This window comes from Pinus tabuliformis, chromosome 9 (assembly GCF_031772625.1).
Source record: "Pinus tabuliformis cultivar Carrire ecotype Pingquan chromosome 9, CPIR1, whole genome shotgun sequence".
NCBI lineage: Eukaryota > Viridiplantae > Streptophyta > Pinopsida > Pinales > Pinaceae > Pinus > Pinus tabuliformis.
The window spans coordinates 1,706,968,535-1,707,040,623 of NC_142307.1; the positions used below are offsets into that span (position 1 = coordinate 1,706,968,535).

Consider the following 72,089-nt stretch of genomic DNA (forward strand, 5'->3'; position numbering starts at 1 on the left):
AATTAGAGGAGGAAAGGATCCCCAGACAGATTAGAGAAGAACAAATCAAGGAAGGAGTTCCATGGGCTTATTTTGATGGGGCTTCTCAGAACAATAAAGCAGGAGCAGGATTGATCATTCACCTAAATGAAAACCAGATTCTAAAAGCATCAGTGGGATTAGGCACTGGATCAAATAACTTCGCAGAATTGTCTGCCTTAAAGTTGCTTTTATGCTGGCTTATCCACAGGAACATCTTCACAGTTCAGATTTTTGGGGATTCATTAAATGTTATAAAATGGGTTAATGGTCAAAGTAGATGTCAAAATTATATTTTGAGACCTTTATTAGAAGAGATTCAGAATTTAAAGCTTACTTTTAATGTTTTCTCCCTATGCCATATCTACAGGGAATGCAATGATACAACAGACAGGCTTTCTAAAGAGGGTTTACAACAAGATTTGGGCAGCTGGAGAATAGCAGAGGAGGACCATGGACAGATCCGTGTGTCGGATCAGCCTCCTCACACATAGTCTTTTTATTTTTTTGAGTCTCCGCAGGCTGTTCATAGCCGTTTTTCTGGGTTTGTTTACAGTTGTTATGGTCTTTTTTTGTAAAACTGTTTTCTAGTTTTTGTATGACTTTCGTATCTATTTTCTGTTTGGGTTGTTTTCCTCGATGAGGAGACCCGGGAAATAGATGCATGGCTTGGATCTCTTCATGGATAATCAATACATGGAACTGTATTTTGTGACTGTTTCTGGAGACAGGAGCTGTTTTCCTCTTCATGAGGAGGCTCACGGTCTCAGGGATTACTATTTCTCGTAGTTTTGGACAAGAAGGGCAGCCTCTTCTTGCAGAGCTCTATGATACACAATCATACAACAAATTGAATGCTCCGGCATATACTATGTAACTTTTTATCTTGTTTATAAAAAGTTCATTTTTTTCTTTGGAAAAAAAAAACTATTAAGTAATAATAATTATTGGGTAGACTCTCCTCAAGTCATAATAATTATTAGCTAGTTCATATCTCTTCAAGTCATAATAATTATTGGCTAGAATCTCTGGGCATCCTAGTTCATTTCTCCTTAAGTCATAATAATTATTGGGTATAATTTCCAGGCATCCTAGTTCATTTCCTAAGAGAAGGAGACGTTGAGGGATCTCTTAGCTACAATGATCAACTTGCAGTGATCATCGTATATAATTTTTTTTTAAAGATATTTAGTAAATAAATAAAGTATATTATTATTATTTATGAATGACGTGGTGTGTTTTTCCTTAAATAATAAATGAGGGTGACGAGTTAATGTACATTAAATTTAAAGATAAAGAAAAATTAATATAAAATTAAATTTAAATTATGCAAAACAATAAATTATAAATATTCATAGGTTCAAATCTAGAATTTGGTAGAGTACTTACATCTCCAGAGGCTTTAGTAGTCAAATCATTGTGCTTTAGTTATGTCTTGAACTTAAATTATTATTATTATAAAAATAAAAATAAAAATTGTTAAAAAACTGAAAACTTAATTTCCTACTTGCTAATTAGACTTGCTTATGTGAGAAACTCTTTGGACTATTATTCATCAACTATACTTGTTATAGAAATGGTTATCATCAACTATACGAGGATGGAATCATGCAAGATCCTAGAAGAACCAATTTAATTGGGGTTCAAGAAGGACATCTAAGAACGTTTTCGAAGCATATTCGTTTCGTTTAAGACCTTGATTAGCCAAAGTGAAAATATTCAATTCATATTAGTTACCAGAGACTCTTTATTGCTAATCAAAGTATTAAACAACAAAGCCTTCACATCGATCAATCATATTCATTTGCACAATTTGCAAACATATCTTGTCAAAATGAAGTTGAATTCAAAAGCTAATCATTGATCTAAAATGGTAACCAACCTTGAACTTGTTACCCTAATAAAAAATGAGGTTGTGGGCACACTCCAAATTTCTTAGATATGGTTTCAAACATTAATCAAGGCCCAAGAGGCACATTACCCAAGAAAATAGCTTGCTACATCATGTGAATAAGGACCTATTGTGGGTAGCCCATTCCCCTTCTTAGCTTCATGCGTGGTTAATTTATGTGGTGGAGGCATCCTGAAGCTATTTAGGATTATGGATGCTTTCTTCTGTGTATGGTTCTATCTAGATTTAGTAGAGCTCTAGCCATGGTGGTGTATCATGGCAATAGATAGATGATGATGAGCTCAAATCAAAATTTCAAAGTGTCAGAATTTTAATGAGTTCATCTTCAGATTGAAGAGTTCACCATTCTGAATCCAATGGTGTGAACGACACTCAAATCCGAGCTCGTATGCAGAAGCTAGAGCCGGTCAAAGTTCAGGGTTGACATGATGACATGGCAAGGTCTTCAGTGAATGAGGAGGCGCCAAGTGGAAATCCGCCATTGGCCCTCGCATATCGGAAACCGCAGTTGAAAGGCAGATCACATTAGAGAATCAGCCCCCGACAAGGGAAGGGATGCGATGCGACATCGACCGAAGTTGCGATTGCGATGGATCATAATCGCATATCGGCGAAAGGATCGGGTATAGAATCGAACCCGATAGGATTTCCAATGTGATGCGATCACATATCGCAATTGGGAAGAGGGAAGAGTCCCGCAGATTTTCCCACGAATAATGCCGATTGCGATGAGTTGCGAAAAGTGATAAGACCCCAGATGCGATGTTTTATGCATTACAGTTAAATATTCCAGCGGGTCTGCAGAGCGCCTGGTATAAGGGTCTGTACGCCGATGGACTTCAGCTGATTGTGATATCCGACAGGGTACGAAACTATCGCCTTAACCGCCGGACCTCCACTCTCCATGTGATCACTCAGTCTTTTACCATGAGAATGATGGGAATGATGGTGGAACCACTGATTGCGGTGGAACTGCTAGTTTAGACTGTAGATAATGAATTTAATTCGCAGTAAGTCAGTTTTGGAGGAGAAACTTGTGGGGAGACTGGAAGAAGTCACAACTAAGGCAACTTTTGACTAGATTGGAGGCAAAAAGAGGCTACATAGCCATTTTTGGGCATTTTGAACTCATTGGAACGGGTTTCAGAGTCAAAGGAGCACTTTTGGATAGGATTTTTGTAAATTAAAGCCTATGGGTGCCCTGATCAACTAGAGTGTTGATTCAGTTTATGTAGGAGTTCCAAGATAGAGATGACCTTGTAGGGGTATTCCAACCTCCATATGTGTTCCTGCAACAACCATTACTGCTGTAACTGTTTTTCTTCTTTGCTCTATATGTGTATGGAGAAAGAGACGTGTTTAAGTACTTCTAGTGGATTGTTGTACTTGTTTATGCTCTTGGAAGTTGGAGTATGGGGTCTTGGTTTGAGAGCCCTTAGCTTGCTGATTGTTTCATGACTAACTGTAGGTTTTCATATGTTTAGAGTGAGAATTCTTTGCAAAAGAATGTTTCCTTGAAGGGGAAACAAGCCACTCTTTTTGTCAGCACATTTATGTACTCTTTATCTAAAGAATTTTGAGCATAATGAGAAGGGGTCATGCCTTTAGAGCTGATCCAAGGAGATGTAGCCCAGGAGGGGTGAACTCCTTTATCAATGGCTAGTGTATTATTGTTTGATGCATGCTTCCATTTAGTGTTTTGGTTTCATGTTTTAAGTTTTTCTTCATGAAACTATCTTAAGCAAAAACACATAAAATTCATGCTTTTACTTGCTATTTTGGAGTACAACCTCAAGCACATTTTTATATTCTGATGAGGGGAATTAGCATAGCATTACTAATCTGCCCCAATTCAGATCAGGTTGGTATCAGAGCTATGGTTTTGCTTTGTGCAAGGAGGAATTGACTGTTGTTTGCAAGTAAATGTGTTTTGAAGCTCATTGAGGAGAAGGTTTTGGAAAGGAGAGCAAGATTGTTTCAATCTCTACCACCAAGTTCTACCTCAAATTGCAGTAGAAGCTTCAAACAAAGCATGTCCCAAGGAGGAGAGCCTGCAAGAATGTCAGAGGATGTGAAGGCTTTTAGAAAGGATTTCTTAGACATGGAAGAAATGGTGAAAGTCCTTTATGGAGAGAGGAATACCAATTTGCAAGGTGAAGGATCTAGACCTCCAAGAGGAGAATGTTCTCCAAGGGAAGAAGGTAACAAGAATGGTGATAAACCACTATCTTCTCCACAATCTTCGTGATTTTCTACAACTATTATGCAAGATGCTAGTGTAGAAAGTCCTTCAGAGAAGGCAGATGGAAAAGTTTGTACCTTCTGTCCACATCATGTGGAAGATGAGTTTCTATCAACACCCAAATATGAGGAGCTAAAAGAAGAGATCCGAAGATTCCAAGAGGACACATCTCAAATTACAACGAAATTCAAAAACATCTTCATATGCCAATCAAAGGATGCAGCAAATGGTAAGAATTTACATGCTTCTTCCTTATGTGAAAGTATTGATGTAAATCCATTGGTAGCCTTTGAAAAACACAGTAAAGGCATTGGATCCAAACTCTTGACCAAGATGGTTTACAAGTGAGGAGGCTTTGGCATAAACCTATAGGGCATCAAAAGTGCAATTGGAGCTAAGGAGAGGCCTAAATACGAAGGCTTAGGCTATGTTGCAAAAGAAGAATGGTCTTCTAGTGATGGTTCATGGGTCACATGTTCCTTTTCCGTAAGGGAGGACATGAGGAGGCAACATGTTGGAGTTTGCACCTAGAACTGGTTCCCGCGTGGTTCCTCAAGCCTAAGGAGGATTTGAAGGGGAAAACGTCTCCAAAGAGAGATGAAAGCGTCGAAGAAGGAGGAAATCTCAGTTCTTCAAGCCACGCGAGTTCCTCACGCAGGCAACGTAAGCCAAAGGAAAACATAAAGAGGTATAATCGTTTTGTTCATTCAAATGCTGTTAATTCGAATGCTTTTCATGATGGAAAAAAAACATGGATTTGAATAACATGTTAAGGAAAATGTTTCCATGTACCTTTTTCCTTTCATCTAACCATTGTGTAGATAAGTGCGATAAAAGGAGAGCAATCCTTGAGAAGATGTTTATGTCTACTAGAATTGAGACCGAAAGGAGAAAATATCATCCAAAGATAAAGGCAAGTGAGCCGAGAGGAGCTCAAAAGAAATTTTGTACTCATTGCAATATCAGTGGGCATTGGGTCGAGAAGTGTTGGAAATTGTTTCCACAACTTCATCCTAGTAAGGGCAAGCAGATCATGCAAGCACTAGAAGAGGAAGTGACAACAAAAAAAGTGGCTCAAGATGCGACCATCTCTGAAACAACTTCAGAAGAAGAGAAAGTTCAAATAAAGGGTTCATTCACCTAGTTGGGTAAGAAATGGGTAGACTATTTGTCCAACTGAAGTCTGTTATTTTTTGTTTTTCACTAGTTGAATACCCCATAGTTGGGTAATTTGTAAAAGTGATGTTCATAAATAAATCACTTATATGCAACGATGTTTTTCTTTAAGCATTACAATGCTAGTTTGGCTTGTTGATAGTCAATTTGAATGGAAAATTTGAGAGTCAAGTTCATTCCATTTTGTAAAATGCTTCCTTGAACACATTTTGTAAAAATCATTTTAATACTGTTGTACGAGTAGTTGTAGCAATTTAGTATGTTCCAAATGTGTGTAGCAATCAAGTTATAAAAGTATTCACTATGCGAAGCTTGTTTGGGTTCATTTGGAAAAGTCTTTTAGGATATTATCCTTGATAAGGATTTTGCAGATAATCTTCTTGGAATTCTTCTTAGGAAGATGTTGCTATGGATGGCCATAGTGACATGGACAGGTCGAGAAGAACATCAAACTTTAATTCTTTGATCACATAGCAAAACATGTAATTTGCAAGATATTGTACTACAAATTTGTAGGGGATGCAGGTGTAGGCTCATTGCTTATGGCTTCGAAAAAGAAAGGTGAAGGAGAAGGAAGGATGACATGAAGGATACTTGCGGTGTAGACAAGTACAGAGCAGTTGCAGATTATTTAATGCTTTTGGAGACCAAAAGGTTTTTAGTGGGGGAGAGTGATTAGGAGCTCAAAATTTGTCAAAAAATCAAAGTGTCAAAATTTTGATAAGTCCAGCTTCATATTGAAGAGCTCATCATTTTGAATCTAATGGTGCGAACGACACTCAAATCCAAGCTTGTATGCAAAAGCTAAAGCCGATCAAAGTTTAGGGTTGACTTGATGACATGGCAAGGTCTTCAATGAATAAGGAGGCGCCAAGTGGCAGCCCACCATTGGCCCTCACATATCGAAAAATGCAGTCGAAAGGAAGATCGCATTACAAAATCGACCCTTGACAAGGGAAGGGATGCAATGCGACATCGGACGAAGTTATGATTGCGATGGATTGCAATCTCATATCGACCAAAGGATCAAGTATAGAATCAACCCTGACATGATTTGCGATGCGATGCGATCACATATCGCAATCGGGAAGAGGGAAGAGTCCTGCAGATGATCCCACCGATAACTGCAATTGCGATGAGTTGCGAAAAGCGATAAGACCTTAGATGCAATGTTTTATGCATTATAGTTAAATATTCCAGCGGATTCACAGAGTGCATGGTATAAGGGTCTGTACGCCGATGGAATTCAGCTGATTGTGATATCCGATAGGGTGCGGAACCGTTGCCTTAACCGTCGGACCTCCACTCCGCATGTGATCACTTAGTCTTTAACCGCGAAAATGATGGGAATGATGGCAGAATCACTGATTGCAGCGGAACTGCTAGTTTAGATTGCAAATAATGAATTTAACTAGCAGTAAATGAGATTTGGAGGAGAAAATTGTGGGGAGACTGGTAGAAGTCATAACTAAGGAAATTTTCAACGAAATTGGAGGCAAAAAGAGGCTACATAGCCATTTTTGGGCATTTTGAACTCATTGGAACATGTTTCAGAGTCAAAGGAGCACTTCTAGATAAGCTTTTTGTAAAGTGAAGCCTATGGGTGCCCTGGTCAACTAGAGTGTTTATTCAATTTATGGAGGATTTCCAAGATGGAGATGACCTTGTAGGGGTATTCCAGCCTCCATATGTGTTCCTGCAGCAGCCATTACAACAATGTTGTAGCTGTTTTTCTTCTTTGCTCTATATGTGTATGGAGAAAGAGACTTGTTTAAGTACTTCAAGTGGATTGTTGTACTTGTTTATGCTCTTGGAAGTTGGAGTATGGGGTCTTGATTTGAGAGCCCTTATCTTGTTGATTGTTTCATGACTAACTGTAGGTTGTCATATGTTTAGAGTGAAAATTCTTTGCATAAGAATGTTTCCTTGAAGGGGAAACAATCCACTCTTTTTGTCAGCACATTTATGTACTCTTTATCTAATGAATTTTGAGCATAACGAGAAGGGTTCATGCCTTTAGAGTTGATTCAAGGAGATGTATCCTAGGAGGGGTGAAATCCTTTATCAATGGATGGTGTATTATTGTTTGATGCATGCTTCCATTTAGTGTTTTGGTTTCATGTTTTAATTTTTTTTCTTCATGAAACTATATTAAGAAAAAACACATAAAATTCATGCTTTTACTTACTATTTTGGAGTACAACCTCAAACACATTTTTATATTATGATGAGGGGAATTAGCATAGCATTACTAATCTACAACAATTTAGATCAATAGAGGAAGTGGGTATTTGTTGGTTTGTGGGTTGTCTTTCCTTCATTCAAGTTTATGACTTGTAATCGAGGTAAGGCCCATTTAGAGGGTTTTGGTAGATCAAATACTTAGGTCTTCTTTGTACTTTTAGCTCCCTTTCATGGCTTTAAGCGAATTGAATTAATTCTGTTTCATCCCATAGATACACTCATGCAATTCTGGTCTTGGGTGAAAGGCACTCTAGTTTCAATATGAGTATTGTTTAGTTTCACTTTGCAACTAATTAGTCCTCTATTTTTCGCAATGTAGAGATGGATATAGTCACAAAGAAACAAATCAATGAAACAACAGAGCCTTGATGGCCACTATCGCTAAGCTAATAGAGTTAGAAGAAGTCAATGAAACTCATAACTTCAATATGATGAATCTCTTGCACTTGCAAAAGTAATGGACTCACTCTCTGGAAATGGAAATGCAATCATCTTTATACCTTATTCGTTGCTCAACATATGGATGCTTTGTCTCTGGCTTCAAATAACTTCGCTTCATGGCACTCTCAGCACATAAGGCAAGCTGAAGAACGAACTACTCAACAAAGCAAGGAATTAATGGAGATTGAGGAGCCAAACCCCCTCACTATGAGGTCTTGAAGTTCCAAATATCTAGGAGTCATGATATCTGGAAAGTTGACTTGTTGACTATAAAAGAAATCTGGATGTTTAACCCTTGCCAGGATTCGGTTATGACGTGACAACTTATGTGTCCAACTTGCAGACGTGGTATTATATGATGGTGACATGTGGGACAAATTTTCCACATGTTCAACCCTGTGTTAGCTATATAGTTGTTGATGTGGCATGAAGTAGCTAACTTGTTGAGGGTCATAAATTTTTAATTTTAATAAATGTGATATATTATAGGTGAGATTATAATTATTTTTAGTTATTTCTATTTGACCTTTGAATTTCCCTTGCCTTTCCATTTTTCAACATGCTACATCTTCCTCAAATTGAAAGTCCTTTCAAATTTATGGCTTACTAAAATGTGTGGCTTCCTTAAAACTTCTACTTCTTCAAATTTTATGTATCCTTAAAATTGCAACTCGATGTTGATCTTCTAAAAAAATTTCTTAAGTCTTTTTAAAACTAAAACTTTATAAAAAATCTATATTTCTTCAAAATTGTAACTTCAGGAAAAAAAAAAAAAATGAAGCTAAACTCAATTCCATGCAAACAACTCCCTTTACATCAAAATAAGTCTCTTCAAATCTACCTATTAAGCTAAATCTTTTCAATTGTATAAAAACTAAATGTCTTTTTTTCATATATATATATATTCAAATTTATATAAACCAAGTCCCTTCAAATTTACAAATCTTCCTATTTACAAATACATCATAATTTCACAACTTTTACCACATTAATACATAATTTTATATATTTTTAATATTTTTTTTACCGTTATATATTTTAATACATTCTTATAAAAAATAAACATGAATATGATATTTAACGATCTAATAAAATTAACACAACATAAAAAAATCCAACATTATAAAAATATTAACCTAACCTAAAAAATCCAACAATGTAAATTTCCACTTCAAAAACATAAATACTAATTAAAACTTCAAAACACATGGCTTTGGTTAAGAGAATTTGTTTATTAATGCGAAAACTTTGAGAATATGCTTTCACATAAAGAGTCCATATAACATTATGGAAATAGTGTAAAGAAAAAAACAACTAATAACATCATGGAAATAGTATAAAGAAGAAACAACTCATAGTTAAATTTAATGTCATAAATAATGGTTTAAAAACTTATATAATTGTTTCAATAACTATATTATATATTTTAAACACACACTTGAATATAACAAGGGTTATTAACTATATTATGTATTTTAAACACACAATGGAATATAACCAGGATTATATAGAATAGTTATTATTTACTTTTTTAAGTTTAAATATAGTTTAATTAAATGAAAAAATTATAAACACAAAAATTTTATTACAAAAATAAAATGACTAATAAAATATTATATTGTTAAATGTCATCACTAAAAATTAAAAATATAATGTGTGTGTTTTATTTTTATTAATATATAAAATTGATTATAATTAAATTTATTAAAATATGTTTTTAATATAATAATACGTTATTTTAATTTGAAAACAAAAAAAGAAATAAAACTAAAAACAAAAAATTAGTAATTAATAGATAGAGAAATTAGATACCCCATTTTAAAATAATATTTTATAAAGTGATATTCTTAAAAAATATTTTATTTAAGTCAATAATTATTTTATATAAGTCAATAAATTTGTAAAAATAATATTTTATATTAAATTATTCCATAACAGCTAGTTTTTAACACATATCTCCCTAACACCAATTCTTAAATAATTATTTTAACTAATTTACCAACGGCTAGTTTTTAATAATTAATTTACGAACCTCTAATTTGTACTGGCTAACTTTGGGCAATGATGCATCCATACTATTTATTCTTATAGATGGTTTGATTTCTCACTTTGTTTTGAGGATGAACCACATTAGTTAGTTTGAACCGTGGACCAAATCCTAACAATTTGATGAATCTGGAAGACTTATATCTAGATATAAGAGTTACTAAGCAACCAATAATAAGACCTCAACCAATCACTTTACAAATAAATAAATTCAAACAATAATAAAAAATAACAAAAAATAAATTTCTGATATTTAACTATAAATAAATACCATAAATTTTTAGTCAAATCCAAAACTAAAGGCAAATATAACCAGAAATTATAAATTGTTATTTCTAATGAAACATTTACAAACTCATTGTTATATTACAATCAAATATCTTAAATAAAAAATATATATAGCCTTATTATTTTTCGTTCATAATAATCATCATGCTAGTTTTAGATAAAAAATAAAGATGGATAAGAAAAACATTGTGCATATATTGATAATTTCTTTGCAAAATATAATTAATAATTTATATATTTCTATATTAAATTAATTAAAAAAATAATTTTATTATTTATTAGATGTGCGCAGCAGGTATAACCCTTTGGTTTTTTCATTGACTTGGTATTAATTTCTTTATTTTGTTGTTTAAATAGAAAAAGCTTAAGTTCCTTTCTTCGGACAAATTTTCATAAATATATGTTTTTTTATTTATAATTATATTTTCATTAAATTTATAATATTTGAGAGTTTTATTTAATTGAATTTTATTTTTATTTTGTATTTATTTTAAATTTCAATTTGTTAAGTTATATTGATTTTTTTTTTAAATATTAATATTTCATAAATTTAAATTTTATAATATTTATGTTTTTATTTCATGTAATCTAAATATGTAGAAGGCTAATTAAATATTAATATAATAGTTTAGTAGTTTGTTAGATAGAAATATAGTAGTTTAATAATTTGTTATATGGAAATAAAGTTTATTTTAAACATAGTAATTAAAGTTAATGGATAACTTTGTTTGCTTAGCACATTTAATTCTTGCTCTTAATTATACATTAAGTAAATCCATCTTTTATCTGTAGTTTTTGCTTAGGAGAAAAATTGTCTTATGAAAGCATTATGTTATGAACCATTTTGAAGGTAATTATTAACTTTACAATAATTATTTAGTATAAAAAAATATTTTAACTCAACTTAATTGAAAAACATAAAATCATATTTTGGGCAAAATTAATTAGAAAACAACAAGCTAATTGTTGAAAACTAGAAAATAAAATCATAAAAATTTCAAAAAATCAAATATTCAAACTACTCATATAATTTACACATTATATTCCAAGAGATAAAAATTAAAGAGTTTTCTACTTTCTAAATATAATTTAATTTTCATAAAAAGTTAAAAAATCAAATGTTTAAATTACTCATATAATTTGCACATATATTTGAAGAAATAAATACTCGATCCATTTTAAATTCCAATCTACCTCACGTCCACAAGGATCAAACTCCTTTTCTTTTCATTTTTAACTTTTACGTAATTCATTAAAAATAACATTGAGCATGTATTATATATAATGATTAAATACTTTGTATCTTAATTTTTTAATATTTATAAAAATATTTTTCAAATTTAATAATTTAAATTATTATTTTTAAATTTAATCATTTTAAATTAAATTTAAATATAAAATAATTATAGCTTAAATATATATTAACCGTATAATATATTTTATAAAACTAGAATATATATATATATATAAATATAAAATCCATTCATCAAATTGCAACATTATTATATTTAAATTAAATACCGGGTATTAGTTACTATATAGTATTTGCTAATTTCAAATTTAAATATCATTATATTTATATTAATAAAAAAAATTAGAAAAAACTTTATAATATAGATACAAATTATTTAAATATTTATTAATATTATTTGATTTTTATTGATATTTATAAATATATATATATATATATATATATATATATATATATATATATATATATATATATTTAATGTTTCTAAAAATTTGAGATGCACTTTTTTGTGATGAAGTGTGTGTCAAATGTTTAGAAACATTAAAAACTAAATAAAAACTAAATATTATATTGGCCCTTGGAGTATACTCTAAAATCGTTTTTGCTTCGTTAAGAGCTTTACAAACGGATAAGGTTATTATAGGTGGAGGGGTTTTCCTTGAATAACAGTGATGTGTAAGCCTTCATTTACCTCATTATACCTCATTATATATAAAATATATAAACCATAATAATCCTTTCAAAACACGTCATTATACCTCATTATATATAAAATATATAAACCACTCTCCGTAAACTTTAATAATCCCTTAACAATAGACTTAGTTTAATGGAAAAACTTGTTTGTCTTAATTTGTTGATGTAAAAAATATAATTTTAATTATACGAAAACGGCGACGACAAAATCAACCTTGACCCGACTCTACAATTGGTTAATCCTTGGGATTGGAGTTAGTTTTCCGGAATAAATTTGAGAATTTGCTTCTGCTCTTCTTCTTATTTTCCCGAAAGAATGGCAACAGAAAGAGCGTTTGTGTTCGGGAGCGTGGCCAAGGATTATGTGAACGCGAGGCCTCGGTATCCGCCTCGGCTTTTCTCGTTGCTCTCCTCTCTCACGCCCAAACACCAACTTGCGTGGGACGTCGGCACAGGGAATGGACAAGCTGCTCTTCAAGTCAGTCTCTGCATAACGAAACCCAGTTGAGATGGGTCTCATCGCGGCTATTTATAATTAATTTTTCTTTTTTTTTGGCTGCAGATTAGCGAATATTACGAGCGGGTAATAGCCACAGACATAAGCAAGGAGCAGCTGCAGCAGGCGGAGAGGAGGCCCAACATAAGGTACGTCCTCACGCCGCCCCTGCTGACGGACGACGCCCTTGATTCGATTGTCGGCCCTGAAAGTTCGGTGGATCTCGTGACGGTGGCCGCCGCAGTCCACTGGTTCGATCTGAACACATTTTACGCGCAGGTCAAGCGCGTTCTGAGGAAGCCCGGGGGAGTGATTGCTGTGTGGGTGTACACAAAACCGTCCGTCAGTCCGGCGGTGGACGAAGTGTTCGAGCGGTTCTTTGAGCGTACTCTGCCCTTCTTCGACCCGTGCGGGAGATGGGTATTCGAAGAGTACAGGACTCTGCCCTTTCCTTTCCCTTCTCATCCCGCCGCGGGAGGAGAGTCGGTCATTGAATTGGAGATCGAAGAGACGAGGACCCTGCAAGAGTACCTGAGTTTCTTCAGAACATGGTCGGCTGTGGTGAATGAGGAAGGTCTGCTAAGCGACGACTTCGTTCGGCAGTTCGAGGCGGCATGGGGAGACCCTCCTCATCACGCCCGGACTGTTAAAATTCCGCTTTTCTTAAAGGTCGGCATGCTCTGAATTGATGTGTATCTGATTCACCTTTTTCCAAAGGTCGATCGGCATGGTTTGAATTAATGTTTCTGGCTGACTTTGTTTTCTCAGTCGTTTTCTCTACATATTCCAACTTAAAGAGCGTCGTGATGTTTCTGGTCTCTTGCAACCATGTGAATCCTAATTTTCGTAAAATTTATCAAGCAATTTATTTAATCTCTTTTAATATGTTTTATTGTCAAATTAAGGATAGATCTGGATTGATTGCATTCAAATATTTGTCCTAAATTATTGTCCATGTATATAAAATTTGTATTTTATTAATGGATTATAATGTAATTTATGGTGAGAATGTATTGTATTAATATTATTGATTGATTGAGATTAATAATATTATTATTTAATATTATTAGTCAAATCATTGTGCTTAGACTCTTTTGTCTTACATAAGAGAATTCACACAACAATTTGGTATCTAGCTTGGTTCTGATCTTAAAATTAAATTATTATTATTATTATTATAACAATAAAATAAAACGGTTAAAACAAATTGAAAACTTAATTTCCTACTTGCTAATTGGACTTGCTTTTGTGAAAAAGTCTTTGGAATATTGTTCATCAACTATACTTGTTATAGAAATGGTTATGTATTTGTTTTTATTTTTATATTTGTTTTTTGGGAAATAAATAAAATTTATGAGGATGGAATAATCGAAGATCCAAGAAGAACCAATTTGATTTGGGTTCAGGAAGGACATCTAAGAACATTGTCGAAGTAGCATATTGGCTTTCGTTAGGACCTTGATTAGCCAAAGTGAAAATATTCAATTCATATTAGTTACTGGAGAATTTGGTGCTAATCAAATTATTAAACAACAAATCCTTCACGTCGGTCAATCATATTCATATCCACAATTTGTAAACATATCTTGTTAAAATGAAGTTGAATTCAAAAGCTAATCATTGATCTAAAATGGCAACCAACCTTGAACCTGAGACCCTAATAAAAGCATGAGGTTGTAGGCACACTCCAAATTTCTTAGATATGGTTTCAAACATTAATCCAAGGCCCAAGAGGCACATTACCAAAGAAAATATCTAGCCACATCATATGAATAAGGACTTGGTGTGGGTAGCCCGTTCCCCTTCTTAACTTCATGAATGGGTAATCTATGTGGTGGAGGCATCTTGAAGCTATTTAAGATTATGGATGTTTTCTTTTGTGTATGGTTCTATCTAGATTTGGTATATCTCTAAGCACGGTGGTGTATCATTGAAATAGATAGAGGAAGCAGGCATTTGTTGGTTTGTGGGCTACCTTTCCTTCATTCAAGTGTAAGGGCAGAGGGTTTTGGGAAATCAATTACTTGGGTCTTTTTTGTACTTTGGCTCCTTTTTGTGGATTTAAGTGATTTGAATTAATTTGATTTCATCTCATAGATACACTCATGTAATTATGGTCTTAGGTTAAAGACACTCTAGTTTTAATATGAGTATTGTTTAGTTTCACTTTGCAACTAATTAGTCCCCTAGTTTTCTCAATGTAAAAATGGATATAGTCGTGAAGAAACAAATTAATGAAACAACACAACCTTGATGGCCACTACTGCTAAGCTAATAGAGTTAGAAAAATTCAATGAAATTCATAACACCTATATGACGAGTCTCTTGCACTTGCAAAACCAATGGACTAACTCTCTTGAAATGGAATGCAATCATCTTCCTATCCTATTCCTTTCCTCAAGTTTTGCACTCAAAAAATAGATTTGCACCTCGAGAGATTTGATCCCTCTCGGTACTTGATAGATCCATAGTTAAGATGGATCTATGCTGGTTTCTAGTGGTTGTGAGGAATGATTGGGATCCTCTTAGGTTGGTTTAATTCCCGTAAGTGACATGATGAGATTTGATGTAATGACTTCAAATATTTTTGTTTTTTTATTTTTATTTTTTATTTTGTCGGTAAAAAAGGTTTGCATTATATCATAAGAGGAAACTTGAGTACAAAATTCTTCTCCCATGGCATTGTCCTAATATGCTAGCCAGGCTTTGGCACTTGAGAGCCAGAGAGAAGCTGATTACAATCACCATTTACATTTATTTCCGTTAGGCCTGAAGGCCATACCATACTAACATCAAAACTGGAATACATAACCAAGAAAAGACATCTCTCAAGGAGGCTGGTTTGGTGGAAAAGCAGGGGTGGAACAAAGATGGAAACCCATTCATGCATATGGAAGTCAATGTGCTTGACTTGCGCCTCTAGGGAGCGAAGATGTTCATTGGTGCGGTGGTGGCGGCGATGCATACTTTCCAGATTGTCCAAGATTTCAATTTGAACATTCCGCACATCTTTGATGTAGGCCACTAGCTCATTCTGGTCCTCGTTGGACTGGTCCCTCATAATGCCGATATTAAATTGTATATGGTGTAGTTGATTAGTGATTGAGTCCAAGGTGGTTGGAGAAACAATTCCTCTTGGGGAGCGGGCCAACGAACTGTTCACTGCTGCTACAGAGTCCCAACTTATATCTAAAGAGGAATGGTTGTCAAAATTATTAGCTTGATGACCTTTAGGGCGAGGAGCCCCTCCCCCATGCCTTGGACGACCCCTTTGACGGGGCATACTATCAAAACGAAAAATGACTAACCTAAATAGGCGCTTGATAGGCTATTGTCTTTTATGCCGCCTCCCAACCTTTGCACACAGACCTTGCTCCAGAGGAGAGCAATAAGAGTTGCTCGAAACTTTGACCCTATGGAGCAGACAAAGACCAAGAGACCGAGCACCAGAACATCAACACCCCCGGAGTTATTATGAGGTTTCCCCTCTCCCAATTCCTGGCAGAAAGAGAGCCACGACTAAGCCAATTCCTCTTGCCAAGACAAGAAACCAGAGAAGAGGAGACAAGCACTTCAGTCGCAGAGCTTATACTCGGTTGTCAGCGACGTACTAAGATCCCACGGGCTGACCAAGAGAGGAGGTACGTCGCAGGCCAACTCAAACCATTCCTCCTCCCCCTCGCCAGCCCAGAGCTATGCATACTGCTGGGTGCTCCAGATCTCGACCCTCCAATACACAATATGCCAAACCTTCATCGCCCACTACAACTCACTGTGCGAAACCTCAAGGGATACATGGTTTATAATACCGACGACCACAAACAGAGAGTGTGCATGCTAGGCCTTGACACCTGTGCCTACCACCATAATGAAACTTAAACATTTGGCCTTGAGTGTGTGGATGTTAGGCAAGCATTGTACACCAACCTATCCGCTTGTCCATCCATTGATCCGTCACCCCCATTGGGGAGGCTTCAAACCTTTTTGTTCAAAATGAACATGTATTTATATATTTTGATGAAATAAACCTGTATTTATATATTTTATTATGCAAGAGCAGTAAATGGTAAAAAAATAGAAAATTTGATTTTGTGCTACCTAGTTGGATTGCTTTTATGGTAATCTTTAGAGTAGTATTCATGAATTACGATTACTTGTTATAGGAATCCTAATGTTTATTTATTATTTTTTCAAAAAATAATATTTGTATTAAAAGTAAGTTACAACCTAGGGTGGAAGGTGGTGTTGGGATCATCCAAGATCTTGGAGGAACCGCTTTTCTTGGGGTCTAGGAAGGACATTTAATAGCATTGCGGAGGCATATTCACTATGGTTAATACTTTTCTTAGCTAAGAGTGAAAATATTCAATCCCTAATTTTTATTGGATACTTGTTGTGATAATCAAAGTATTAAACGACAAAGCCTTCACAATTGTCAATCATATTTTCTTTTTGATTTGAAGGGTCACTCACATGTCTCCCCAATATGCAAACATCTCATTCTTTCATGTTAAAAGGGAGTTGAATTCAAAAGTTAATCGTTTGTCTAAAATTGCATCCAACCTTGAACTTGGGACCCTAATAAAAAATAGGTTTGTAGGCACACTCCAAATTCTTTAGATATGGTGTCAAACATTAACCCAAGCCAGAGGCACGAGAGGCTCATTATTCTAGAAAATAACTAGTTGCATCGTGTGAATAAGGCTGGGGTGTGGGAAATCCATTCCCCTTTCTCACTTCAAGCAGCTTCGCTCATGGTGAATCTATGTGTTGGATGTAATTCCCATAAGCTTTTTGGAATTATGGATGCTTTCTTTTTTATATGGGTTTGTTTAGATTTGGTAGAGCCATATGCATGGTGGTGTATCATTGCAACATATAAAAGAAGTGGCCACTCAAAGGTTTATGGGTCGTGTCTCCTTCATTCAAGCTCACAAAGGTAAGGCCCATTCAGAGGATTTTTGGAAATCAACTACTCAGATCCCCTTTCCACTTTTTCTCCTTTTCATGGCTTTAATAAGTTTCATCCCATATATACAATTATGTTATTCTAGCCTTGGGTGAGAGGCACTCTAGTTTGTATCCAAGTTTCAATTTGCAACCAATCGCTCCCATAGTTTTCTCTATTATGGGTTGTGTTCATTAGAAAAGGTAGAGATGGATATGGAATGTTAATTTTCTTACTCCTAGCAATCAGGTAATTAATTCCGAGTAGAATTACATTTGATGAATAAAAACACAACTAGGATATTAACAACATTAAATAAAATGAAAGCAAATTTACCAATATCAATCACATAAATGACACACATATTCTACCCAATCACATTTCTTCATTAAACTTCTAATCTTATTTGGGCTCCTATCCTAGGATAACAACGTTATTGGAAAATTCAAAGTGGCAGCTTATTAAATCAATTTTCTTTAACCTTAATAATTGCTTGTGAACTTAGTTAGTCTTTTTGTGTTCTTTATTTAGATCTTTTCATCAAACAAATATCAAGACCATAAACATCAACAATAGAGGACACAAAAACTAGGTTCTCAACCAGGGCAAAACTCCTCCAAAGGGAACCCATAAAACTCTTATCTTCTTATAGAATCTACTTCAAATGAGACAACAAAGACCCAAACCCTAGACCAAGTCCCTCTCCAAGTACCAAGTCATTCCTTTCGTGGAGTCCTTCCTTGATCCAACACTAACCAACTTCATACTGAAACTTCGACCTCATAGCTTCAAGACTGCTTCTTTGACCTGCAACTTTGGCCCTGTAAGAGTTGCAAACCCTAATCCAAATTCCTCTTGAGAGCTTCCTTGAGAAAGATAACTCCTTCCAAGGTCAACGAGGTCAAGACTAAGTATTCTTCCTTCCAGCAACAAGATATTGTACTTCGTCCTACTACAACTCGGCCTTGCAATTTCGTCTCCTCTTAGATGTTGTTCAAACCCTAATCCTTCGCATGTGTGAGAGAGATTGAGCCCAAAAATAAGATTTTCGTCCTTCCTTTAATATTCTAGACCTTTACTTTCTTCTTCTCCTACTTCCCAACTATAGATCTAACTTCTTTCTTGAGATCGAACTCGTGAGTGAGTGGATGTTAAATCAGGTCAAACTTCTCCTTTATATAGCCTTTCCAAGGGGGAAAAATTCCCTCCTATAGGCTGAATTGAAGCTGTTAGGGCCGAATTGTAATTTTCGAGTTTCCATGACTTTCTAGACTCAAAATAAATTCTTTTTCTAATTACATTATGCCTCGAAGGGTCTTATAAACATGATGTTGACTCCTTTGACTCATGACAATAAATCCTAAGACCTAACAAACACTAGAGGCACGAAGAACATGCTTTTACCTAGAAGGCCATAAAAAATGAGCATGAAACCCATGCTTTAAAAAATAACCTTTTATTTTCTTCTTTTATTTGTTATATAGGATACATATTGAAATGAATACAACAATTATGAAGACAAAAACAAGTTACATTTTCAACACTCCCTTGTAACTAGGGAGGTATTCCTAATTGTACCATCAATACAACATCATTGTCAAACTGAAGGATTCTCATAAAAAAAAGTCAGATTGATAAGCCAACTGTAAGCATCAACAATATAACCAACATTGTCAGTAAGGCTTATCTTGACAAGCTCAAATTTATTTGAGAGCATTATGTTGGGAGGATTTACGTGTGATACCACACTACCTCTATAAGGTACATACCCCATCAGGATGTTCACAAGGTACGTCCTTTTAAGAATATTCTTATCTTGGATCTCAAATCCCGAGTCCTAAAAGAATATCAATCCTCTTCGACAAATCTTTTCTTAGATTCTTGCCCTATCCTAAAAGAGTGTTAGTTTTAGGTTCTTATTGGTAAGGGGTTAAATAACGTGATTTTTAGATGTATTTTCCAATACATAGTCAGATTAAGGGTATTGTTTAGTATGCTTCAAATGCACACAATATGTTAGAGGTTCATTGAGTGAAGCCCCCATGTGGGCTGCACTGTGTGGTCAACACGCAAGGGCCACATGAGCGGCTCAGTGGAAGAAAAGAGCCACTAAAAGAAGAATTATCACACAAAGAAGAGGACATGGTATTATCACACAATAACACAGAGAGAGCACTATGAATTATGGAAATGAGCAACAAAATGTTGGGGAACAAGTGTGGGATGTCTGGAGAAGGAAATCATAGAACTGGTTGGGGCTTGCGGGTGCTTGTATACTGGTCTAGGCATACATGGGTTTTCCAATAAATTCGTGGCAATGAATGAGAACACTGGGACAACATTGGCATTATAGTGGAGAAGCGTGGAACAATGGGTTCAAAAGTGTTAATTTTTATTAGGGCTATGTTATTCTTTGCTTTAGATATTTTCATTTCATTATATACACATTGAATTCACCCCACAACATCATAACATTAATCATTAACATATGAAATTAAATAGAAAGAACAATATCATCATCGATGTAGCATAACATAAAGGAATAATAGAAGAAAATCATTCCAACATAGAGACACTCGAATTGGTTGGAGAATAGGGAAAAACCCCACAGGGGGGAAAACCCTTTCAAATCCTTCTTCTTATTAGATTGTCATGAAATGTTCAGCAAAGAGAGAGTAAAATGATCCACATCTTCAACTACAAAATTTATCCAACAAAATCAACCAAACAATATCTCGAAGATGAAGCCAACAATAGTACTAATCAAAATCACTATTTACCAGCCTGTGGTCAACTGTCAGAATCAAAACCTAGGTTCCAGCCACACAAAGAGAGAGATGTGTGTGTGATTGAAACTTCTCGATTGCATGCATAGGCTTGCGTGCATGCGGTTGTAACCAAAATCTCATATGACAACCCTATAATTGAGAACCAAAAACCCTAATCACACGTGCAAGCTTCAGAACTTGCAATTTCGGAGTTAAATGAACCAACTTCTGTGAACTGACCTCAGACTTGTGCGAGCCAAAACAAAGAAAGAAGAATGATTGATAATCTCCAAATGAGGGTCACTTGACTTGTATTTATAGCCATCCAAGGGTGTCCAAATTATTCTTTTGGGTCGACCTATCCTTTTGTGCCTATGTGGGTTTTCATATAAAAATATATATTTTTCATTAATTAAATTAAATTATTTCAAGCGTTAGGAGGGGTCGTTCTAAATGAGGAAAACTATCCAAAGGAGGGAATTTGTCCCTGAGCTACCAAATTAACACTCCCTCTGAGCTAGGGAGAAATGATCAACTGCAACATATGTCTCACATAAGTATATCTTCATCATCAAATGTCGTCTGTGTTTATCTCTGCTCATATCTTATTACCTCTGCTTGTCTTTGTATCTAGTCTCATATTTTGAACACTAATCTAAAAGAAGAAGAATTTGATATTGGAGGGGAGTTCAAGCTACCAGCCTCTATCCATCGTGGATCACATCTCAACTCAGAATCCAATGAAAACGAGGAAGGTCTTATGGGACATTCTCACCTCAAGTCATCTCATAGGGGAGCACACGTCTTCCACCCTATGTCAAGAAATAGACAAGATGCAATATCTCATCCATCCTATTGCTTCCTGATCTTACCAATAATGAACCTCAAGAGTCATGTGGTAGAAAACCTTGCATCATAATCTTAGGTTAGATACTTGACCTACCAAAGGTAAGGATCACACACCCCCAATCCCTCTCAACTCGTTGGCTAAACGAGGTGTTAAAATCCCAACAAGCCCAACTTGTGGGTATGATGCAAACTGGGGTATACTCTACTCTACCAAGATAGGGAAGCAACATCTTCCACCCTGTGGGTGACAAATAAGGATGATACCCTATTCTCCAGAGATCCCTCAACCCCAAGAGCCCTACATCTCAATTCCTCACCCTCGGAGCTCAAACAGGGGGGAAGATATGGATCAATGTCCTTGATTAGTCTTTCTCTCCGTAGATAAAAAACATATCAACATGCTCATATCTAATATTTGCTTAAAAAACTCACTGAAGAGTTCGTTCATACTTCCTCATACATTACCAAGAGAAACGATCCTCTGATTTCCTGTTCATTTAAGACATTACATCAAATACTATATTATAATAAATACATGCCACACAAGAATACCTTATTCATCCTCCCTCTCATGGAGAAAGCAATCACAATCCTAAGATTGTCTCATGCAACAATATTGTCTCAACACACAAACATATCTTAGTCCCAACAACATACGAGATTTTCTTCCAATCGGACCCCACTCTTTATTGTCACACTGTATGAATGTCATATTCATAACCTACTCAAACTACTCTCCAAAGAATTTCCTTAACCAAACTGCCTCGTAACTAGTTATGCTAGTAACAATGTACTCAACCTTGACAGTGCTTAAAGCTACATAATTCTATCTCCCGCTCATAAAAAATGTCATGGCAGATCCCAAGCTAAAGTAGCACCCATATGTTCTCTTTCTATCAATAATTATTTCCAACATAGTCAACATTAGTGTATTTGTGCAGTCATGCATCCCTGGAAGTATATTTCAAACCAAGATTGATCATCCCATGCAAATATATAAAAAATGTGCATGGTGGAAACCCAATGTGTATGAAGCGGCTTAATCAAGAATTGACCCAGGTTGTTCTCCACAAAAAATATGTCTAGATGGGTGTTACAAGGAACATCAATGCATTAATCAGCTGTCGGTTGCCAATTCAGGTTTAGCCATATCTCTGCATAACTTTTTGAAATTCAGGTCCATCAAGGTTGTTGTAACTTATTCAGGTCTCATGGGGAGCATATCTCGTTTATGAGTTTGTTCTTTATTCTATAACCTCCTCAAAACCTAACAAATCTATATTTTGAGACAGATCCAAATATTGACTCACATGACTATCAAAAAAGGATTTTGGATCCGGAGCCATAAAGATGTTTACAATTTTTTTTTATGAAAACTCCATATGGGAAATCAATTCTTTTTTTGGTGCAGGTCTCTGAAAGGCTTAATATTCTTAAGCAAAATATCCTACATACACTGGGGTATTTGATATTGCATCAAAGCCTAATATGCAGAGGTAAATTGATGCAAGATGAATTGAAACTCCAAGATTATAATGTCACGCCATCATATACCATCTTTTTAAATTTACGACTCCATGGAGGATATTTTCGATCGAACAAGAAAAAGGGTGCAGGAGGTGTTACTGGATCGAGTCTTCCCAAAGGACCAACATCAAATCAAGCAGCTTCATCTTTCAAAGATATTCTAAATGGAAAACCATATGCCTCCCCAAATCTAGACAATCACACAATATCCCCAACCCCTATAATGGAACAGTTGAATCACATTCCAAAATTCACTATAGATCTACTAGAAACAAATGATCCGCTCACAACATATGAAGCTCAATCTGTTATATGCAGGTTCAACAATTTTTTGCCAAAGCCAATGGATCTTTTTCACTGGATCTTCACAAATTGGTCTATAAACTGTGAGATCCACCTCTGCTCTAAAGGATTCTTCATAGTTAAGTTTTCTTCATCGAAGGAACGAGATTATATTCTGCAAGAAAGCCCATGGTTCTGGGGATCTACAAGAATTTTTGTTACTCCCTGGTTCCCAGATTTTGACACAAATACTATAGTAGTATAAAAAATGCCAGTTTGGGTTAGACTACATAATCTCCCACTAGATTTCTCGCATCATAATGTACTATAAGGCATTTGGAATCTCTTAGGGTGATACAAAAAGACAACCACACAAAGAGTTGACGAAAAAATCTACACCTTCGCTAGAATTAGTGTGGATGTGGATCTCAACAAACGATTGCCAGATCACATCCTCCTGACTCACAACAAGCAGTGTTGGACACAGTTTCTAGATTTTGAAAACACGACTTTCAGATGTTGAATATGTAGACAGACAAGACATCTACAAAATTCATGTCCAGAGGTCAGAAAAGAGCCACGAAGGAAGAATAAATCAAGGAAACAACCCAAAGGATGGAAATTTTCTCCGCATCTACCCTAATATGAAGTGGATCCCTTTACCAATGAAGAAATCCAGAATCCACAAGAAAATGTAGAAAAGAAGGAAACAAATCATGAAGCATCAACAAATCCAGGTCCCACAATGCACAAGGAAGGGAGATCAAAGTCTAAGGAACTAGGAGGATACAAATGTCAACATGTTTCAGATAGCTCAGACTCAGATAAGGAAGTTCCAAAAATGGATGAGGGGAACCAACTAGCTCTTGTAACAACCACTCCATCTCAAGGAGAGTGGTGGAAAGTAGAAAATAAGAAATGGAGGAAAGGGTAACTTGTTTCTCTATAGTTTAAATGTACTGGCTCTGTGATCACCAGTGTTGACTTGCTTGAAGAAAGCTTTAAAAGCATCTACAACATGTAATTTTTTTTTCATTAATAAAATTACGATTTTCCCTGGGGATTTTTTTTTAATGATATGTGAAATTACAAATATACTAATTGATAAGAAATACTGGTTCACCCCCCTCTCATTATTTCAAACAAGGTGTAGAGAGATGCCATGGTGGAGAAGTATGCATCCATCATGAACAATTATTTTTGGGAAGTGGTGCAGAGGCTAGAGGGAAAATATATAGTAGGATCTCACTGGGTCTACAAGATCAAGCATGGAGGTGATGGGAGTATCAAGAAGTACAAGGAAAGATTCATTACCAAGGAGTTCTTGTAGATAGAGGGAGTTGACTATGCCAAGACCTTTTCCCTAATTCCAGGTATTCATCTATTAGGTTTGTTTCAACTATTACAACACAGATGGGGTGGAATATCCACGAGATGGATGTGAAGACTACCTTCCTCAATGGGGTTTTTAAGGAAGAGATTTACATTGAACATCTAGAGGTATTTGAGACATGCAGTTGAGAGACACACATTTTTAGACTCAAGAGAGCCTTATATGGGCTTGTTTTAGTTGCTACAACACCGCCCAAAATATTTTCCCAACACCAAATTTTTGGGTCCCCTTTCTTTTTTTTAGGTCCCGAGAGTTATGCTTATGATTTCAAGCCGGTGAAATATTACATTGAAATGATTGCCATCAAACTTTACTGATGCCTATGCTTTTGCGATGACGTTTGATCCTAGTATATTTCAATTTTAGGGTATGATGCACTAAGAGTCTTATGTGTCCTCAAGCCTTTATTTTCTACCATATGCATTGTAATGGAGCGAAGACTTCTTATGTTAATGACCATGACATCACTCAAACTGCATTAGGGTTTATGAAGCCATTATCTTTTCCATGCATCTTTAAAACCCTAGATTATTGTTTAGTCAATTTAATGTCTTAAATTGCTCTACATAAATTATCAATCCGGGTATCGTAAACTGATGAAGTGTGGTGCACTATATGTGCTTAGTTAACCTTTTTCTTACTTCGTTGTTTTATAGTTTATGTTCAACTCTTCCTAACCTTCTGCTTTCAACATATAGTACTATGTTAAGCATGATTAGAAATAAGTCCAAAACGTAATCAAGCTCTAAGGTGACAAGTAAGAAAAACCACTTTAAAGACCAGTTATAATGTTCAACTCTTCCTAACTCCCTGCTTCAACATATAGTACTATGTTAAACACGATTAAGAAGTAGTTAGAAATAAGTCTAGAAAGTAATCAAACTTTAAACTTGCAAAGAAAGAGCTTGAAAGAAATAACTTGAAATGAAACTGAAAGCAAAGAACTTGAAATGACTTGAAAGTAAATGACCACATTCTAATGGCATTAGTCTCTATTCATATTGTTGCAAATAAAAGAAAATAAGAAAATCACTTCAAGGACTGATGATAATGGTTATCTCTTCCTAACTCCCTGCTTCTACCACATAGTACTGCGTAAAACACGATTAGGAAGTAGCTAAAGACAAATCCAAGAATTGATAAAAACTCTAAGTGACGAATTATAACACTACTATGCTTTGTCCATCATACTGCTTCTTGCATATGTGATTATGGGCAAATAAGAGGAAAAAGTATTAGTGCTACAAGCCAAAGCTACTTAAAAACAAGTTGCAATCAATTAGTGTTCTGTTCTCTGAAAGATAAATTATTCATGATAAAGAGAACATAAATTTGTTAGCATCCAACTTGTAAAACTAAGCTAAGAACTAATCTAGAAAATAGAGAAAAAAGGGCAGCACTATGAATAAGACAACTGCAACTACCATTAGATATTAAAGCAAATACAACACACACAATCCCGAGAGAAAATAAAATGCAATAATTCAAACTGTACAAGGCAGGGGCCCCCTTCTACCTATGAAATCAAAGCAAAATTAAACACACTTGCATAAATTAAAATTGCATGAATGAAAATCTAGTCTACCTTACATTCTACAAAGCAATATTTACAAAATGAAATCTAATCTACTTACATCCTAATATGCTCCATGACATCTACTTCACATCTCCTTCCATGTTGAGAACATCAAAGCTTTATTCAATTTCTTCAAAAGTGCAAAGTACAACAAAGCTCTCCAAAGCTTTCAAAAGCCATGGGACTAACAAACTAAAAGGACTAAGAAAAGACTAAAGGAAAGACTAAAGAGAGACTAACTAATAAAGAAGAGAGACCTCCTATTTATACAAAAAGATGAGAGCCATCTCATTAATGATAATCCATGAATCTCTCCCTCCACCTCTAGAGTCCTAATCAAAATAGGAACTGATAAGACACATGTCTTTTAGAGTTACAATACAATTAGGAGATGTGACACATATCCTCATGATCCCATGATTCTTTCCAACCAAATTCGAATTTGGCCTTAGAGTGCCACATAAGGGTCTTCTAGAAGTCTCCTTTCAACCTACACATGTCAACAAACTCAACCCATTTGTTAGGTATAAGCATATGCACATTATTTTCTAATGTTTAACCACAAATTCACTTAAAAGGCTTAAAAATAATAAATATTGGAAAAACATAAAGGTAGCCCAATGATAATGAAAGTGGGATGAATGTGGTGACATAGTAGTGAAATGGAGGTGAAATAGAGGTGATATAATGGACATAATAGTGAAAGTGTAATGCAAATGAATGACATTTTCAAGACTCAACATACCCCCCAACTGAAGCTATTGCATGTCCTCATGCAACATATATTACATTGACTCTTTTGATTCTTGAGCTTTGGCTTAACTTTGCATGATATCATTTGATAACTTCATATTTCTGCAAAGTGTTTCACTTGAATTGCAACATGGTTGGTTCTTGTGTTACAACCATTTTTTTTTTGTTGCCTTCTATTTTGATCTTTGAACTTTGCGTAATGATATTTTGATTATTGTTGCAAAGTATATCTTTATTGGATTGCATGATGGTTGGTTCTTGTGTGACAACCATGATTTTGTTTGTATCCAATTTATCCTTTAAGCACTTTTTCAAAAGCCATTGTATGCTCATAATAGCAATGTAATAATTAATATATATTGGAAGTATGTGAGCTCTTGAATATGTTATGGACATGGAAAGATATGAATATGAATGTATTCCCCCCCCCCAACTGATGGTATTGGCAATTTTATGAAATGAGGAAGAGAAATGTTTTTCCAACAAGTATCATTCTAGCTTTTTATGGAATTCTATGGTTAAAAGTTAGAAAATGCCGTACCTTCACTTACCCTTTGGAATGGATGAGTTGTATGTGTGTGGTGGCTGAAAACTTCTGATCATATTCTTCTTCAAGTGGCTGAACAAGAGGAGTCATGGATAGAGAGATAAGATGGCTTTTTATTGCTTCTACTAAAACTTGCTGAATCTGCTCCAAAATGCTGAAAATAATAGTCTTCATGTCTTCAAAACTCATTGGCACAATTCCTACTATGTGAAAATATGTTCTGATGTCGAACATAGTAGGAAATTGTTGGCTTAGTGGCCATTAATGGATGCCACTAGTCAACACGAGTACTCTCACCATTGATGTCAATGAGAGTCAAGATGCCCAAACACATCTTGCTAGGTACGAATGAATTTGCTGATGTCGAGTCACCTAGAAGATCTAACGAACAAGGGACATTAATGTATTCCCATTGTTTGTCAGCATGAGAACTTGCCATTAAGGCATGCAAGTCTCAAGGTGTTTTTACAAAGAACTTAGACTCAAAGGACTATGGACTCAATAATTTGCATTGAAGCAGGGCTTATTTGCGGAATGAAAATGACAAGGAATGGAAAGTGAAAATGGAAAATGGCAATGGAGAACAGAAATGACAATGGGCAATAAGCATGTGAATGAGCCTTTTGCTTTTATTGGTGGGTTATGAATGGACAAAAAGAGATGGAAAGTGTATGTGAATGAAAATGGAAAATATGGAGTGGAATGAGATGAATGGTTTATTATGGAGTATGGATGTGATGGAGACAATAGTATCTGAAAGTTTTTCAAGTATTTGGATCTGATTTTGCATCAACATATTTCCTCTTTGTTGCTGATCATTCTCTTATGAAACAAATTGGTCTCTTAGAGAGACATCATTCCCTTGTAGTCATTTGTCCTTCCTCCTGGAACCTGCAAAAAAACTAATACTTCTTCTGCAATGGAATGTAAGATTATCAAAGGAGAGAGGTGACCAATCTCTCTAGTTATGATATTTACACACAAAACTAAGAATTTGTATTAATGAAACAAGTTCTCAAAGGAAAAATCAAAAGAATTTATACCTGCTTTGGAATTAGTGCCTCAAGTTGATGTTGCTTCTTTTCAGCAATTTATTTCATTATTTGCCATTTCAAACTCTAATGATATATTTCTCATTGTATAGATCTTGTTGAGATCTTTCCAATGGTACTTAAATCATCAAAATCTGATTCTGTATGAGAAAGATAGGCTGATTTGAACAATGAGGTTTTTCTGGCTGCGGAATTGAGGAACAGCTCTGTAGCTAAAAATCTTGAATAAAAAGTTAGCCATTCAATTTTCATTATCAGTCCAAAATTAATCAATACCTTCAGAAAAGTGAGAAAATAACTTGTTCATTTCATTGATTCAAAATTATTGTTTTTTCTTGACATGCAGCGACTTAATGTGGCGACTCAGTGTGGCGACTTTGTGATAACACCCAATTTGACTTCCCTTTGACCGGGGTCTTTTCATCAAATTTGACCGAATGAATAGGACACCATCCATGTACTGAAATTTCCCTAGCTACCCATGTGACCTGTTTTGCCTGATGACACCTACAACCTAGAGTTTAACAAAACAGCTGCGGGATCACTAAATGGCTGCGGGATTGCAGAGTGTAAAAAATTCTGTGAAATGGAGTGGCTGTGTGCGAACAAACTAAGCAATTTCTCCATCTCAAATTTCGGCTGAAAAATGGAACTGTGGAGTTTGAAACAAAGCTGCGGGGTTTAATAACCTCCACCTCCACTTGACTGTCTTTATCTCTGAATGACCTTGCAAAGGCTTTTGTAACCTCCTTGTGGTAGCCTTTAAATTTCTTGATGCACTGTAGCCAGTTGGCTTTCTGCAATGCCTCCTCAACTTGAGGATATGCTTCCAGGAATTTTGAACCTTCTGGTTCAGCCCTTAAAAGTTTCCCCATTGACTCTACGGCTCTGTTCTAAAACACTACTTCAATGGTGGCTTTACACAGTAAATTCTCGGCTCTGTTCAGAATTTTGTGGAAAAGAGGTTGTATGGTTTCAGCAATAGCCTTGGACACAGTGAATTCACGGCTTGAACATAGTGAAAAGGTGGATTAACAGCTTTAACACAGTGGAACGGTGGCTTAGCAGTCGTAATACAACCGTAACATACGTTCACTGGTTATATGTATTCACTGTTTCTCAGAATTAGCAGAGAGGAGAAAACAGAGTATGGTTTATGGGGGCAACGTAGTGAATGGAACGGAATGAAGGAAATGAGAGAATGGAACAGCGTGAAATGGAGTGTTATGAGCGTAGGAGGGTTAGTGTTTTGGATACCCAACATTTAACCGGCAGCGATTAATAGAGTCGTGTTTAATTGAAACACGTCTCTAACAGGTGTAAAGTCGTGTAATTTATTGTTTATGCCAGCATGTAATTGATCCCTATTAGAAATCTTTCCCTCAGGTACGTGGAGTTATTCAAACAACCAGTTAATAACTCAATTTTTCACGCGCGGCAGTAAAAAACGGGCTCCAAAGAACCGAACATTTTTCCCAGACCACCACGAATTTTCCCAAACGGTTTCTGGGTTATCTAATTAACCCACCTGGAAAAAAAACCCATGTTTTATTTTTTTTAAATTCGCTACCATTTTGGCAAATAGAGCGTGTAAAGTTTGACATTTTTCAGGTTTTGCGGTTTTTTTTTTTTTTTTTTTTGAGTTAATTTTCTGTTCTGCACTCGGCTGTTTATGAATTTTCTCAGCTTCAAGCTGCTGCTCAAGTCGTTTCAGTCTCCAGCAAGTTTATTTCTTGTGCACCAACCATGACTGTTGCCTCTCATCCAATTCTCTGCAATGCTGCAAGAACATAGACATTTCTTGTATAATATTCTTGTTTTGGTCTACTGTACCAGAATTGCTGCCGAGATCCATAGAGTGAGTTTCTACGTGTGAATTCCTTCTGTATAATTTTTCTTTTGCAGCTTCAGAACTCCCACTTATATTACTCAGTGTTCTGGTATTTTTCAACCATGATGAGCTGGCAGAAGGTGTGTTGGATACCACTGGAGTGCTTGAAGATGGTGAAAGGGAAAGTGTCACAGATGGAGACGAAGAGTATGTGGGGCTGGACTTTAAAACCCTAGGAGAAGACTTGGGGGAGCAGATTACTAAGCCGTTGATCAGCAAATGGTTCTTCAATCAGAAGTTACTAATTCCCTTTAGGTTTCCATTAGTAACAGAGAGAAAGAGGGCAAACAAACACTTCAAGAAAAACATGCTAAAACCAAGACTTTGACTGAGGTCCTAGGCTGGTTTTTCATCGATCTGAGCTGGATGACTAGGATAGGATCCATGTCAGGACAATTCTGGAGATGCCCATGTGGTCGGTTTTTTCATTAGATGCCTGTAACCTGTTAAACCTTGAAACAGCTGCGGGATTGTCAGATAGCTGCGGGATCAGGGCAGTTTCTGCAACTAAGTTGCAAAACCTTATTTGAACAAGATACAGTGTTTTGAAGACCACTACAAAGCATAACCAGACAATTTTGGACAATTTGAACCTATCAAAGCACCTGAGTTTTATTTTTTCATTTTTTTTTTTTATTGAATCAATTGAAGTGATGAAGTTTATTTTGTCTCCTATTTTTTTTTTTTTTTTTTAACAATTCTTTTTATGATCCTCCAGATCACACAGAGTGCAGGAGGAGAGCATACTCAAGAATTATTATTTTGTCTTTTTTTTACTTAACAATCCTTTTTCTGATCCTCCAGATCACACAAAGTGCAAGAGGAGAGCATACTTCAAGGATTATTATTTTTTTTTCCAGATGTAAGAAATAAGGTCTCCTAATTACACTTCCCCGGCAACGACGCCAAAATGTTTAGTCAATTTAATGTCTTAAATTGCTCTACATAAATTATCAATCCAGGTATCGTAAACTGATGAAGTGTGGTGCACTATATGTGCTTAGTTAACCTTTTTCTTACTTCGTTGTTTTATAGTTTATGTTCAACTCTTCCTAACCTTCTGCTTTCAACATATACTACTATGTTAAGCATGATTAGAAATAAGTCCAAAAAGTAATCAAGCTCTAAGGTGACAAGTAAGAAAAACCACTTTAAAGACCAGTTATAATGTTCAACTCTTCCTAACTCCCTGCTTCAACATATAGTATTATGTTAAACACGATTAAGAAATAGTTAGAAATAAGTCTAGAAAGTAATCAAACTTTAAACTTGCAAAGAAAGAGCTTGAAAGAAATAACTTGAAATGAAACTGAAAGCAAAGAACTTGAAATGACTTGAAAGTAAATGACCACATTCTAATGGCATTAGTCTCTATTCATATTGTTGCAAATAAAAGAAAATAAGAAAATCACTTCAAGGACTGATGATAATGGTTATCTCTTCCTAACTCCCTGCTTCTACCACATAGTACTGCGTAAAACACGATTAGGAAGTAGCTAAAGACAAATCCAAGAATTGATAAAAACTCTAAGTGATGAATTATAACACTACTATGCTTTGTCCATCATACTGCTTCTTGCATATGTGATTATGGGCAAATAAGAGGAAAAAGTATTAGTGCTACAAGCCAAAGCTACTTAAAAACAAGCTGCAATCAATTAGTGTTTTGTTCTCTGAAAGATAAATTATTCATGATAAAGAGAACATAAATTTGTTAGCATCCAACTTGTAAAACTAAGCTAAGAACTAATCTAGAAAATAGAGCAAAAAGGGCAGCACTATGAATAAGACAACTACAACTACCATTAGATATTAAAGCAAATACAACACACACAATCCCGGGAGAAAATAAAATGCAATAATTCAAACTGTACAAGGCAAGGGCCCCCTTCTACCTATGAAATCAAAGCAAAATTAAACACACTTGCATAAATTAAAATTGCATGAATGAAAATCTAGTCTACCTTACATTCTACAAAGCAATATTTACAAAATGAAATCTAATCTACTTACATCCTAATATGCTCCATGACATCTACTTCACATCTCCTTCCATGTTGAGAACATCAAAGCTTTATTCAATTTCTTCAAAAGTGCAAAGTACAACAAAGCTCTCCAAAGCTTTCAAAAGCCATGGGACTAACAAACTAAAATGACTAAGAAAAGACTAAAGGAAAGACTAAAGAGAGACTAACTAATGAAGGAGAGAGACCTCCTATTTATACAAAAAGATGAGAGCCATCTCATTAATGATAATCCATGAATCTCTCCCTCTACCTCTAGAGTCCTAATCAAAATAGGAACTGATAAGACACATGTCTTTTAGAGTTACAATACAATTAGGAGATGTGACACATATCCTCATGATCCCATGATTCTTTCCAACCAAATTCGAATTTGGCCTTAGAGTGCCACATAAGGGTCTTCTAGAAGTCTCCTTTCAACCTATACATGTCAACAAACTCAACCCATTTGTTAGGTATAAGCATATGCACATTATTTTCTAATGTTTAACCACAAATTCACTTAAAAGGTTTAGAAATAATAAATATGGAAAAACATAAAGGTAGCCCAATGATAATGAAAGTGGGATGAATGTGGTGACATAGTAGTGAAATGGAGGTGAAATAGAGGTGATATAATGGATATAATAGTGAAAGTGTAATGCAAATGAATGACATTTTCAAGACTCAACAATTATCATGACTAAAGCTCCAACCTTGCTTCGAATTAATATTCACCCTCTAGGATGCATTTTCATAAACACTCTTGGCATCTACTTTACACTATGGCATCATCAGGGGAAGAATCTTGTTGCATACCTGTCCTGCTCCATTCCCATCAATTAGAGTTTATGGCATTTACATCTTTCAAAATGGTTCTAACATTGCTTCTCCATAAACGTTCACATAAGTTGCATGAATTAGGAATTAAGAAGTTATCAAAATTATGCAGATGCACACCTTTTGTATGTCCAAGTTTTGCAATTCCACAATTAGACTAGAAGATTTATCATTATTAGAAGAAACTTTAATAATTCTACTAGCACTAACATACCCATGTTTCTTAATGTTACATTTGGAAGACCTTATATTCTCCATGTTGGAAGCAAGAGTTTACTTGGCTTCATACTTGAGCTTATTTTCAATATGGGGAAACCATATACAATTTATATCAATTATCATAAGAGTTCTTCTCACTGGTTGAAAGGGTAATTTTTTATTTTATGTAAAGTTATAGGTGCTATGTGGCCTTTCATTCGGTTGCAATATAGATGTGGAGTCATATACGTTGATGTCATGTCACATTCTCAAAGAGGTTGTTGGTGGAAGTTGCAACCGCTTAGACTTGGAGATGAACTTTTGGACTTGGTAGTCATGGGGTGTGGTCCAACTAGTTTTTAACTAGTAGCAAAATCAGCTAAACACGGCCTAGTTGTGGGTCTTGTTGGGCCGACATTCCATTTACTAATAATTGTGGTGTGTGGGAGGATGAATTTGAAGCTCTTGGTCTTGAAAATTGTTTTGAGAAAAGTTTGAAAAAATACAATTGTGTATTTAAGAGGAACAAGCTCCCCTTAACTGATGATCCTATGGTCATGTGAGTCAAAATATCCTTCGTGAAGAAAAGTTAAAAAATATTTGGTTGTTTTCAGGTGTGTTGAAGACAGAGTGCTATTTCTCAATTCCAAATTTGGGAAGTTTACTGAAGCAAACGATGGTCATAATGTTCTCGTTTGTGAAAATGAAGTGGTAGTTCCCTGTAGGGTTGTTACTGTTGCATCAGGGGCAATGTCTGGAAGTTTTTTCCAATATGAGGTAGATGGTCCACCCGTGGGTGTGCAGACCACGTATGGCACGAAGGTCAAAGTTAAAAGTTCTCCTTATGACCTTGAAATAATGCTTTTCATGGGATTACCAAGACTACATGAACTAAAATAACAAAAATCTAACTTGAAGTCCAACATCTCTTTATGCCATACCATAATCATCCACATGTATTTTATTTGAGGAAACTGGTTTAGCTTCACGCCTTGCAATGTCATTTGAACCATTGGAGAAGAGACTAATTACATGCCTAAAAATGTCGAGATTACAAATTTCACATTTATATAAGGAGGAATGGTCTTAAATTCCTTTTGGTGGATCATTGCTAAACACAAGACAAAGCATTTTGGGCCTTGAAGCTGCAACATGCGTGATTCTCCCATTCACAGCTTGTTCATTAGCCCGTGTAAATCTACATATCATCACAACATATATGCAATAAGCATTCTAGGGTTTTGAGAAACCTCTGCATTCTCCTCATAATTCATTTATTGCCATAATGTGAATATTTCTCGTCATAATATCAATAGCTATGTTGAGATTGATTTGAGCATGTAATAATCATTAGAGATGAAAGAGTTGTGAGGAAACTCAAGGGTCATGAGGGTAGATGAAAGGTCACAATAGGTGAACACTCACTTCATTTCTATAATTATACACTCATACCTAATTTGTAAGGGAATTTAGCACTTGAGCTAGGACTAGCATTAGAGGTTGATTTGTGCTTGAAAAGCTAAAAGCATCTGACTCTTGGATGCTTGTAGGGTGAGTGGTGGTGAGGTTAGGGTTTTTGCATTGGATAATGATATGAGCAACCCATGTTCCACTATTTGGATTTGATGGATTGCAGGACATGTACTTGCATTTTCAGTAACATTAATAAGAAGTAATTTGCTTTCATTATGGATTCTCATGCATCTTTATGATGGTTTATTGGCTTTCTTGTATTTCGATCACGTTTGTATGTGTGCTTTCATGTGGGCATATGTTAATGAACTCATTTTTAACTTATAACTTTCATGCTGGCTTTGAATCTATGCTTAATTATTCCATGCCATGCCAATAAGCTATTGTGATCTGATTTGCAATTAACCTCTGAGCACGAGCAAAGTGTCTCAGATCAACGAAGGAAGAGATGAGGGTTTCAAAATATCGCAATGATACAAGATAATAGAAGAAATCAAGTGAGGGCTGATCTCTTACAACCCCAACACAATCATAGCATTCACAAATGCACACAATAGAGAGGTTTTGTGCCCTAACGTGTGCGCAATTTATCTAATATGTGTGGGGATTTTGCATATCTAGTGCACATGTAAGGGGTCGATTCATCTTGGAGGATTGATCAATTGTTCTTGTGATGAAAGGGAGTTCCTCTTTTGTCCTAATTCTCATAAAAAAAATATTTGTTCACGAAGAATAATAAAAGACACACAATTTTGCAAGTTTTCCCTAGAGTTGGGGTTTCCTGGCTATATCTTATGTTCTATGTGTTGATGTATTTGTCTTCTGATTTATTTTTATGTTGTGCATATTAAGTGAGAAAACTCAGTGTATTTCTGATTTAAAGTTCTAGCATATCAATTATTTATATTTCCAAATTTTTATACTTTAAAATTGCAAATCACTTTACTAGATTTTAAGAAAATCTAACATCAACATCAACGCTTAACACTCTATATACAAACCATTATTATATTAATTTAAAAAACATATAATACACAAAATATCAATTTCTTAACAATTTACTATTAGATATTAAAAATTATTCATCATCATTACATCTTCATAAAATGTAAAATTAATTATAAAAAATAATATATTTAAATAAAATTATCTTGAAATTATTATCATTAAATTTGGAAAACATCATCTAAGACACATTAAAGTGTGATGAAATTGTTGTTAATAGAATTTTATGTAAGTAATATCCTTACTATAAATTTGAGGAAAATGATTAAGATGTTGAAATTGTATTTTGATCTTTTAATTTATATATTACTAAAATTTGGAAAAGATAATTTATAATAATTATATTATATGGAGATAAATTTAAGAAAAAGAGATTTAAAGTGACCTTTACCAAAGAACTACCATAGTGATTATGAATTTTCATGGATATCATTGATTATATATACAATTTTATCCTTTTATAGCTTATGCTTTCTCTTCGTCTGGAAAAAAGTTTACCCTTTCACTTAATTGGTTGAATGGTCAATCTAAATTTGTAAAGTGTGTACTGACATATTTAGTAGTCACATCACAAAATTTGTTGACTTTGCTGTATACTTCTTAAATAACCCAAACAAGTAACTCTATAACTTTATCCCATAAAACTAAGGAATTTAAGAACATAAAACAGAGGATAATGCACTTAGATTCAATGAGACACCACCAAAAATAATTCAAAAGATGACATATATAAACATTCAAGTTTGAAATGGATATTTCGAAACATGCCACGAGTAGTCACTTCAAATAATTGTTGCATTCCATTATTAAACACGGCTTCAAGTAATTGTTTCATTCTATTATAAAACATTTTGAAGTGTACTTTTTATTGTCATAGTGTATTTTTATTTTTCAAGTTCTTATGTGGGGTTGAGATCATCTTTTTAAAAGTTAAGTTACTATTTATACAAATAAGTTATCGTTTGATACAAATAATGAAGTTGGATCATGTCACCAACCATATTTGTTGGTTGAAAATGTTCATTTAAATTTTTAAATATGATAAATTAAGAGAATTAAATTAAAATTAAATAATATTATATTATATGATATAGTTGTTATATATATAGATATAAAAAATAATTTTTACAATTATAAATATAAGTTTGGTTGTAACATAAGTATTACGAAGTAGAATAATATAATAAAAGTTTTGTTTAAATTATGTAAAAAAAATTAAAAGAAAGTAAAAATATATAAATAAATTATTTACATTAATAAAATAAAATAACTTGTGCATAAATTAAATAAATATAGTGAAAAAATGTATATAATTTAAAGAGTGAGAAAAATGTGTATAAATTGAAGAAACATAGTGATGGTGATAAATCACACATAAATATAATATTATTAAACAAATTTTAGGAGGAGAAAAAACTTACTTTAAAAAACTTTCAATAGTTACAATGCATTATAATGTTTTTTTCAACAAAACTAATTATAAACCATTCTAGATCCATGTGAATTCCAGATATACCTAGAGTCTAAAGAAATCAAATTATGTAATTTTTATGTAATTTCAATTAGAGAAAATGTTTTAACAAATAATTATAATTATTTTTATTGTTATTGTTATTTTTATTTTTGTGTAATTTGAATGAGTGAAAATGTTTACATGATATAATAGGAAAGGACAGTTCCACACTTAACTGGAGAGCACCTCTCAACATAATAAAAATGTTTGAATATTTCTTTATGACATAACAATATGTTAAAACTCTTACACAATTTTCTCAACATATAAAAAAGTTTGAATAATTCTTCATGACATAACAATATGTTAAAACTCTGAAGACCCAAAGGTATCTGGCAAGAGTGAAAGCTTGCCCCGTTATGGACCACTAAGGTTATTATAGGTGGAGAGGTTTTCCTTGAATCACAGTGATGAGTCACCGTGCATTCGCCATTGGCAGCAAAAAATAACTCTTCTCAATATTAATTTGACAATTGAATTATGATAAATTTTCCCACCATATAAAAAAAATCACCAAAAATATATAATAATCCTTTCAAAACACGTCATTATACCTCATTATATAAAATATCTTAAATAAACCTAACAAGTAAAGACTATGTGTGAAACCAGAAACTTGATTATGAAATTGTCCTTTTCAGATGTCGATCCTGCTTTGAGACAGACCATCTAGCGAAAAATTGCCTAAAAGCCTCACAGAAAAATTCTGCTAGAAAAAACCACCACAAATCTACATGGTGGGAAGGAGCACAAAAAGAACACTACACTGTCATCAAAGAAGAATTCTCTAAAGAAAACTCTGAATCACAAAAAATCGGGCAAGAAAGAAACAACTCTCAAGGCAAGCATGGAGAAAGCCCCGTCCTCTCAAGCATCAACAGTTATGAGGATTCGAATATCGCACAAAATAAATCTTCATTTAACAGCAAAGCAGATCTCCTAGACCAAACTTCTTCTCCAACTATCTTCAAAAGGACGAACACAATAGATCGTGAAGCTAAGACACCAATGTCGCAAGAAAAAGAAGAGATGCAAGATGAAGGAAGTTGGAAGATTGTAAAGAAAAAAAAAAATCTACAACATCAATCTCGCCAAGGAAAACGAGGAGCCAGACAATTAAAAACTAAAAGGAGTATAGGTCCGATAGACCATTTTGGTCTCAGTGAACGTTAACCGCTATCATTATCATTATCATTATAAACCACCCCTTAAACTTTAATAATCCCTTAACAATGTACTTAATTTAATGGAAAAACTTGTTTGTCTTAAATTTTGCAAATTTATTGATCTGGAAAAATATATTTAACGGCGACGACAAAATCAACCTTTTACTTTGGTATCGGATGACCCGACTCTACACCGGGTTAATCTTTGGGATTGGAGTTAGTTTTCCGGAATAAATTTGAGAATTTGCTTCTACTCTTCTTATTATTTTCCCGAAAGAATGGCAACAGAAAGAGCGTTTGTGTTCGGGAGCGTGGCCAAGGATTATGTGACTGCCAGACCTCGGTATCCGCCTCGGCTTTTCTCGTTGCTCTCCGCTCTCACGCCCAAACACCAACTTGCGTGGGACGTCGGCACAAGGAATGGACAAGCTGCTCTTCAAGTCAGTCTCTGTCTTCACATGCATAACGAAACCCAGTTGAGATGGGTCTCATCTCGGCTGTTTATAATTAATTTTTTTTTGGCTCTTGCAGTTGAGAATTTGCTTCTGCTCTTCTTCTTATTTTCCCGAAAGAATGGCAACAGAAAGAGCGTTTGTGTTCGGGAACGTGGCCAAGGATTATGTGAACGCGAGGCCTCGGTATCCGCCTCGGCTTTTCTCGTTGCTCTCCTCTCTCACGTCCAAACACCAACTTGCGTGGGACGTCGGCACAGGGAATGGACAAGCTGCTCTTCAAGTCAGTTTCTGCTTTCACATGCATAACGAAACCCAGTTGAGATGGGTCTCATCGCGGCTGTTTATAATTAATTTTTTCTTTTTTTGGCTGCAGATTAGCGAATATTACGAGCGGGTAATAGCCACAGACATAAGCAAGGAGCAGCTGCAGCACGCGGAGAGGAGGCCCAACATAAGGTACGTCCTCACGACGCCCTTGATTCGATTGTCGGCCCTGAAAGTTCGGTGGATCTCGTGACGGTGGCCGCCGCAGTCCACTGGTTCGATCTGAACACATTTTACGCGCAAGTAAAGCGTGTTCTGAGGAAGCCCGGGGGAGTGATTGCCGTGTGGGTGTACACAAAACCGTCCGTCAGTCCGGCGGTGGACGAAGTGTTCGAGCGGTTCTTTGAGCGTACTCTGCCCTTTTTCGACCCGTGCGGGAGATGGGCATTCGAAGAGTACAGGACTCTCCCCTTTCCTTTCCCTTCTCATCCCGCCGCGGGAGGAGCGTCCGTCATTGAATTGGAGATCGAAGAGACGAGGACCCTGCAAGAGTACCTGAGTTTCTTCAGAACATGGTCGGCTGTGGTGAATGAGGAAGGTCTGCTAAGCGATGACTTCGTTCGGCAGTTCGAGGCGGCATGGGGAGACCCTCCTCATCACGACCGACTGTTAAAATTCCGCTTTTCTTAAAGGTCGGCATGCTCTGAATTGATGTGTATCTGATTCACCTTTTTCCAAAGGTCGATCGGCATGGTTTGAATTAATGTTTCTGGCTGACTTTGTTTTCTCGTTTTCTCTACATATTCCAACTTAAAGAGAGTAGTGATGTTTCTGGCATGCTTTGTTTCTGCTTCAGTGTCTCCACGATCCAAGTTAAAGAGATTAGTGAAATTATAATGTACAAGACTTTCAGCTTGCGACATCTCTAAATCTCTCTGGCAACCATGTGAATCCTAATTTTCGTAAAATTTATCAAGCAATTTATTTAATCTCTTTTAATATGTTTTATTGTCAAATTAAGGATAGATTTGGATTGATTGCATCCAAATATTTGTCGTGAATTATTGTCCAAGTATATAAAATTTGTATTTTATTAATGGATTAGAATGTAATTTACTGTGAGAGTGTATTGTATTAATATTATTAATTGATTGATTGAGATGTTAGAAAACTAATAAACTTAAACAACGATTTTGCATGCGGAAAGAACTAAAAAGAATCGTTGAAACTTAATGTCCAGGGATACGGATTACCTCCAGCCATTGGTGAAACTCTTGATGCAATTTCCTTCTGAAAAACCACGCTCCAGCTGCCCAAGCAAAAAGAAAAGAATGAAGTTGATCTGAAGGCACTTCCAAGCTCTGCTACCTCAGCTAGATGGTGTAAAACTGAAGGGGATTGAGATGCAAGCTTGGGGACCAAAAAGATGAATTTATAGCTAAGCTTCCATCAAGCTTCTGATAGCTATGTGTCAGATGTCCCACAGATCAAGGCAGAGAACTCCAGATGGGAGTAATGGACCACTTCAGTAGCTCCTAACAATAAATTTATTAGTTGTAGTTGATTTCCTTAACTTAAGGAAACTACTGCAGTTGGTTTCCATAAGTTAAGGAAAGACCGCAGTTTAAATTCCATAATTTTAGGCAGCAATTTTGCATAAACTAATGGAGGTTAACATGAGATTAATAATATTATTATTTAATGAGAAGATTTTTTTTTGGCAAAAATCACATTATAGTATTTTTGTTTGGAACTAATCAGTGTGGTTCATCGTCACAACAAGTTGAATCAGATTTTTTTGCAATTTTGCATAAACTAATGGAGCTTAACATGAGATTAATAATATTATTATTTAATGAGAAGATTTTTTTTTGGCAAAAATCACATTATAGTATTTTTGTTTGGAACTAATCAGTGTGGTTCATCGTCACAACAAGTTGAATCAGATTTTTTTGTTTGGAACTAATCAGTGTGGTTCATCGTCACAACAAGTTGAATCAGATTTGTTGATTCTAAACGGGTCGACAAAAATACTATAATGTGATTTCCCCCGAAAAATCTTCTCATTAAACTTGTGGATCACAGAAGCTTAAATTCAAGAATATTATTACTATTTTGTTTAGATTAAAATTTTAATTAGATTGATTTCAAATAATTTGGAAATTTTTATATTACATTAAAGTTATATGGTTATTGTAAGTCTGGTAGGATTTTTGGATTTTCCAGTTTACATGTTTATTATTCACCCAGCTACTGCTGAAGGGTAGCATAAGATTAAAACCTAAAATCTCTGGTTATGTAAGACTTCATTTTACAGGATCTCATCTCCACCCATTTCCACTTGAACTACCTCAAATAAACCACATTAAAATTATGTGATCAATATATATATATATATATATATATAATTATTAATTACGATGTAAATATATTTGTTATGCGATTTGTTGACCTTTTAAAAGTGATATATTGCTTTGAAATTACATATCAATATCAAGATTGAGTGGAGGGTTTAAACGTGAAAGAATTGTCATCTGTGCACAATATAGTTAGACGTGAAAGAATTGCATTCTCTGCCTAATATTCCTTCCCGTATCATTCATGGTTACGAATTTATGCTGTTTAATAACTTGATATTATAATTTTTTTGGAGTTAGGTTAGTATATTATATAAAATGAAGACTATATAAATTAATGTTTTCCTCTATTAATATAAATTTAGAGTTTTGATGTTTTTAAGATTTCATTTGATTAGAAGATTTTGCTGATAGAAAATTATGAAAATAAGTGGGCTATGTTAGATTTTGATATCCATCTTATTAAAAGATAAAATAAAATTAATAGTGTTATAAAAAAAAAAAAAAAAACCATTAAATCATAACAATTATTGGGTAGAATCTTGAGGGATTTTAATTTTTTTTTTAAAGTCATGAAATTATTTGGTAGAATTTTCAGGCATTCTAGTTCATTTATGAGGAGAAGGAGAAGGAAATGTTGATCAATCTCTTAGCTAGAATGATCAACTTGCAGTCATTCTTGTATATGTATATTTTTAGTTATTTATGTTGAATTTAAGGTATTTAGTAAATTAATAAAGTGGATTATTATTATTATTATTATTTATTAATAATGTGGTGTGCTTTTCCTTAAATAATAAATAATGGTGATGAGTTAGAGTAAATTAAATTTAAAGATAAAGAAAAATTAAAAATTAATATAAAACTTAAATTTAAATTATGCAAAGCAATAAATTATAAATATTCATATATTCAAATCTAGAATTTGGTAGAGTACTTACATCTCCATAGGCTTTAGAAGTCAAATCACTGTGCTTTAGAAGTCAAATCATTGTGCTTAGACTCTTTTGCCCTACACAAGAGAATTCATACAACAATTTGGTATCTAGCTTGGTTATGATCTTAAAATTAAATTATTATTATTATTATTATAACAATAAAAATAAAATTGTTAAAAAATAAATTGAAAACTTAATTTCCTACTTGCTAATTGGACTTGCTTTTGTGGGAAAGTCTTTGGAGTATTGTTCATCAACTATACTTGTTATAGAAATGGTTATGTATTTGTTTTTATTTTTATATTTGTTTTTTGGGAAAGAAATAACATTTATGGGGATGGAATAATCGAAGATCCAAGAAGAACCAATTTGATTGGAGTTCAGGAAGGACATCTAAGAACATTGTCGAAGCAACATATTGGCTTTCGTTAGGACCTTGATTAGCCAAAGTGAAAATATTCAATTCATATTAGTTACTGGAGATTTTATTGCTAATCAAATTATTACACAACAAATCCTTCCCGTCAGTCAATCATATTCATATCCACAATTTGTAAACATATCTTGTCAAAATGAAGTTGAATTCAAAAGCTAATCATTGATCTAAAATGGAAATAAAAACATGATGTTATAGGCACACTCCAAATTTCTTAGATATGGTTTCAAACATTAATCCAAGGCCCAAGAGGCACATTACCCAAGAAAATATCTAGCTACATCATATGAATAAGGACTTGGTGTGGGTAGCCCATTCCCCTTCTTAACTTCATGAATGGGTAATCTATGTGGTGGAGGCATCCTGAAGCTATTTAAGATTATGGATATTTTCTTCTGTGTATGGTTCTATCTAGATTTGGTATATCTCTAAGCACGGTGGTGTATCGTTGAAATAGATAGAGGAAGCGGGCATTTGTTAGTTTGTGGGCTACCTTTCCTTCATTCAAGTGTAAGAGGAGAGGGTTTTGGGAAATCAATTACTTGGGCCTTTTTTGTACTTTGGCTCCTTTTTTTTTTCTCGGCAAAGACTAATATCTATTAACTTAAAATAAAAATAATTTTACAAGTAATCGAGGCCTCAGAAGATTCATGAGGGCCCTCTACACAACAATTTCGCCTCATAATGGAAGGATTCTGAGCATATGTGCTACAAAAAACTACATGACAGAAGAACATATCAGAGAAGGACCAGTAGATAAGAAGACTGTGCATGAGAACACGGAAGCGAGTATCCATTGCGAGTCTGACTGTAAAAACATTGCCACTGCCCTGGAAATGACCAAAATCGTCAAGCCGACGGAATTGAGTCATGTGTGTCTTCAATGAAACCTGGAAGCGATCATCTGCTTGACAACCAAAAAGCAAAATGAGACAAAACTGAGCCGCGTGGCCTTAGGCTTCCTTGTCCCCGCCAGGAGTCTTCTCTTCTGCTGGACAGTCGCTAACCAAACACAGAGCTTCATTGCCGGCCTTATCATCCTCTGGGATCGATATTGGGTGATTAGTATCATTCAGAATTCCATCCCCAACAGCAGGGAAATTTTCTACATGGGGCAGAATGATTCTTGGGCTGTCAATATGGCCTGGTTGATCAACCAGATCTTTCTCCTGGCTACCCATTGTCAACTGCTGCTCACTGCTCTGAGAGGGCTCCGGAGCGATACAGGCCAGAGGATGGATCTGGTTTTCTTCTTCCGAGAGAATGATGGTGATATGGGTAGAAATCAGAGGTCTATTGAGGTTGCTTTGGAATTTAAAATGGGTGGTTTGAAAAGCACTATTCGGGATTGGCCTACGAGCAGGGCTAGGGGGTTGCACATTCGCCTGAGAGGGAGGGAGATTGGCGGGTGAATGTTCAGGGTTCTCAGAGCTGCTGGCTGTAGGCCGAGAGCCATCACCATGGCGCCCTCTGGGTCGCTTCCTGCCACCTTGGCGGACCATATTGAGGAGCGTATGGATGGCCACAGAATCAACAGAACAAGCAAAGAGAGCAATTGAGAGACAAAATGCTTGAGCCAGAGAACAGGAAATACACACTGAGCGGGTTTGAGAAGGATGAGAGAGCCGCTTACCCCTGAAACGAGCCTGAAACTTGCAAAGCACGCCTTTGTAAATGGAGACCCTCTCGCCTCCCGGAACCTTCGAGGACCAGAACTCTGAGCAAGAAGAATTGATACACACCATGAGAGGGAAGAGCTGGGATGTGTTGAATATAACTATCCTTGCCATGCTTCGAATAGAGCAAACCATAAATTCCCAGATACCACCATCTCCGTCGAAATACTGTCTATTCGCTTTACTTAAGGTGAAGGTCTGGGGAGCCGCTCTGCTTTGCAGCATGCAGTACTCGCCATTAACAGTTGGCATGAGAACCATTTATGACACCTGTGTCACCCGCATCCAGGGACTTTGGCTCCTTTTTATGGATTTAAGTGATTTGAATTAATTTGATTTCATCTCATAGATACACTCACGTAATTCTGGTCTTAGGTTAAAGACACTCTAGTTTTAATATGAGTATTGTTTAGTTTCACTTTGCAACTAATTAGTCCCCTAGTTTTCTCAATGTAGAAATGGATATAGTCGTGAAGAAACAAATCAATGAAACAACACAGGCTTGATGACCACTACTGCTAAGCTAATAGAGTTAGAAAAATTCAATGAAACTCATAACGCTTATTGACGAGTCTCTTGCACTTACAAAACCAATGGACTAACTCTCTTGAAATGGAATGCAATCATCTTCCTATCCTATTCCTTTCCTCAAGTTTTGCACTCAAAAAATAGATTTGCACCTCGAGAGATTTGATCCCTCTCGGTACTTGATAGATCCATAGTTAATATGGATCTATGTCGGTTTCTAGTGGTTGTGAGGAATGATTGGGATCCTCTTAGGTTGGTTTAATTCCCGTAAGTGACATGATGAGATTTGATGTAATGACTTCAAAACTTTTTGTTTTTTTATTTTTTTGGTCAAAAATTCTGCATTATATCATAAGAGGAAACTTGAGTACAAAATTCTTCTCCCATCGCATTGTCCTAATATGACAGCCAGGCTTTGGCACTTGAGAGCCAAAGAGAAGCTGATTACAATCACCATTTACATTTATTTCCGTTAGGCCTGAAGGCCATACCATACTAACATCAAAACTGAAATACATAACCAAGAAAAGACACCTCTCAAGGAGGCTGGTTTGGTGGAAAAGTAGGGGTGGAACAAAGATGGAAACCCATTCATGCATATGGAAGTCAATGTGCTCGACTTGTGCCTCTAGGGAGCAAAGATGCTCATTGGTGCGGTGGTGGTGGCGACACATACTTTCTAGATTGTCCAAGATTTCAATTTGAACATGCTGCACATCGTTGATGTAGGCCACTAGCTCATTCTGGTCCTCGTAGCATTGGTCCCTCATAATGTCGATATTCAGTTGTATATGGTGCAGTTGATTAGTGATTGAGTCCAGGGTGGTTGGAGAAACAATTCGTCTTGGGGAGCGTGCCGACGAACTGTTCACTGCTGCTACAGAGTCCCGACTTGTATCTAAAGAGGAATGGTTGTCAGAATTATTAGCTTGATGACCTTCAGGGCGAGGAGCCCCTCCCCCATGCCACGGATGACCCCTCTGACGGGGCATACTATCAAAACGAAAAATGACTAACCTGAATCGTGTGCACAGGCCCGAGCCCCCAAGGCTGCTCGCTGAACCTGCAAAGGGCACTCAAAGGAAAGAAAAACCAAATAGGAATATGCAGGGGAAGGGGAACACCGATACCATAAATTGCGAAACCAAGGAAGCAGACTATCAAGCGCCTGTTGTCTTTTATGCCGCCTCCCAACCTTTGCACACAGACCTTGCTCCAGAGGAGAGCAGTAAGAGTTGCTCGAAACTTTGACCCTGGGAGTAGACAAAGACCAAGAGATCGAGCACCAGAACGTCAACACCCCCGGAGTTATTATGAGGTTGCCCCTCTCCCAAATCCCGACAGAAAGAGAACCACGACTAAGCCAATTCCTCTCGCCAAGACAAGAAACCAGAGAAGAGGAGACCAACACTTTAGTCGTAGAGCTTATACTCGGTTGTCAACAACGTACCAGGATCCCACGGGCCGAACAAGAGGTACGCCAAAGGCCAACTCAAACCATTCCTTCTCCCCCTCGCCAGCCTAGAGCTATGCATACTGTTGGGCGCTCCAGATCTTGACCCTCCAATACATAATACGCCAAAACTTCATCACCCACTACAACTCACTGTGCGGAACGCCAAGGGATACATGGTTTATAATACCGACATCCACGAACGGAGAGTCTGCATGCTACGCCTTGACACCTGTGCTTACCACCATAATGAAACTTAAACATTTTGCCTAAGTGTGTGGATGTTAGGTGTGCATCATACACCAACCTATCCGCATGTCTATCCATTGATCTGTCACCCCCATCGGGGAGGCTTCAAACATTTTTGTTGAAAATGAACATGTCTTTATATATTTTGATGAAATAAACTTGTAGTTATATATTTTATTATGCAAGAGCAGTAAATGGTAAAAAAAATAGAAAATTTGATTTTGTGCTACCTAGTTGGATTGCTTTTATGGTAATCTTTAGAGTAGTATTCATGAATTGCGATTACTTGTTATAGGAATCCTAATGTTTATTTATTATTTAAAAAAAAAAAATATTTGTATTAAAAGTAAGTTACAACCTAGGGTGGAAGGTGGGGTTGGGATCATCCAAGATCTTGGAGGAATTGATTTTCTTGGGGTCTAGGAAGGACATTTAATAACATTTCGGAGGCATATTCACTATGGTTAATACTTTTCTTAGCCAAGAGTGAAAATATTCAATCCCTAACTTTTATTGGATACTTGTTGTGATAATAAAAGTATTAAACGACAAAGCCTTCACACTTGTCAATCATATTTTCTTTCTGATTTGAAGGGTCACTCACATGTCTCCCCAATATGCAAACATCTCATTCTTTCATGTTAAAAGGGAGTTGAATTCAGAAGTTAATTGTTTGTCTAAAATTGCATCCAACCTTGAACTTGGGACCCTAATAAAAAATAGGGTTGCAGACACACTCCAAATTCTTTAGATATGGTTTCAAACATTAACCCAAGTCAGAGGCACGAGAGGTTCATTATTCTAGAAAATAACTAGTTGCATTGTGTAAATAAGGCTGGGGTGTGGGAAATCCATTCCCCTTTCTCACTTCAAGTAGCTTCGCTCATGGTTAATCTATGTGTTGGATGGAATTCCCATAAGCTTTTTGGAATTATGGATGCTTTCTTTTGTATATGGGTTTGTTTAGATTTGGTAGAGCTATATGCATGGTGGTGTATCATTGCAACATATAAAAGAAGTGGCCACTTGTTGGTTTATGGGTCGTGTCTCCTTCGTTCAAGCTCACAAAGGTAAGGTCCATTCAGAGGATTTTTGGAAATCAACTACTTAGATCCCCTTTCCACTTCTGCTCCTTTTCATGGCTTTAATTTGTTTCATCCCATATATACAATTATGTGATTCTAGCCTTGGGTGAGAGGCACTCTAGTTTGAATCCAACAATTGTTTAGTTTCAATTTGCAACCAATCGCTTCCATAGTTTTCTCTATTATGGGTTGTGTTCATTAGACAAGGTAGAGATGGGTATGGCATGTTAATTTTCTTACCCCTAGCAATTAGGTAAATAATTCTGAGCAGAATTACAACTGATGAATAAAAACACAACTAGGATATTAACAACATTAAATAAAATGAAAGCAAATTTACGAATATCAATCACATAAATGACACACATATTCCACCCAATCACATTTCTTCATTAAACTTCTAATCTTATTCGGGCTCCTATCCTAGGATAACAACGTTATTGGAAAATTCAAAGTGGTAGCTTATTAAATCAATTTTATTTAACCTTAATAATTGCTTGTGAACTTAGTTAGTCTTTTTGTGTTCTTTATTTATATATTTTCGTCAAACAAATATCAAGACCATAAACATCAACAATTGAGGACACAAAAACTAGGTTCTCAACCAGGGCAAAACTCCTCCAAAGGGAACCCATAAAACTCTTATCTTCTTCTAGAATCTACTTCAAATGAGACAACAAAGACCCAAACCCTAGACCAAGTCCTTCTCCAAGTACCAAGTCATTCCTTTCATGGAGTCCTTCCTTGATCCAACACTAACCAACTTCATACTGCAACTTCGACTTCCCAGCTTCAAGACTGCTTCTTTGACTTGCAACTTCGGCCCTGTAAGAGTTGCAGAAACCCTAATCCAACTTCCTCTTGCGAGCTTCCTTGAGAAAGATAACTCCTTCCAAGGTAAACGAGGTCAAGACAAAGTATTCTTCCTTCCAGCAACAAGGTATTGTACGTCATCCTACTACAACTCGGTCTTGCAATTTCGTCTCCTCTTAGATGTTGTTGAAACCCTAATCCTCCGGATGTGTGAGAGAGATTGAGCCCAAAAATAAGAATTTCATCCTTCCTTTAATATTCTATACCTTTACTTTCTTCTTCTTCTACTTCCCAACTACAGATCTAACTTCCTTCTTGAGATCGAACTCGTGAGTGAGTGGATGTTAAATCAGGTCAAACTTCTCCTTTATATAACCTTTCCAAGGGGGACAAATTCCCTCCTTTAGGCCGACTTGAAGCTGTCAGGGCCGAATTGTAATTTTGGAGTTTCCATGACTTTCTAGACTCAAAATAAATTCTTTTTCTAATTACATTATGCTCGGAAGGGTCTTATAAACATGATGTTGAATCCTTTGATTCATGACAATAAATTCTAAGACCTAAAAAACACCAGAAGCACAAAGAACATGCTTTTACCTAGAAGGCCATAAAAAATGAGCATGAAACCCATGCTTTAAAAAATAACTTTTTATTTTCTCTTTTATTTGTTATATAGGATACATATTGAAATGAATACAACAATTATGAAGACCAAAACGAGTTACATTTTCAACACTCCCTTGTAACTAGGGAGGTATTCATAATTGTACCATCAATACAACATCATTGTCAAACTGAAGGATTCTCATAAAAAAAGTCAAATTGATAAGCCAACTGTAAGCATCAACAATATAACCAACATTGTCAGTAAGGCTTATCTTGACAATCTCAAATTTATTTGAGAGCATTATGTTGGGAGGATTTATGTGTAATACCACACTACCTCTACAAGGTACATACCCCATCAGGATGTTCACAAGGTACGTCCTTTTAAGAATATTCTTATCTTGGATCTCCAATACCGAGTCCTAAAAGAATATCAGTCCTCTTCGACAACTCTTTTCTTAGATTCCTACCCTATCCTCAAATAGTGTTAGTATTAGGTTCGTATTGGTAAGGGGTTAAATAATGTGATTTTTAGATGTATTTTCCAATACATAGTCAGATTAAGGGTATTGTTTAGTATGCTTCAAATGCACACAATACGTTAGAGGTTCATTGAGTGAAGCCCCCATGTGGGCTGCACTGTGTGGTCAACACACAAGGGCCGCGTGATGGGGTCAGTGGAAGAAAGGAGCCGATGAAAGAAGAGGACATGGTATTATCACTCAATAAAACAGAGAGATCACTATGAATTATGGAAATGAGCAACAAAATGTTGGGGAACAAGTGTGGGATGTTTGGAGAAGGAAATCATAGAACTGGTTGGGGGTTGCGGGTGCTTGTATACTGGTCTAGGCATTCATGGGTTTTCCAATAAATTTGCGGTAGTGAATGAGAACATTGGGACAACATTGGCATTATAGTGGAGAAGCGTGGAACAATGGGTTCAAAAGTGTTAATTTTTATTAGGGCTATGTTATTCTTTGCTTTAGATTTTTCATTTCATTATATACACATTGAATTCACCCCACAACATCATAACATTAATCATTAACATATGCAATTATATAGAAAGAACAATATCATCATCGATGTAGCCTAACATAAAGGAATAATAGAAGAAAATCATTCCAACATAGAGACACTAGAATTGGTTAGAGAATAGGGAAAAACCCCACAAGGGGGAAAACCATTTCAAATCCTTCTTCTTATTAGAATGTCATAAAATGTTCAGCAAAGAGAGAGTAAAATGATCCATATCTTCAACTACAAAACTTATCCAACAAAATCAACCAAACAATATCTCGAAGATGAACTCAACAATAGTACTAATCAAAATCACTATTTACCAGCCCGCGGTCAACTATCATCAACTATTCGAATATGCAATCAACTGTCAAAATCAAACCCTAGGTTCCAGCCGCAGAGAGAGAGAGATGTGTGTGCAATTGAAGCTTCTCGATTGCATGCATAGGCTTGCGCGCATGCAGTTGTAACCAAAATCTTGTATGACAACCCTATAATTGAGAAGCAAAAACCCTGATCACACGTGCAAGCTTCAGAACTTTCAATTTCAGAGTTAAACGAACCAACTTCTGTGAATTGACCTCCGACTTGTGCGAACCAAAACATAGAAAGAAGAATGATTGATAATCTCCAAATGAGGGTCACTTGACTTGTATTTATAGCCATCCAAGGGCATCCAAATTATTCTTTTGGGTTGACCTATCCTTTTGTGCTTATGTGGGTTTTCATATAAAAATATATATTTTTCATTAATCAAATTAAATTATTTCAAGGGCTAGGAGGGGTCTTTCTAAATGAGGAAAACTATCCAAAGGAGGGAATTTGTCCCTGAGCTACCAATTTAACACTCCCTCTGAGCTAGGGAGAAATGATCGACTGCAACATATGTCTCACATAAGTATATCATCATCATCAAATGTCGTCTGTGTTTATCTATGCTAATATCTTCTTACCTCTGCTTGTCTCTGTATCTAGTCTCATATTTTGAACACTAATCTAAAAGAAGAAGAATTTCATATTGGAGGGGAGTTCAAGCTACCACCCTTTATCCATCAGGGATCACATCTCAACTTAGAATCCAATTATAATGAGGAAGGTCTTATGGGACATTCTCACCTCAAGTCATCTCATAGGGGAGCACACGTTTTCTACCCTATGTCGAGAAATAGACGAGATGCAATATGTCATCCATCATATTGCTTCCTGATCTTCCCAATAATGAACCTCAAGAGTCATGTGGTAGAAAACCTTGCATCATAAGATTAGGTGAGATACCCGACTTACCAAAGGTAAGGATCACACACCCCCAATCCCTCTCAACTCGTTGGCTAGACGAGGTGTTAAAATCCCAACTAGCCCAACTTGTGGGTATGATGCAAACTGGGGTATACTCTACTCTACCAAGATAGGGAAGCAACATCTTCCACCTTGTGGGTGATAAATAAGGATGATACCCTATTCTCCAGAGATCCCTCAACCCTAGGAGCCCTACATCTCAATTCCTCACCGTGGGACCTCAAACAGGTCGGAAGATATGGATCAATTTCCTTGATTATTCTTTCTCTCCGTAGATCAAAAACATATCAACATGCTCATATCTAATACTTGCTTAAAAAAATCACTGAAGAGACCAAGAGAAATGATCCTCTGATTTCTTGTTCATGTAAGACATTACATCAAATATTATATTATAATAAATACATGCCACACAAGAATACCTTATTCATCCTCCCTCTCATGGAGAAAGCAATCACAATCCTAAGCTTGTCTCATACAACAACATTGTCTCAACACACAAACATATCTTAGTCCCAACAACATACGATATTTTCTTCCAATCGGACCCCACTCTTTATTGTCACAATGTATGACTGTCATATTCATAACCTACTCAAACTACTCTCCAAATAATTTCCTTAACCAAACTGCCTCGCAACTAGTTATGCTAGCAACAATGTACTCAACCTTGACTGTTCTTAAAGCTACATAATTCTATTTCTCACTCATAAAAAATGTCATGGAAGATCCCAAGCTAAAGTAGCACCCATATGTTATCTTTCTATCAGTAATTGTTTCTAACCTAATCAACATTAGCGTATTTGTGTAGTCATGCATCCCTGGAATTATATTTCAGACCAATATTGATCATCCCATGCAAATATATCAAAAATGTGCATGGTGGAAACCCAATGTGTATGAAGCGGCTCAATCAAGAATTGACCCAGGTTGTTCTCCACAAAAAATTATGTCTAGATGGGTGTTACAAGGAACATCAATGCACTAATCAACTGTCGGTTACCAATTCAGGTTTAGCCATATCTCTGCATAACTTTTTGAATTTCAGGTCCGTCAGGGTTGTTGTAACTTATTCACATCTCATGGAGAGCATATCTTGTTTATGAGTTTGTTCTTTATTCTATAACCTCCTCAAAACCTAAGAAATCTATATTTTGAGACACATCCAGATATTGACTCACATGACTATCAAAAAATGATTTTGGATCTGGAGCCATAAAGATGTTTACAATTTTTTATTATGAAAACTCCATATGGGAAATCAATTCTTTTTTTGGTCCAGGTCTTTGAAAGGTTTAATATTCTAAAGCAAAATATCCTACCTACACTGGGGTATTCGATATTGCATCAAAGCCTGATATGCATAGGTAAATTGATGCAAGATGAACTGAAACTCCAAGATTATAATGTCACCCCATCATATACCATCTTTCTAAATTTACAACTCCATGGAGGATATTTTGGATCAAACAAGAAAAAGGGTGCAGGGGGTGTTACTGGATCGAGTCTTCCCAAAGGATCAACATCGGATCAAGGAGCTTCGCCTTTCAAAGATATTATAAATGGAAAACCAGATGCCTCCCCAAATCCAGATAATCAAACAATATCCCCAACCCCTATATAGTGGAACAGTTGAATCACGTTCCAAAATTCACTGTAGATCTACTAGAAACAAATGATCTGCTCACAACATATGACGCTCAATCTGTTATATGCAGGTTCAACAATTTTTTGCCAAAGCCAATGGATCTTTTTCATTGGATCTTAAAATATTGGTCTATAAACTGTGAGATCCACCTCTGCTCAAAAGGCTTCTTCATAGTTAAGTTTTCTTCATCGAAGGAACGAGATTATATTATGAAAGAAAGCCCATGGTTCTGGGGATCTACGAGACTTTTTGTTACTCCTTGGTTCCCAAATTTTGACACAAATACAACAGTGGTATAAAAAATGCCAGTTTGGGTTAGACTACATAATCTCCCACTAGATTTCTGTCATCATAATGTACTATAAGGCATTGGGAATCTCTTAGGGTGATACAAAAAGACAAACACACAAAGAGTTGAAGAATGAATCTACACCTTCGCCAGAATTTGTGTGGATGTGGATCTCAACAAAGGATTTCCAGATCACATTGTCCTGACTCACAACAAGCAGTGTTGGACACAGTTTCTAGATTTTTAAAACACGACTTTCAGATGCTGAATATGTGGACAGACAAGACATCTACAAAATTCATGTCTGGAGGTCAAAAAAGAGCCACGAAAGAAGAATAAATCAAGGAAACAACCCAAAGGATGGAAATTTTCTCAGCATCTACCCGAAGATGAAGTGGATGAAGAAGAAATGGATCCCCTTACTAATGAAGAAATCCAGAATCCACAAGAAAATGTAGAAAACAAGGAAACAAATCATGAAGCATCAACAAATCCAGGTCCCACAGTGTAGAAGGAAGGGAGATCAAAGTCTAAGGAACTGGGAGGATACAAATGTCTACATGTTTCAGATAGCTCAGACTCAGATATGGAAGTTCCAAAAATGGATGAGGGGAACCAACTAGCTCTGTAACTACCACTCCATCTCAAGGAGTGTGGTGGAAAGTAGAAAATATGAAATGGAGGAAAGTGTAACTTGTTTCTCTATAGTTTAAATGTATTGGCTCTGTGATCACCAGTCTTGACTTGCTTGAAGAATGCTTTAAAAGCATCTACAAAATGTAATTTTTTTCATTAATAAAATTACCATTTTTCCTGGGGATTTTTTTTAATGATATGTGAAATTACAAATATACTAATTGATAAGAAATATTGGTTCACCCCCCTCTCATTATTTCAAACAAGGTGTAGAGAGATGCCATGGTGGAGGAGTATGCATCCATCATGAATAGTGATGTTTGGGAAGTGGTGTAGAGGCTAGAGGGAAAATATATAGTAGGATCTCACTGGGTCTACAAGATCAAGCATGGAGGTGATGGCAGAATCAAGAAGTACAAGGAAAGATTCATGACCAAGGAGTTCATGTAGATATAGGGATTTGACTATGACGAAACCTTTTCCCTAATTCCAGGTATTCATCTATTAGGGTTGTTTCAACTATTACAACACAGATGGGGTGGAATATCCATGAGATGGATGTGAAGACTACCTTCCTCAATGGGATTTTTAAGGAAGAGATTTACATTGAGCATCCAGAGGTATTTGAGACATGCAGTTGAGAGACACACATTTTTAGACTCAAGAGAGCCTTATATGGGCTTGTTTTAGTTGCTACAACACTGCCCAAAATATTTTCCCAACACCAAATTTTTGGGTCCCCCTTCTTTTTTTTTTAGGTCCCGAGAGTTATGCTTATGATTTCGAGCCAGTGAAATATTACATTGACATGATTGCCATCAAACTTTACTGATGCCTATGCTTTTGCGATGACATTTGATCCTAGTATATTTCGATTTTAGGGTATGATGCACTAAGAGTCTTATGCGTCCTCAAGCCTTCATTTTCTACCATATGCATTGTAACGGAGCAAAGACTTCTTATGTTAATGACCATTAGATCACTCAAACTACATTAGGGTTTATGAAGCCATTATCTTTTCCATGCATCTTTAAAATCCTAGATTATCATGACTAAAGCTCCAACCTTGCTTCGAATTAATATTCACTCTCTAGGATGCATTTTCATAAACACTCTTGGCATCTGCTTTACACTATGGCATCGTTAGGGGAAGAATCATGTTGCATACTTGTCTTGCTCCATTCCTGTCAATTAGAGTTTATGACATTTACATATTTCAAAATGGTTCTAACATTGCTTCTCCATAAATGTTCATGTAGGTTGCATGGATTAGGAATTAAGAAGTTATCAAAATTATGCAGATGCACACCTTTTGTATGTCCAAGTTTTGCAACTCCACAATTGGACTAGAAGACTTATCATTATTAGAAGAAACTTTAATAATGCTACTAGCACTAGCTTACCCATGTTTCTTTGTTACATTTGGAAGACCTAATATTCTCCATGTTGGAAGCAAGAGTTTACTTGGCTTCATACTTGAGCTTATTTTAATTATGGGGAAACCATATACAATTTATGTCGATTATCATAAGAGTTCTTCTCACTGGTTGAAAGGGCAATGTTTTATTTTATGTAAAGTTATAGGTGTTATGTGGCCTTTGATTCGGTTGCGATATAGCTATGGAGTCATATACGTTGATGTCATGTCACATTCTCAAAGAGGTTGTTGGTGGAAGTTGCAACCGCTTAAACTTGTAGATGAACTTTTGGACTTGGTAGTCATGGGGTGTGGTCCAACTAGTTTTTAACTAGTAGCAGAATCAACTAAACACGGCCTAGTTGTGGGTCTTGTTGGGCCGACAATGCCATTTACTAATAATTATGGTGTGTGGGAGGATGAATTTGAAGCTCTTGGTCTTGAAAATTGTTTTGAGAAAAGTTTGAAAAAATACAATTGTGTATTTAAAAGGAACAAGCTCCCCTTAACTGATGATCCTATGGTCATGTGAGTCGAAATATCCTTCGTGAAGAAAAGTTAAAAATATTTGGTTGTTTTCAGGTGTGTTGAAGACAGAGTGCTATTTCTCAATTCCAAATTTGGGAAGTTTACTGAAGCAAACGATGGTCATAATGTTCTCTTTTGTGAAAATGGAGTGGTAGTTCCCTATAGGGTTTTTACTGTTGCATCAGGGGCAACGTCTGGAAGTTTTTTCCAATATGAGGTAAATGGTCCACCCGTGGGTGTGCAGACCACGTATGGCACGAAGGTCAAAGTTGAAATCTCTGCTTACGATCTTGAAATAATGCTTTTCATGGGATTACCAAGACTACATGAACTAAAATAACAAAAATCTAACTCTAAGTCCAACATCTCTTTATGCCATACCATAATCATCCACATGTATTTTATTTGAGGAAACTGGTTTAGCTTCATGCCTTGCAATGTCATTTGAAACATTGGAGAAGAGACTAATTACATGCCTAAAAATGTTGAGAGTACAAATTTCACATTTATATAAGGAGGAATGGTCTTAATTCCTTTTGGTGGATCATTGCTAAACACAAGACAAAGCATTTTGGGCCTTGAAGCTGCAACATGCATGATTCTCCCATTCACTCGATTTTCTGTTGACTTCTCTTTTTCAGAGGCTCCATCATAAGCAACAACTATTGAAAGTTGTCTGAAGGACGACAATGGTGATGGAGCTATAATGCGTCTTTGGTCTCAAGGGAAAAATTGGAAATAGGTACTATTTCTTTTTGGGCTTGAGTTGATTTTGCAGTTGAATATTGATGGGACAAGAATGTTCTTTGAAAAAAAAATTCAACTTCTAGAGTGGATGTGGAAATGATTCCTTGGGGCAAGGATTTCTTTAATTGATCTTATGTAGTTTGCATTGGTCATGTTTATCATGGCTTCAAATTACATGCGTTATTGTTTAATAAAACATTTGATATCAAATTCAAGAAATTGATGCAGACATATGCCACCTAATTGGGGAATGAGAAATGTGACCGACATTCTTTCTTGGAGAATTATGCTCTTTAAGTTGCGTGTCACATTTTGAAATGGTAGTGATCCCGCATTAATATCTTCATCCGCGACTTGCGTCCCAATTCTCAAGTGCGACTTGGCCTTACCAATAAAAATTGCAGCCTCCCTACTTAAGGTGCATGCCATAGATTCGTTGTGCAAATTCTAAGCGCAACCTCCCTTGCAACTGGAAAATGCGACCTTTCCTTACCAATAAAATTTGCAACCTCTCTGCCCAAGCAATATAATGAGTATGCAAATAGTATTGACAATATTCCAATTTGTAACAATTGCCTTCCCCAATAGTCAATATTATTGTGCCAAGTGTCCATCACACACGTTTTTCTTTAACTAGGAAGGTCAGATTCAAGCATGAAGTGCTACACGATAGTCACATTAAGAAAGGGAAACTATTAGGGTCTACATTTTCAGTGAGATCAGACTAGCATTTACATCGACTAGTGTAAAGAAAATGGAACTATTTTCTCGAGATCTCAACACACAACACAAGTATCAAAACATAACGTGGATGTGAAATTTGATATAAATTTGAACGCCTTAACAACAACCACTCTTGATCAACCCGTTCCACATGAAAAGACTATTTTCAGCTTCAAAATACTAGATCAAAAGTCTTACAAAGTGGACTTGCAATACTTTCATGATCACGTGGGATTGAGCTCAAGCATTAGTCTGGAACCTACTCCCATTGGCGAGGTCTCTGGTGCACTTGGTAATGATGAAACTTCAGTTGGTGATGATGTGGCATTTGACAACACGTCAAGCACATTTTCATTGCAGACATTGGTGTTTCAAAGGATGAGTACATTGCAATTGTGATCTTAGCTAATTAGAGGTTAGAGGGACACTATGAAGGCCTCCTATCCACATATAGTGAACCTTATTTCAAATACTGTAGCTGTGGTTGAATTCACCCACAATTTTTCGACAAATGAGAACACTTATACAATTGAGAGTTCTCATGCTAATGATCATCTTACCATAATGAAATCAAGACTTGAAAATCGTCGGAAACCTGGCACACTTATCCAACACGAGTGGAGTCCTAATCACTAGTAACAATTTATGGAGAATTTGACACTAAGGCTCTTGATAAGAGTTCCAAAATTGGTTTGTCATTGGCATTAAAGCCTTGAGATGATCTAAATGAAAAGCAACGAAAGTGATTGCTAGAGAAAATGAAGTCTATGAACTTGAGCGAATTTAAACAAGTCACACTTCTGATATGCATTAAAACTAGAAATTGAAGATGCACTTGGTCTTAAACCCATTCAAGGCGCAAGTCACGTCCTCAGTTGGAAGTGACGTTTTTCTTTTTGTGACTTGCATTGTAACCGTGAGATGTGACCAGTTTGAGGTTGCAAATCGCTTTCACAACCCTCTCCTTCCCATGCAACGTAACGATGTGACTTGTTCTAATGAAACTCAAGAAGACTCCTATCACAGGTCGCGCTTAAAGTTATTAGTGGCACCGTCATTGAAAAGTGTGACCTGTGGAGTGTGATTTGTGGTTAATAAAGGTCAATGTCTAGTGGTGGAGGGCGCCTTTTAGATGGTGAGATTCAAAAGAAGTTGACATGGATCAATGCTACCTTACAATAATTGATAAGGCTTCTGCCCTGTAATTGATAATTCACATTTCAAATTGACAACGATATTGTTATCTCAATATGTGATTGGATATGAGACTCTCTAGAGTGATTATTCTGAAGTCATAAGTCGCGCAATTAGTTATTAACAATACTATATTTTTAAATTGCAACTAGTCATGTGAAAAGAAACTGCACCCATACTTGATCTTCCCTCCAACAAGTGTTATCATAGAGCATATTGATTTGAAGAGTTTTGATCCATCATTAGCAGGTGATCCTCAAGTCCCTTTAAAACATCATCACTCCAAAGTGTGTTCTAGTGTGAATTCTTTGGTTCTCACAACTACAAATAGACTTCAAGATGTTGGAGAAACTATTATGTGCACACAACATTCAAGATCACAATATTCATGAGCAACTCAACTTCTTACAAAAATATTAAAGTGATCAACTGCTCTGGCTAGACATAGACACGGGAAATTATCCCACAAAATTAATTGAAATGTGAAAGAAGTTGTGAAGAATTTTATGGTTTTTTGTCTCAAAGATAACCTGGAGAAAGTAATGATGAATACAATTAGTTTCAAAGTTATAATATTCATATGCCCATTTTATCCTTATTAAGTGCAGATGCAACCGTTGAACATGGTGAAAAGGTAAAATATATGGCAGGTTACATAAGTAAAGGGAAATTAAAGTAAGATAAGATAAATGAATCACATATGAAAGATCACAAGATGGGACACTAGTAAGCTATTTTTTAGATAGAAGAGTCATCACCTATTATCTTATAAAGATGAAACAATTGCTTGAGCTCATATTGCATTACATCATTATGATTTTCCTGATGTGCATCAAATCTAGAGGGAATCAACCATATTATACCCAATTACTGTTCCAAAACTTCCAAGATAGCCAACAAAGAATTTTCCACCCAAGTTCAGGAAAAGATGTGTATATTGAGGATGAAAGAAATGAGGATCATAAAACCCATAATGCATTTGGATAACAACTAGAAACAAAAAGTTGCATTGTCCCAGTAGATGAATCGAAAGGAAAGCAAAAGAAAAGGAAAAGGCCAAAGGGACACCAAAGAAAAATGACAATCAACATTGGCTATGACCCTCTTTTAAAACACGGTTGGGAAGCTTAGAGTGATGCTGCACATGCCATGTTACGATGTGGAAATAAACTGTATATGGGTCCAAATTATTATCTTTATTTCAATCAATTTGTCATGTTTCTAACTTTATTCTTTGAATGCAAATCACATGCAAATATTTGTAACCATTATAACTTGCTTGTAGGTAGAAGAGAGGAAATAAGAGTGTTGGCCTAGGTGAAGGAAGCTAGGGTTTCCTATCGAGGCTAGATAACTAGGGTTTCAACAAATAAGAAAACTGGCTCCATGTAGTTGCCTAAGGCACTGTGTAAACATATAACATGGCAAACGAACATTGCCACCTTGTTCATTAGCCCGTGTAAATCTACATATCATCAGAACATATATGCAACAAGCATTCTAGGGTTTTGAGAAACCCCTGCAATCTCCTCATAATTCATCTATTGCCATAATGTAAATATTTTTCATCATAATCTCAATAGCTATGTTGAGATTGATTTGAGCATGTAATAATCATTAGAGATGAAAGAGCTGTGAGGAAACTCAAGGGTCATGAGGGTAGATGAAAGGTCACAATAGGTGAACACTCACTTCATTTCTATAATTATACACTCATACCTAATTTGTAAGGGGCTTTAGCACTTGAGCTAAGACTAGCATTAGAAGTTGATCTGGGCTTGAAAAGCTAAAAGCATCCGACTCTTGGATGCTTGTAGGGTGAGTGGTGGTGAGGTTATGGTTTTTGCATTGGATAATGATATGAGCAACCCATGTTCCACTATTGGGATTTGATGGATTGCAGGACATGTACTTGCATTTTCAGTAACATTAATAAGAAGTAATTTGCTTTCATTATGGATTCTCATGCATCTTTATGATGGTTTATTAGCTTTCTTGTATTTCTGTCATATTTTTATTTGTGCTTTCATGTGGGCATATGTTAATGAACTCATTCTTAACTTATAAATTTCATGTTGGCTTTGAATATATGCTTAATTATTCCATGCCATGCCAATAACCTATTGTGATCTGATTTGCAATTAAACTCTGAGCACGAGTAAAGTGTCTCAGATCAGTGAAGGAAGAGCCGAGGGTTTCAAAATATCGCAATGATACAAGATAATAGAAGAAATCAAGTGAGGGTTGATCTCTTACAACCCCAACACAATCATACCATTCACAAATTCACACAATAGAGAGGTTTTGCGCCCTAACGTGTGTGCAATTTATCTAATATGTGTAGGGATTTTGCATATCTAGTGCATAGGTAAGGGGTCGATTCATCTTGGAGGATTGATCAATGGTTCTTGTGATAAAAGGGAGTTCCTCCCTTGTCCTAATTCTCATAAAAAAATCCTTTGTTGACAAATAATAATAAAAGACACACAATTTTGCAGTTTTCCCCAGAGTTGGGTTTCCTGGCTATATCTTATGTTCTATGTGTTGATGTATTTGTCTTCTGATTTATTTTTATGTTGTGCATATTAAGTTAGAAAACTCAGTGTATTTGTGATTTAAATTTCTAACATATCAATTATTTATATTTCCAAGTTTTTATACTTTAAAATCACAAATCACTTTACTAGATTTTAAGGAAATCTAACATCAACATCAACACTTAACACTCTATATACAAACCATTATTATATTAATTTAAAAAACATATAATACACAAAATATCGATTTCTTAACAATTTACTATTAGATATTAAAAATTATTCATCATCATTACATCTTCATAAAATGTAAAATTAATTAGAAAAAATAATATATTTAAATAAAATTATCTTGAAGTTATTATCAATAAATTTGGAAAACATCCTTTAAGCCACATTAAAGAGTGATGAAATTGTTGTTAATAGAGTTTTATGTAAGTAATGTCCTTACTATAAATTTGAGGAGAATGATTGAGATGTTGAAATTGTATTTTGATCTTTTAATTTATATATTATTAAAATTTAAAAAAAATAATTTATAATAATTATATTATATGGAGATAAATTTAAGAAAAAGAGATTTAAAGTGAACTTTACCAAAGAACTTCCATAATGATTATGAAGTTTCATAGATATCGTTGAATATATATACAAATTTATCCTTTATAGCTTACACTTTCTCTTCATCAAAAAAAAGTTTACACTTTCACTTTGTAGAGTGTGGTAAATCTAAATTTGTAGAGTGTGTACTTAGATATTTAGTAGTCACAACACAAAATTTGTTGACTTTGCTATATACTTGTTCCCAAAATAACTCTATGTAACTAATATCCTTAACTAATGGTTGTTAATAAAGTTTTATGTAACTAATATCCTTAGTATAATTATGAGTAGGATGATTGAAATATTGAAACTGTATTTTGATTTTTTAATTTATATATTTATTAAAATATGAAGAAAATAATTTATAATAATTATATTATATAGAAAATTTTAAAAAAAAAAGAGATTTAAAGTGACCTTTACCAAAGAACTTCCACAATGATCATGAAGTTTCATGGGAATCGCTGATTATATATACAATTTATCCTTTTATATGTTACACTTTCACTTAATGGGGGTGAATCGTAAATCTAAATTTGTAGCAAGTGTGTACTTAGCTATTTAGTAATCACATCACAAAATTTGTTACCTTTGCTATATACTTATTAAATAAGTTAATAATCCAAACATGTAACTTTATAACTTTATCCAATAAAACATAGGAATTTAAGAACATAAAACAAAGAGAGTACACTTACATTCAATGAGACAACCAAAATAATTCAAAAAGTGACATATATAAACAGATGTTTGAAATGGATATTTCGAAACATGCCACGAGTGGTGCAAGTCAAATAATCGTTGCATTCAATTATAAAACATTTTGAAGTGTACTTTTAATTGTCAAGTGCATTTTGAAGTGTATTTTTATATGGTTTTGAGATCATCCTTTAAAAAGTTAAGTTCTCATTGGATACCTATAATGAAGTTAGGTCATGTCCTAATGACCAACCATATTTGTTCGTTGGTTAAAAATGTTGATTTAAATTTTTAAATATGATAAATTTAAAAGAATTAAATTAAAGTTAAATCAGAATAGACTGATATTCTAGTGGCAGCTTTTAAGTGGAAGACTAATAAATCAGAATAGATTTTTGAGGTATTTATACTTGGGAGCTGTCATTTACACAGGGACTTCAATGAAGTTTGCAATAGTAGTGTAGCTGCTAGACCTTGCTGAGTCTCTTCTCTATTTTTGCCACTTACTCTGATTTACACGAACCCATACATGAACCCATACACGAACCTACTAACACATTTCACGCACTGTCGACCTTCTCAACGGCTCCCTTGCCTTTACACGGTCTGGCATCCCTTCTCTGCGTTGGCGAACCTCTGGCGAACTTCAATACAGAGTAACTTAAATAGATACTACCTCAACAACTCATTTTTAATACACAAGTACTTAGATGCGGAATAGTGATAACACTCTTTTATATTAATTCAGAAATGGATTACAGAAGGATTACAATTTGTTCAATCTTGAGATGGATTGTGTTCGTGTTTACCAGAATTTAGCTACTCAGCTAGGAGATAGGTTACTGGAGGCTACCTGGCGAGATCACAGACTCAATCTTTGAACACTAATACTAACACTCATAAAGATAGACTCTCTAAAGATCTGGCCACTTTAGGTTCTCACCTGTGCCGAACACACAGATGCACAGGCTTCTCAGATCACCTAAGACTTTGAGATTTCTTCATGATGCAAGCAGATCAGGTAGAAGTCTACAGTTACAGAGCAAGAAAAATTCTCGACTCTAAAACACTAAAACTTAAAAAACTCAAAACTCTGAATGCCCCGAATGATCCTTACTCCCTTTCTTATATAGCAAAAGGAGGGGACAAACATCCGACCATCGAGTCGACAAACCTGGTACTAAAGGAATCTGTCAAATCATGAGATGTGGCTCAAAGCACACCAAAAGACGGAGAAGTGCTCCGTGTCTCATTACTGAAGATTATTACAAATCCACGAAGAATAAAACTTTACAAAGTGGAAGCTTTTTGAACAGGAAAAGCCCACGGGAAAATCTGGTCACAAATTGTCCTTGTGACTAGACAACAAATTTACACTGTGGAGATGTTTATGGAAAAGTCCACGGGAACCAAATTTTTTTAAAAGACTGTAATTTCGGGAAGCCGAAATTTTTTATACAGATTCTCATCCCAAGCCTTGGTAAAAATCCTTCTTACGATCATGGGATTATTTAATATAATTTGATGCTTAATTTTTGTGAGAATAAGCCATTGGTGATGTCTATTCATATATTATTTTAATACCTCGTTATCTCGGAGAGGATATCAATCTGGGAGAGAGAACATGTCTTTGACGGTTTCATAAGGAGAATGGAAGCATTTAGGAATATTGTGTTCAAAACATGTATCGCAACCTATTCTGACATATGATTCATGGTAAACAGGATCTATACCTGTTCTGTTCATACCATAATCAGTCCACCAATCTCACATCCAATCACTTTGTTGGTTTTGCTGCATGATTCCTGTGGTCCCAAACTTTATTTTGGTGTAGTGGGTTTCCTCTTTGCTGTCTTTATTCAATATGTCCCACCATAATCTTTTGTAGATGCCGAAATCATAGACTGTGTTCGGAAAGATGAGGCTGGGGTCCTTTCCAGGCCATAGTGCTGCATTATGTGTTGTAAAAGGCCAAGAAGTGTTCCTCATTCGATTTATTGAAAAATATCTTTCATAGACCCCACTTCTGCTTCCCCCATGTGACCATATCATGGTTAGATCATGGAAGTCATGTAGAAGAGCATCTTGTGCCTGTCTTGCAGCATCCATACTTTTGGAATAAACCATATCGTGGATCCATCTGCTCCCTTTTGGATACACTCTTCTTTCAGGTACTAGATGTAATATATCAGTGTGTGCTTGAAGATTGGCATCTAATACTTTCGTATTTCTTAATTTCCAGGTGGGCTTCCAACTTTCTTTGTATTCTGACCAACTAAGATTATCTGGAATTGTTCTAAGTACTTCTTTTTGTTGGATTTGATCCCATTTTGTTACTATTACCATCACATGTTCAGGTGGCTGAATAAATTCTCTACTGAGAAAATCTGGCAGATGATTTTCTTTCCCTTTAATATGCTCCACTTCGAAATCAAAGTTGGCGAACAAGGCCTACCACCAAGCAAACTTAGCTTCTCCCAGATTTTTAATATCTTTGGTTAAGACTTTCTTCATAGCCGAGGCATCAGTCCTTAGCAATAATTTTTTATTTACAAGATTTACTTCAAATTTATTTATACAATTCCAAGTAGCTTTAACTTCCTTCTCTATAGTAGAGTAATTTTGTTTCGCTGGATTCCAGGTTCCTGAAGCAAACTGTACAATTTGTTCTCTACCTTCCTTTTTCTGTTTGAGGATGCCTCCCCATCCAATATTGCTTGCATCTGATTCTACGATCTTGAAACCATTATCATCAGCTACATAAAGGATAGGCAGTGTTTTGACTTTACCTTTGATTCATTGGACAAGTTTAGTATGGGCCTCGATCCATAGAGGCGGATTTTTCTTGAGCCTTTGATTTAACAAACTTCTATCCTTTGCACAGTCTTGATAAAAGTTACTCACATAATTTAGACATCCTAGAAATCTCTGAAGTTGGGTCTTATCAGTAATAATGTCAGGAAACTTTTCAGAGAATTCTAATGCATGTTTTTGCAAGGATATTTGGCCATTGAATATGGTGTGGCCAAGAAACTTTACAGAGGTTTGGAATACCTCTATTTTCTTCTTGCTTAAAACCAAACCATTTCTTTTTACCAACTGTACAAAGGTCTGCATATGCTTGAAATGATCTTGAATATTCTTTGAAAAAATTAGGATGTCATCTATATTCGCCAACGCACAGAAAGGACGCCAGACCGTGTAAAGGCAAGGGAGCCGTTGCGAAGGTCGACAGTGCATGAAATGTGTTAAGGGGTTTGAGTATGGGTTCGTGTAAGTCAGAGTAAGTGGCAAAAATAGAGAAGAGACTCAGCAAGGCCTAGCAGCTGCACTGCTGTTGCAAACTTCATTGAAGTCCCTGCGTAAATTGGTATCAGAGCCAAAGCATTTGGTTCAGGTTAGTACTCTTGAAAAACACTCAGTATAAATGGATCCATACAGAAAGTCTTCTAGCAGTAGGCTATGAAGATGGCTTTCATAGCCTACTGCTAGATGGCAGCTAAATTGGGATCTTCTCACTCATCCAAAAGCTGAATCTTTTGGTCTTACTCATACTGTTAAAGAAAAAATTAAATTGTCTCAAGAATGGAAACAATATATGGAAGAAACAAATTCCTGGATATCTTTCTATTCTTGGAAAAACATGAGAGACAAAAGATGTTATGATGGCAGGTGATAAGGCCTCTACTTCATCACTTCACTCCTGGTCAGCCTTAGATGGTAGTAAGGTTGAGACAATAACCACTTTCCTTCCTTATAAATGTATTGTCTTAGGAGAAGGTCAAAAATCTGCAAAGGCCATTCCTATAGTATTAAAAGATGATAATGCCTTGGGAATAGATGGCAGAATACAAAAGGCTAGTGAGCAGCTAAACTGGACAAACACAACCATTAAGGGTCTGGATATGAATGTGACAAAATCTGTAGAGGTTAAAGATCAATTTGATGTTGTGCAAGTTTCTTTGAATGATGTAAATAATTTTTTTAATGATGTACAATATACATTCTCAGTTGTTAGAGGATACACTAGAGAATCTTTGAACAAGATAGAAGAAGTAGGAGAAAGGATGGTAGAAAAATTTGATTCTACTAAGGGAATAATAAGTCACTAGAGGGAAAAGTAGAAAAGATATCGGTATCAAAAATAGATAAACCAGTTCCAGATTCCTTTTTGCACAAAAGAAGTGTAAAGATACAAGACCCTGTCAAACCAGTGGACAAATTTCCATTCTTGCTTCCCAAAGAAACTGTAGTTTCACAGAAAGAATAATCATCAGAACACGTTTCTCTGGCATCATTATTTTAGGAAGAAGAAGAAAAAAAAGCCAAGGCTCTTCCTATCTATGAACCTTTAGAAAGTCGGTTCAATAAATACTCGGCTCCTGATCTGGCTGGAAAAGGAAAACTTCCAGAGAGACATACATTCTTCCCAGAATCTCATAAGGAATGGAATGTTGATAATCTTAGCGTTGGACAAATTAGACAACTAATTGATGTAATTGTTTCTGAATATAGGCTAATGTGTCTTAGGGGTAAGAGTGAAATTGAAGCATGCAAAACCATCATACAGTGTTTCACTGGAACACTTCTCAGATGGTGGGAAACAAAATCATCCCCAGCCTTAATAACAAATATGGAAGAAGAATGTCTTAAAGATGCAGATGGAAATATCATTCATAATGTAGATGGGTCAGTTCAGAGAAATATGATCGGAGCCTTGACTTCGATGATCTTAGAGCACTGGTGCAGCTCTGAAGAAGAATTAGCTGACAAACATGAGGTTATATTAATGAACCTCAAATGCAACAAAATGTCACAATTTGAAGATATTCATAGAGATTGGGTACAAAGAATATATGAAGTGAAAGATTCCAAAAATTTATTATGGAAATAGGTATATCTTGTAGCTCTGCCATCCAGATTTGTTGATTACATCAAACTGCAAGAAGTGTTTCAATTACCATTTGAATCTTATACCTGGGGAGAGATTTATTCTCTCATTACAAAGACTTTGTTCAGTTTATGCACTAGTTCTGGAAAATCCAATATTTTTTCATGGCAAAATTTCGATGGAGGATTTTCTTAGGCACCAGTATTCTTATCGGATTTGACACAATTGTAAATGGTCCGGACTCTCAGCTCCCTCCCGTTTTGATCTCCTTCTTCCACTCAAAAGGGCTTTTCAATTGGGATAAGCTGATCAAATCGTGGACGTCCTCTTCTCTGGTCTGGAAGGATGGGGAGGAGTTAGGACTGCCTCTGCCCATAAGGTCCATATGGGAATCAACTATTCAGAACATCATCGGTTCAAGGATTCAGCGTTCTGGTACAAAGGATGTCTTGGCTTGGGCTCTTCCTAAATATTCTCTGCCTCTCCGTGTAAAGGATATATATGCAGCTATGTCCTCAGACCTTCAAACAACTTCTGGCCCGATTTTTCCTTCTAAGCTTTGGAGGGTGTCATGCCCACTCAAAATGATTCTATTTTCATGGCTGGTGTTCTCTAACAGGAACCTCACGTGGGAGGTCCTTCAAAGGAAAGGATGGCAGGGTCCGGGCAGGTGTTCCATGTGTTAGGTTGCATCCGAATCAAATGATCATATGTTCTTCCAATGCGCTGCTTCTCTCCATATCTGGTATGAAGTGTCTTTATCTTATGATTTTCCTTACCGGGTTTTCTCTTTTGTACAGGAAGGATTTATTTGGTGGAGCAAACAACGCTCATCCTGGCGAACCTTGTTCGTCCTTTCCTGCTGGCTCCTATGGAAATGGAGGAACGCTCATCTCTTCAAAGATTTCAGGATAGCCCTGGACGCTATTATGCTGCTCATATCGGCCAATCATGATGTTTTAGGATGATCTATGTATTTCTAAGTACTTTTTTGTCCCACTGTATGTATCTATTCACTGCTACGAGTTAGAAGTTTTTTCTCTTTTGATAGTTTCTCTGATATCTTCTCTATGTATCGAGGAATATGTTTATCTGACTCAAGATCTCAAAATATGTATGTTCTCTCGGACTATCAGGATCTTCCTTTTTCAGGATGCTTTTGATATCTGCTGTCGGATCACTCTGGTTATCAGTCACAAGATTTTGATGAGCTCTCTGCTATGTAATATGATTGTTATATTCTCTTAATATAATCTATGATGATTTTCTCTTTTGAAAAAAAAATAGATCCTTAGAAAAATTGTCAAGAATTCCAGATAACAAATCTATCTGTAGTAAATATGGTCTAACCATTGATGATCCTTTGGTTAGAAAAAGGAAAGCCAAAAAGAGAGCCAAAAAGGAATATAAGCAGACTGCCAAATTCTATAGCAATAAAGATCGATCCTCAGGAAGAAAAGTCTCTCCAAGGACCAGAAAGGGACATTACAAGTATGTGCCTAGGACACATTACTATAAGCCTTTAGATATACACCTGCATACATCCAAACAAGAAAAATGGAATAAGCTAACATGTTGGCTTTGTGGCAAGACGGGGCATACATCCAACCGATGTCCAGTGGGTGAAGAATCAAAGAAAAACAGAGGTAAGAAAAATCAACCTCTGAAAAGACATGATAAAGCTGTCAAAATAGAGACCCAAACACATTCATCTCCAGACCCTTAATGGATGTGTTTGTCCAGTTTAATTTAAATTTAAAGTTTTGATGTTTTTAAGACTTCATTTAATTAGAGCATCTTGTAAATAGAAAATTATGAAAATAAGTTACCTATGTTAGAGTCTTAGACCTTGATATACATCACATTAAAAGACAAAAAAAACTAATAGTGTTACAAGCAAAGAATATTAAGTGAATAATTATTGGGTAGAATCTCTAGGCATCTTATTTCATTTCCGAGGAAGAGATGTTGACAAGTCTCTTAACTAGAATGATGAACTTGTAGTCATTATTGTATATAATTTTTTCAGTTATTTATGTTGAATTTAAGGTATTTAGTAAATTAATAAAGTGGATTATTATTATTATTTATGGATTATGTGGTGTGTTTTTAATTAAATAATAAATAATGGTGATGAATTAGTGTACATTAAATTTAAAGATAAATAAAAATTAAATTTAAATTATGCAAAGCAATAAATTATAAATATTCATAGGTTCAAATCTAGAATTCGGTAGAGTACTTACATCTCCATAGGTTTTAGAAGTCAAATCATTGTGCTTAGACTCTTTTGTCCCACAAACAAGAGAATCTCATACAACAATTTAGTATCTAGCTTGGTTATGATCTTAAAATTAAATTAATAATATTATTATAAAAATATAAATAAAATTGTTATTTTTTTTTAACACTTAATTTCCTACTTGTTAATTGGACTTGCTTTTGTGGGAAAGTCTTTGGACTACTGTTCATCAACTATACTTGTTATAGAAATGGTTATGTATTTGTTTTTATTTTTATATTTGTTTTTTGGGAAAGAAAACAGCATTTATGAGGATGGAATCATCGAAGATCCTAGAAGAACTAATTTGATTGGGGTTCATGAAGGACATCTAAGAACATTGTCGAAGCATATTGGCTTCGGTTAGGACCTTGATTAGCCAAAGTGAAAATATTCAATTCATATTAGTTACTGGAGACGCTTTATTGCTAATCAAATGATTAAACAACAAATCCCTCACGTCAGTCAATCATATTCATTTGCGCAATTTGCAAACATATCTTGTCAAAATGAAGTTGAATTCAAAAGCTAATCATTGATCTAAAATGGCAACCAACCTTGAACTTGAGACCCTAATAAAAAAATGAGGTTGTAGGCACACTCCAAATTTCTTAGATATGGTTTCAAACATTAATCCAAGGCCCAAGAGGCACATTACCCAAGAAAATAGCTAGCTACATCATGTGAATAAGGACCTGGTGTGGGTAGCCCGTTCCCCTTCTTAGCTTCATGAATGCGCAATCTATGTGCTGGAGGAATCCTGAAGCTATTTAGGATTATGGATGCTTTCTTCTGTGTATGGTTCTATCTAGATTTGGTAGATCTCTAAGCATGGTGGTGTATCATTGCAATAGATAGAGGAAGCGTGCATTTGTTGGTTTGTGGGATGTTTTTCCTTCATTCAAGTGTAAGGGCAAAGGCTTTTGGGAAATCAATTACTTGGGTCTTTTTTGTACTTTTGGCTCCTTTTGTTGCTTAAAGTGATTTGCATTAGTTTTATTTCATCTCATAGATACACTCATGTAATTATAGTCTTAGGTTAAAGACACTCTAGTTTTAATATGAGTATTGTTTATTTTCACTTTGCAACTAATTAGTCCCCTAGTTTTCTCAATGTAGAAATGGATATAGTCGTGAAGAAACAAATCAATGAAACAACAGATCCTTGATGACCACTACTGCTAAGCTAATAGAGTTAGAAAAATTCAATGAAACTCATAACGCCAATATGACGAGTCTCTTGCACTTGCAAAACCAATGGACTAACTCTCTAAAAATGGAATGCAATCATATTCCTATCCTATTCCTTTCCTCAAGTTTTTCAATAAAAAAAGAGGTTTGCACCTCGAGAGATTTGATCCCTATCGATGCTTGATAGATCTAGAGTTAAGATGGATCTAGGTCGGTTTCTAGTGGTTGTGAGGAATGATTTGGATCCTCTTTAGGTTGGTTTAATCACTGTAACTGACATGATGAACTTTGATGTAATGCTTCAATTTCTTATTTATTTATTATTATTATTATTATTATAATTTTATCTTATTTTATTTTGTTTTATTTTTATTTATTTATTTATTTTCAGTCAAAAACTCTACAATGTATCTTCAGAGGAAACTTGAGTACAAAATTCTTCTCCCATGGCCTTGTCCTAATATGCCAGCCAGGCTTTGGCACCTGAGACCCAGGGAGAAGCTTATTATAATCACCATTTACATTTATTTCTGTTAGGCCTAAAGGCCATACCATACTAACATCAAAACTAAAATACATAACCAAGAAAAGACACCTCTCAAGGAGGCTAGTTTGGTGGAAAATCAGGGGGTGGAACAAAGATGGCAGCTTGTTCATGCATATGGAAGTCGATGTGCTCGACTTGCACCTCCAGGGAGAGGAGATGCTCGTTGGCGGCAATGGTGGTGATGCATACTTTCCATATTGTCTAAGATTTCAGTTTGAGCATGTTGCACATCATTGATGTAGGCCACTAGCTCATTCTGTTCCTCGTAGTGCTAGTCCCTCATGTTGATATTAAGTTGTATATAGTGTAGTTGATTATCGATTGAGTCCAGGGTGGCTGGAGAAACAATTCGTTCCGGGGAGCGGGCCAACAAATTGTCCACCA

The 72,089-nt window shown here is 35.5% G+C and overlaps 1 protein-coding gene and 4 pseudogenes across 2 annotated transcripts; all 5 read left to right on the forward strand.

The window, feature by feature from the left end:
* The first annotated feature begins 12,573 nt into the window (after positions 1–12,573).
* Positions 12,574–13,621, forward strand: LOC149155476 (uncharacterized). The gene is made up of 2 exons (XM_089440502.1): positions 12,574–12,793; positions 12,878–13,621. The coding sequence occupies exons 1-2, from the start codon at positions 12,632–12,634 to the stop codon at positions 13,493–13,495; spliced, it is 780 nt and encodes a 259-aa protein (XP_089296628.1). The 5' UTR covers positions 12,574–12,631; the 3' UTR covers positions 13,496–13,621.
* A 20,021-nt stretch (positions 13,622–33,642) lies between these two features.
* On the forward strand, positions 33,643–34,666 carry LOC149155477 (lycopene epsilon cyclase, chloroplastic pseudogene; annotated as a pseudogene).
* Positions 34,667–38,873: 4,207 nt separating this feature from the next.
* On the forward strand, positions 38,874–40,024 carry LOC149155478 (uncharacterized; annotated as a pseudogene). The gene is made up of 3 exons (XR_016263363.1): positions 38,874–39,035; positions 39,127–39,330; positions 39,424–40,024. The product of XR_016263363.1 is annotated as an uncharacterized LOC149155478 (transcript).
* A 15,912-nt stretch (positions 40,025–55,936) lies between these two features.
* LOC149155479 (lycopene epsilon cyclase, chloroplastic pseudogene) lies at positions 55,937–57,282 on the forward strand (annotated as a pseudogene).
* Positions 57,283–57,568: 286 nt separating this feature from the next.
* On the forward strand, positions 57,569–58,478 carry LOC149155480 (mitochondrial outer membrane protein porin of 36 kDa pseudogene; annotated as a pseudogene).
* The last annotated feature ends 13,611 nt before the right edge of the window (positions 58,479–72,089 follow it).

Coding starts and splice junctions, on each gene's coding strand:
- LOC149155476 (XM_089440502.1), top strand. CDS start 12,632: ATGGCAACAGAAAGAGCGTTTGTGTTCGGGAGCGTGGCCAAGGATTAT. Junction 12,794..12,877: donor ATGGACAAGCTGCTCTTCAA/GTCAGTCTCTGC, acceptor TTTTGGCTGCAG/ATTAGCGAATATTACGAGCG.